General features: G+C 46.3%; 1 protein-coding gene across 1 annotated transcript; it reads left to right on the forward strand.

Annotated features, from left to right (window-relative positions):
- Positions 1–8,111: 8,111 nt before the first annotated feature.
- tnrc18 (trinucleotide repeat containing 18) lies at positions 8,112–57,825 on the forward strand. The gene is made up of 31 exons (XM_022757029.1): positions 8,112–8,192; positions 9,966–10,309; positions 23,718–23,858; positions 28,516–28,620; positions 29,041–30,612; positions 30,694–30,924; positions 33,906–33,993; positions 34,085–34,314; positions 36,346–36,492; positions 36,668–36,852; positions 37,928–38,342; positions 38,559–39,566; positions 39,692–39,837; positions 39,943–40,076; positions 41,229–41,342; positions 41,437–41,620; positions 41,709–42,024; positions 42,865–43,077; positions 45,992–46,180; positions 47,285–47,787; positions 48,288–48,425; positions 49,391–49,532; positions 49,624–49,741; positions 50,669–50,744; positions 50,865–50,973; positions 51,257–51,373; positions 52,242–52,394; positions 53,460–55,300; positions 55,397–55,633; positions 55,817–55,891; positions 57,223–57,825. Exons 2-31 carry the CDS (start codon positions 10,102–10,104, stop codon positions 57,427–57,429), a joined length of 9,342 nt encoding a protein of 3,113 aa, XP_022612750.1. The 5' UTR covers positions 8,112–8,192; positions 9,966–10,101; the 3' UTR covers positions 57,430–57,825.
- The last annotated feature ends 394 nt before the right edge of the window (positions 57,826–58,219 follow it).

Genomic DNA, 58,219 nt, shown 5'->3' on the forward strand with positions numbered 1-58,219 from the left:
CCTGCACACATACTGTATTAACGCCTGCACCTTGCTCCCTCTGTTCCACCAAACTGTTTTTTGTTTTTCAAATGTCAGCAGTTTAAATCCTGGACGACGTGAGAGGAGAACTGCTGCAGGTCTGTCAGAAATTAAAAGAAATGTAAAGAAGGAGAAATGACTTCATACTCTTAATGTAAGCTGTGCTTGTGTAGGAAATCTGATCCAGTGCTTGCATGTAGCATCTCAGCATACTGAAGCAAAGCTTCATACATGTTTGTTTTTTTTGGTCTATGTAAAAGTTTAGATTACACAGGGTGTGTGCCATTTGGCTGCTTTTCAAAGCACCTGATCCATTTGCACAAGAATAACCTTGGTGTCAGTACACACCCTCATGCTTCCAGTCAACAGCTCCCAAACTCTGGAATAGTTTCCCGCCAGATCTGAGATCGTTCGCCTCTTTAAAAAGCAACTAAAAACCCGTCTGATCAGACAGGACTGTAGGTAACATGGTGTTTTATGCTTTTAGCCAGTGTCCTTTATGTGTTTTTCCTCTTGTATTTTTTAACTTTATAGTTTTTTTTTTACTTTTGTTTCAATTTGATGTATTTGATTTGAATTCTTTCATTTGATTTTTATTCATTTTGATTGTGAAGCACTTTGTGACTAATGTCTGGGAAAAATGCTGAACAAATAAACCGTGCCGCTTGCTAGTGCTACAGAAGTTGAGTACAACTTTTATCTCATTTATTTTGTATAAATATTTTTATGTAGATTATATTGGGTCATTTCATTATATATAATGCAAAATAAGTACATACTGTATTAGGAATCAATACATTCCCTATAGAGGCAGCAGAAATACAAACTTTATAAGGACGGGGTTTGTGCTGCTGATTCCTATCACCATGGCAGAACCGTCACCTCGCCTCATCTGTATCTGCTGTAATATTCTGCCTCAGCATCCATGCCGCAGTGTTGCCTGGCTCTCAGCTGACTGGGCATCATATTAAGGTCTAAAAGGTCAGGACACCCCGAGGAGGTCAGTCATGCATGATGAGCTCAGATCTCAGGGTAATCGTTAAGTGTCAAGATAAAAAAAAGTCTTTTCTCTGTCCTCAGGCATCTTGTCATGACATCATGAGATTTGTGGTCACGCTCTCTTTGTGGCATCATTATGTCACCGGTTGGTTATCAGCCAGAAATGATCACAGAGACTTCAACAGCCTTAGTATTCTTGGACTTTGTTCTGACTTGTAGTTGCAGTTCCTCGTAGAAATCTCTTACATCGTAATCCAGCCGTGAATTCACAGCAGTTGCACCGTTTAGACAGGAGATGGCAACAAAGGCCTGTGTTTGTATTTCTGCTCAGCGTGAGCTGTGACTCTCTGCTGTGCGCATCATGCCTTTATTTTCTCTGCATCTCAAAACATTACATCCACATTAAAGCTCGTGCAAAGAGCTCGATGTGAAGCCACGCCTTTCATGTTGATTTGAGTGTTGTGTGTGAATTTCTGTCTTTGAACCATAAGGTCAGGCTTCATTTTAACGTAATGGCCGAGGTATTACTGGGCTGGTGTAATGGACATGGGGGAGTGCCAGAGACAGGATTGCGTATTTAATCCAGCAGCAGCAGCAGCAGCAGCAGCAAAGGATCATGTGTAAAAGATGGAGCATGCCATTTACGCTTTCCTAGAATGGTGGAAATAGATCCTCTGCTGATGCGGGCACATTTCCTGTCCACATCTAAAAACAGATCTCCACATTTGCATATTACAGAGATGAAAGAGGATAAGATGGATGCTGGATAGTGGATGGTGCAGCCCCACCCTCATGTTCTATGCATCATATCCTGTGTGTGTGTGTGTGACACCACCAGATCCAGCACTAACCAAAGTCATGCTGCGGCCATTAGTCCGGCTGTCCCACTTTCATGCAGTATTCTGGGGCTGCGTGGAGGCACCGCGTCATGATATATGATGATCCAGGAGCACGTGCATACAGAAGTGTGTGTGTGTGTGTTTGCATTGCTTTGAATTCATATATGCATCCATTAAGTCAGGCTGCATGCAGAGTTCCTGCTGCATGCACATACACACTGAAGATCAAGCATGTTTGGTATTGGAAATTTATTCCCACCCCCTGTGATTCTGCTGAGACTGCTTCCCTCTGATATCCTTTTACTGCCACGCCAGCAAAACACTCACCGCCAGGGAAACAGTGCTTGGCATGCGTGTGTGTGTGTGTGTGTGTGTGTGTGTGTGAGTGAGCTTCTTGAGGTTATCGTGCAAGTGTGTTTGTTGCCTGTGCAGGTGTGAGCTCTGCAGGTGTTTGTGAATGAGCCACTCCAGCTACTCGGTTCGAAAATGTCTGTAACAGCACAATGTGTTCCCTTGAGAGAGGACGCAGAGGGGGACCAATTTGTCAGAAAATTACACTCACCGTGTTCCTCCATTTACTACAGCTGAGCAGCTTTACAGCAGCTCCACCGGTCAGGTCGCCCATCCACCCTGCAGTTCTCCTCTCTCTCCAGCAGAGGAGGCCACGGCGCCACATGAGTCCGGCTTATAAAGTGGGTGAAAGGCAAATAGAAGGCTACCACAGCTGACATAAGGAGGCCAACAGAGACTAATGGATCATATTCACACACACACAGCAGCTCCTCTTTTCGACAGCCTCAGAGTGATTTGCATTCTTCTGAGCACGACATGTTCACTGAGGGTAACGCACGCCCTCTGCACCATTATTGCAGTGATTATCAAGTTGTCTGATTAGGTGCTCACTGACATGAGGCTGTCATCTTTTAGATAATGAGTATGTTGTTTTCCCCCCTGTTTTTACATATGGACGCTGCAGTGTCAGGAGTGTACAGAGGTGGGGAGGCCCACTCAGGGATTTTCTATCTTCTTCATGAGGTTTCAGCGGCCCTGACACATCACCACTGCCCTTTTTTTTCTTCTTTCTCAGCAGGATATGTGTCTGTGTCTGCATCGACGTTTCCTCAAGGTTGTGGCGAGGCTGGGTGGTTTTTATTTTCTCAAAAAAAACTCCATGATTTGTCAGAGCTCTGTAACCACACGACTCAGGCACAGGAAGAGACGCCGAAGACACACACCCTGTGCACTGCAAGCTTGCTCGAGCACCCTCGATGTACAGTTCACAGCCCCCCACCACCACCACACCTCTCTCTCTCTCTCCATACCCCCCATCCCCCATTTTGGTTTGAAGCAGGGGCAGATGGGATGTCCTCATCTTGGTAACCATTTTCCATAAATAAACATACATATGGATTTGATTCAAATGAAATTGCAGCCTGTGTTTCTATGATTTCTTTGGCGGGGACAGAAATCTTCACGTTACATGAACACAGGAGAGTAACCTGCTGTGTGTAATGTATGTTAAGCACATGTATGACCATGTACAGTAGATACTTGCTCTATGTGCTTTCATCTCACTACTTTTTTTTTTTCCAATTTGGAACGAGCAGAAATAAAAAAGCGTCACTCGATTATAAAATCGTGAAAACCGGGAATGTGTGAAGTGACAGATAATCACACCTGAACCAACACGCAGCGTCTACATTTTCTTTGTGAATTCGTGTCATCTGACTACTTCACATTCAGCTGAATGACTGTCAGGGTAGAGTGCCCCCCCCCCCCTCCAGTGGTCCACCATAAAACCCTGCAAGGCAGTGTCTGATGATTGGCAGGTACCCCATGAGGGCTGTGTGTGTATACGTGGGGGTTGGTCTATATGTGTGTGTGTGTGTGTCTGCATGTCTCAGGCTCACTGCCATGTTTACTGCATACGTGTGTTTGTCTCTGTGCACACGTTTGTTTCAGCCCAACAGATAACATGACACTGCAATTAGCTCTCTTCACAATCATGTTATGGATTTGTCCTGCTGCAGTGCAGCACTGGCTTCAACAACAATACAGTGCTTGTGTGGAGCATGAGACAAGGTATGATGAATGATTCAGCCCTGTGGGCATGCAGGCACTCTGTGTGTGTGTGTGTGTGTGTGTGTGTGTTTGCGTGCGTACTGGTGTGTATGTGAGGAAGCTGTTGGGGAGGGGGCTCATAAAATATCTGGACTGTTGTTATTTATTGCTGTTTCTCATTTGTCATTTATGGAATATTGTAGAAAATATGTAATTGGGAACATGGCCATGCATTCGGGCTTTATTAGCACCCCCAGAGCGAGGAGAGACGTGCTTATGAAAGCGCTGTTATTGATGGGTGGGTGCTTATGCAGGAGGACATCTTTCCTGTATTTATTTATTTATGTATTTCTTCTCCAGAGAGAGGAGTGCAACCCCCAGCTGAATTAATCAATGCTGCCTCTGTGCTCTGTCCCCTGTGGGTTAATGCAGCCACATGCCCAGAGAAAATCAGATAGTCTGAGCTGCCAAATCAAATCATTTACCTGATCTTTACTTGATCCCTCAGCTGATAGGACAGAATTAACCCAAGCCCCAGCGATGATATTTGAGGTTGATGTTAGATGTGGTGTCCAGGCAGAGATAAGAGGTAAACAGGATGGACAGGAAAGAAAAACACAACTAACCTAACACAGAGATGAAGATAACAGATCTTCTCATTGTGCACTGGCCCACAGAATAAAAAATCATGTTAGTGGAATGAAAAATCAGCTGTGGTATTATATTGACTCAGCAGCGTTTTAGGTAATAAATCATGGATTTCAGTACTTTTCCACTGCAGCCCCACATAGAGCACAAGCTTGGAGCTTAAAGTTGGACCATCCTCAAAGAGCCCAGTTGGTGTATAGGCTCTAAAAAAACATAATCTACCAAATGGTCCCATCTGTTCCTGCAGTAAAGCGTCGCTGTGAGAAGCTCTAACCTAGAAATAAACAGATAGTAGATAGGTCTGTAATTACCATCCAGTGCTGAAGGTGAGAACCTGGATATGAAGCACACATTGTTCCACTGATTAACTGTGCAACAGGGAATTCTGAATTAGTTTTTATTGGGTTGTTTTGGCTGAACAGCTGATGGATTAAATTGCACAGAATTGCACTGAGATAGCAACATAATATTTTTGGACCGTCACATTCAGCCTTTGGTGAACACAATTAAGATGATTTAATTAAATTGGAAGATTATGTTCAATATTGCTTGTGTGTAAAACATGCGGCACGTGATGCGTTTGTGGATAGAGAATAATATTGCTCTCATTATCTGAAAGGAATCATGATTGAGCTGTTTGATGAAAGTGTATTAAAACCACCTCATCTCGCAGACATACCCACCTCAAAGTGGAGAGGACCCCCCCCCCCTCGAGCACCGCGGGTATTTGACATGAAAACACAACAAGGAGAGGGTGAAACCTGCCTCATGCTCGCAGGGTGAAAAGAGAGCAACAATAGGGCCTTAATCTGAGGGCAGTGTCTGAAATCCCAGTCGGAGCGGTTTGGAGAACAAAGGCCGGGTCGGACGGCCCCGGGACGGGACACCGCTCTGATCTCCGCCTGGTCGCCTAATTCCCTTTCCGGGTTCCGTCAGGGATGACAGGCGCTGCGAGCAGACAGGTCAGCGGGGTGAGGGCTGTCGCCGGGCGGCTTCTTCTTTCTCCCCAGCTCGGTGGTAATGTCCGATGGGCTTAAAGAAAAAAAAAAAACACACTCAGACCGACCACCGAGGGTGTGTTGCACCTTCAACCGGAACACCGGGCAACCAAGCGGGAGGCCCGTGTCTCCGCCGCCGCTGCTGGTGGCTGGTGTCCGCGGCTGCAGTGGAGGAGCTGCCTCCGCTGTGCTCTCTCTCCTTTCGCGGTTTGGTCCCAGTTGAAGCTTTTCCTTTCCCCCTAACGGAGGGTCGCCTTGAAACCGACAAAACTGTCAGGAGGAGGGGCTGGAGAGGTAGAGAGAGGTGGGGGGGTGGGGGGGGGGTGGGGGGTGGGGGGGGTGGTGGTGGCACTGGGCGAGCTTGAAACCGCCTCAGCTTTTTTTTTTTTTTTAATCAACATTTTTTGCAACTATGTAACACAGAGCGGTTTACTTCAAAGGAAACTTATGGATAATAAAAAAGTCAGATAAGCACCGTGCACGAGGAGGAACATAGAGGTCATGTGAGAAGGTGATTAAGAGCCACAGTTCACACCAAAGGTCCAGACCCCCCCCACACACACACGACCCCTCCTTCCTGAATTTTAGCATAACAGCTCTAAATGAGCACGCCACTTTTTCCTCCTCTTCTGATGCAAATCTGTGTGTCAGACTCCGCCCACATTATGCACAAGGAGACGTCACCTACACAGTCTGTTTTTGTGCATTTGTATACCGAGAACCGCGGGCACCAGTCTGTTCCTCGGTGAAGAAATGTGTGTGTGTGTGGGGGGGGGGATCAAAAAATGTGGCGGTCATGAAGGCGACTACAATGACGAGTCTCATGAGAAAGGTGCAGGATGCTGTTGGTCAGTGCCCGCCCTCCATCCGCCTTCTACAGCACTGAGGGACTATAGTTGTACTTTTATTCAACATAGATGTGACATTAATGCCTCTTTATACTGTCTCTCCTTCTGTATTCTTCATTTGTTGGACTCCTGACTAACAATTAATGGTGTGCTCTTAGACATTTGGTGTTAAATGCGAAAACTAATTTTGAAAATTAAGATTATTATATGGATATCTTCTCAATTACAGTTTTCAGGAATTACAGGAAACATCCCTGTTTTTAACTGTGAATTAACTGTGAATTAAAAACAAGTGTTTAGCCTTGTGCTTGTTTTGGCCAACAGAGGGGGCTAGCTGCTAGCTATAGCAGCTTCAGAAATGAAGCTAAAATAATCAAAATAGAGTTATCCAATCTGTTTTTTTTGTTTTTTTGTCATTACAAGGTAGAGATGAGATTAATTGGCTCACTCATTGGTCAGGAGTTCATAACCAGACACTAAACTAATGAAAACAAACATACCCAAAGCCCCCCATCTGAAACTTGAAAACATTCTTAAGTAGAAAGAGGTGAAGAAGTTGCCCGACAGTGTGTAGTGGACTTCACATGACAATCTTCACAAGAATACTTTTATGAAAAATGTTTTTTGATGCTTTTTAGGAATATAAAATAATCGAGGAATAGACAGACAATCCGACTTCATGACTGCTTCAAAAGTAGGGAGCCGTCGTTTTATCAGTCGTCCCTCACTGTAGTTTATTACAGTTACCATGGTCAAAATACAAGAAACCAGGGCTGTCCCCCTTTTTTACTTCATAGATAAAAACATTGAATATTTCACTGATATATTGACCACTGAGCTGGAAATGTCCCCGGTTTCCATTACAGAAATCTGGTCACCTTATTTCATATTTTTCACTCATCTTTGTCTTATGATCATACATCCATATTTGGCCTAGGCTATAATTGGTTGTCTATGGTCTGCCAATGAATTGAAGAGGGGCACTTAAAAATTGTGCAAATGTTATCTCAAGTTTATATTTTTGATGCTTGAGGTTTCCTTTCAGGAGGGGGGGGGGGTGCAGTGGAAAGAAATATGGGCTTCTGACTTAGGTTAATTATTCACTGCTACCCACAAGTAAACTCACCGGGACCCACACTACATTAAAAACAAGTGCAATATTTCGGAGGGTAACTACGCCCCCTCACTTTCCGCTTCCCAATCATAAAGCGTCTGTTATAATTGGCGTGGAAATGGGTGGGTGTGTGTGTGTGTGTGTGTGGGGGGGGGGGTCGCCTTGAAACTGGCCCCTACTACCACCACCAACCGCATTTTAAAAAAAATTAGAAGAAGAAGAAACCCACTGCTTGTTTTGATCCCTCAGTCTTGAAGGGAGAGGGGACCTTGAAACGGCTCAACCTCCTTGCTCCATAATTGGTTTTATAGTGCTGGCGAGCGGCCAGTGTTTTTTTTTTTTTTGTTTTTTTTAAACACTGGAGACTTTTTGATTGACAGTCGACGCAGCCAATCAGAGTGCAGCTGTGCAAACACGCACTGGGCTGGGTTGGGGTTGGGTGGTAGCGAAGGAGAGGGGCGGGGCTTGCAAAACAATGCTGTGTTTCATTGCTGAGGAGTTTACGGACGCGTCAGGGGCTTTCTCTCCCCCCCCAGTTATCCCCCCAGTTTACCTTCGGACGAGCCTGTAATGGACTACTCCAGTTCTCCCAGCAACCTGGACGGATTTTGAGAAACGTTTGCATTTTTAGCTCCTTACCCCCCCACAGATTTTCTCCATTCAAGTAAGCGCTCGGCATGTTTTTTTTTTCCTTGTTTGGTTTTTCTCTTTCCCAGCTGAAGTGCCACAGTTCTCGGCGTTTTAAAACACAATCTGGGCTGTAAATGTTGAGTGAAAAGGGCGCGGAGGTTTGCACACACGACATTTTGGATTTTTTTTTTTGTGTGTGTGTGTGTGTGTGTTGTTGTTGTTGTTGTTGGGAAGCTGTTATCGGTGTGGAAACCTCACTTTCGAGACGTTTCCTCCGAGAAAGTTTTGTGTGTGTCTCGTTAATGGAACCGTGAAAAGTTTGAAACGTGGCTGTAAAAAGCCGAGCTCCTCCGCTGCCGTGCCGCATGGAGCTCAACCGAGAGGGACACAGTCCAACCAACCCCCCGGAGTTTCTCTCAGTCCGCTCGGGGGCAACATTTGTATCTGCTGTGTTTTTGTAAAGGAAGGGGGGAAAAAAAAAAGAAAAGAAAAAAAAGGTTTATTGTGATTTCTGAACGAGCCTTTCTTCAGATCCCGCCCGCCTGGATATCACGAGTCATTGCTGTAATGTGTTTGCTTGCAGCCTTTTGAAGGTTAACGCGACTTTTAGCCTTGTTGGTTTTTCTAACATTAATTAATTTACTTAACTAAACAAACTGCTGTTTATTTCCGGGGAATGTGTATTAAAATAAATGGATCAGCGTAGATCCCTACAAAACGCCAAATGTATATCTCCGTGTTGCCTTCGGATAAAGTCGCGATTGCTTGTTGTTGTTGTTCCTTCTTAAAGTAACTTTTATTCTATCTTTCTGTATTTTAATTTGACGCACGCGCGTGTTTTCGAGGATTTTGTTTTATCAGCTGTTTTTTTTTTTTCCAAAACGATTAAAATCGACCTTTAAACAGATCCAAGACGCGCATTGCTCGGGTTAAGCTGAATTATCCGTCGATTAATGATATAAAAACACAGAATTACATCTTAATATTGGTTCAAACTGGGGTGTGGATGGTGAACCGTCGATAGCCTGCTTACAAATGGGGTTTTAGTTTTTAAACTGTGGGCTGAAGTGTTTACGGGTTGGGTTTTGATTTCTTTCCCTGGGCAGCACCCATGACCAATTGCGAAGTAGCCCGGACTAAATTCGCATCTGTGGGCAACAAAACACCGCTAACCTCGCTGATTAATGATGCAGGGTTTTGCAACCTTATTTATTTTTAACCCGTTTGAAATTTATATTTGATGCGCCTCCAGTATTTATGGTGTATTGGTTTACAGGGCGACTCGGCCCACAGCCAGCATTGCTGGTTTACGGTTTAGGGAAACAGCTGGGTAATCGGAAAAGGTAGAAGAGGTTATTAAAATTTGACCGTGCGCGTTTCCATCGCAGGATCGCGGAGTGTTTTCATGGCCGGGGCAGAGCAGCAGCAGCAGCAGCCGCCGGACGCCCCTCTCCTGGTTGTGTGTTCCCTGGGAAGCGGAGCCCCGGAGCGGCTGCCTGCTCGGTGTGCGGTGGGGGTGGAGTGCTGCTAGTCCGCTCAAACATTAGATGATAATATTGTGGATATAAGTTAAAGCTGCATTGAGATCTGCAGTTGGGACACACCAGGAGCGAGTCATATGGTCTTAATGTCGAGCGGCTAATACTCAACGTTTAGTTTTTGAAGTGGTTTTCCAAACTGCGTCATTGCACGTTTGGGCCGCCTGTTCGCTGGAAAGAGGAGAAATCCTAAAACTACCAGTTCAACACAGTTTGCTCAGTCTGCCCTCAGATTGTGAATCAAGCGATTTTCTTGTTGTATTTTGTAGGTCAGCAGGATGGCTGAGAAGGAGCTCGAATCGCCTGGAAAACTAAAGACATTATTATAGCCAGAATTGTCTTTTTCGGAATAGGGGGCCTATCCGAACGGACAATTTCTTTTTACAACTTTCCCCTCTGTGGATAATGGATGGCAGAGATTTTGGACCTCCTCGATCCGTCCACGTACCACCTCCGTTGTTGGCGGGGCTCGCAATGGAGTCTCACCGACTCGGAGCAGCAGCAGCAGCCGGGAGGATCCCTCCCTCGCCCGGTCACTTGGGCGCGAGTCATCCGCCGCCTCTCCACTCTGGAAAATTCTTGCCATCGGCCATTAACCTACATCCACACCACAGTAAGTACAAGACTGCTAGACTGCTTCACTCTCACTGTCAAAAAAAAAAAATCAACCCCTCAACCTTCAATCGATCAAATATTAACTTGATATAAGGCTGCGCAAAAAATAAAATGCGCACAGTTGGTGACAGCGTGTGCGGTCATTATTCTGATGTTCTGTGGGAAAGGAGCCTGGATGCAGGTTTCACAGGGAGGAGTGGCTGTTCTGTTATAAAGCTGTGACAAGTTTCAGATGTGGAAGTATGGCATCATGTTAAGGACTGCGAGTCTTAGCGATGGGCAACGCATCAGCGGAAAATTACTTGGCAGGTTCCGATACACGCACACGCACACGCACACACACATCGTCGGGTTTTTAAAGGCACATCGGGGCCGAGTGTGGAGCGCGGTGGTGTGGGTGTTGTTGCAGCAGTAGCAGCAGTAGTAGTGTGCAGGTCAGGGTGCAGTGGTGTTGGATTGTGCATGTGTGGACCATTACACCGTCATGGCAGCAGATGCAGGTTGTGTGTGGTTGTGTTGGGGGTGGGGTGGAGGGTGGTGGTGGTAAAGTTGTGACCTTACAGGGATCACAGACCACTTCTTACCCTGTTGGAGAGGGGCTGGGGGTGGGGTTGGTTGGTTGCGTGTTTGTATGAGTGACGAATGGCTGTGGTTCAGTCTCTAGTATCTGGAGTAAAAGCCACTCTCCTGGAACAGTTGGCAAATGGCTGATGCTGCTTTTTTACTGCATTTGTACCAATTCTGTTGGACATCCCCACTGCTGCCTCGAGCAGGAAGTGTGAGAGAGAGAGAGAAAGAAAGGGAGAGTTTGTGTGTGTGTGGGTGTGTGTGTGTGTGTGTGTGTGTGTGGTGGTTTGATATATTCAGCCATTAAGGAAAAGGTGTGGCATTAACCACACAGGCTTCATAAACCACACTCCCATGTGTTTGTTTACATCACTCTCTACCTGCCTTCTGTGTGTGTGTGTGTGTGTGTGTGTGTGTGTGTACACAGTATCACCTGACTGCAGTCAGTAGATCATCTACAGTATGTGTTATTCCCTGCTGAGCTGGTGATTTTCCCTTTTTCACTGTCACCGCCCCGCACCCTGATCCCTGCTCCAGCTATTAGTAATGGAAGCCCTGAAATAACATTGTGCAAAAAGAAAAGAAAGAAAGATAACATTGAATGTTTGCGTACAGTTTGTGGTCAGTCAGAGGGAAAGTTCTTGTTAAGGTTCAAACCATATGTTGTGTTTGTCTGGAAAAATGGAAAATCTGACACACTCCTCATGGAGTTACTTTCGTCCCCCCCTGAAGTCGCTTAGATACAATTCCAGTTTCTCCGGTTTCTTTTCAGATGTAATCCCCCGGAGATAATAATATTCCAGTTTAGTTCATCTGTGTTTCCACCTCGTCCTCATCGTTGAGCGTGGGTTCAATGCAGCACTTGTCGTTTGGAGCGCGAGGTACTAGAGGTCTAGTAAAGTGAGGCGGTGCTGGCAGGGCAGGGCTCTGATGAAGCGTTAATTTGACACACCGGCGGAGCCTACACACTCGACTCACGCACACGAGAAGCTGTCAGAGATGAAATCAACTCGCAGCAGGGAGTGTTAGGGTGATTGACGGGTGTATCGCGGCAAAGAGATGTGCCAGGGCGCAGTTTAGTGCAGCTAGTCGATATGATTTTGTGCCTTCAGAATAACATGGAGGTGAAATGATCAGATGTTTGGATTTACTGTAAAAGGGGAAAAAAAGAAAAAGAAAAAGCCACAATTTGTTGGTTTAAAAACGCGTCTTTGCAGCAGCAGCAGTGTGTTTTCAGCCGGGATGATGTTCCTCCATTTCCCCTCCTGTGGCTCTGAAACGAGCTGAAAACTGCTTGCGGTGTGTGTGCAGATGTGCTTGTGTGGAACAACTTGCTGTGCTGCCAGAGGGAGGGAGGGAGGGAGGGGGGGAGGGGTTGTGAAGTGGAATTGACCCAACCACTGTTCCAGCCCAGATTGGTAGTTTAAACACTCCTTTAAAACGGGATGCATTTTATTCTGCCCACACACTGACCTTCTCACTCCCCGACTCTCATCTCCCAGCCTCCGCCCACTAAAACACACCACCGTACGACACAGGTCATTTAGCTTTACGGCGCTCCTCCATATCAAATCCCCACACATTACATTAACCGAACCCCCGATTGAGATCTCGGTCCCATGCTTGTAATAACACTATACGGCCCTGTTACATGATAATTACCCGGTAATTGCAAATGTTCATAATGTTCCCATTTAATTGCAATAAGCAGCGTGACTCCAGCTCTGAAGCAGCCGGTGTGCAATCAGAGGAGCCAAGGCCGCCCTGCCACTGTTTTTGTTTACACGTGTTTCATGGAATTCGAGACATTTTTTTTTTTTATTTTGCACTGTCGTGTTTGGCTGAGCTCTTGATAGCAGGGTTGACTGTTTATAGCTGCCAACACACTCCTATTTCCCAGGAGTCTCCCTTTATTGAAGTTCAGTTTTAATAGGGTTTCCACCTGACTTAATGGAGTAAAGTGTCGCCCTTATTTCCACACCTCCAGGTTGTCAGATGTGTGGGAGAGACAGATTTGTTTTTAAATGCATTGTGAAGCCGCAAATAGTTTTGTTGACGTTTGTGCTGCTTGTTCGCTCGACCACGCAGGAAGGGACCTCTGTGAAGACATCCTGCTTTTCTACCTGTATCCACACAGGTCATATCTAAACACGGCAAAAGCCCTCGTCGCTGTTTGTAGATGTAAAATGGCTGTAAATGGTCCTCTTGTCTGCTGGAGGTGAAGATGCCTCCGTCACCAGATTGAGGCCATCTGTCCTCTTCGTCCTCTTCCCTCCCTCTCGCATCCGAGAGCAGCGGAGGTGGGACCCGCTGAAATGTGACTGCACCGAGGAGACGAGGCCTCACATGATTTTTATTCCTAAAGCTGAGCTGCAACCGTTAAAGTTGCACGTCAGTTTATCATGAGTAGAATCAACAATTAAGGATAAGGAGTTTTTTGCATCTGAATGACATTTTTTGCACTGTGTTTCCCAGATGTCACCTCAATCAAAGTGTGTGTGTGTGTGTGTGTGTGTGTGTGTGTGTGTGTGTGTGACATCCTTTTCCTTGGATTTTGGCCAATTAACCACTCAGCTCTCATGTCTTTAAGCAAACAGAGTAATGTTGCCGCAGCTGTGGGAAATGCAAAGCACATCATTTCCTGTGCACCGGCAGCTTTTTCCGGGTGTTGAAAGCAGAAATTGCTGTAGGGCCGTGCACGAACCTGGGTGCCGCTACATCACCGTTGTGTTATATCCAACAGGCGCAGTTGTAGATGATGACTTTAAACTGAATGGACAATGTGAACGTACGAGTTCATAAGTTCAGTTTGCATACTTAATGAGGCAAAAATGACGTTCAGGGCGGCGTCCCTCATCTGTGAGACTGAAGGGATAACACGCCTGAACTAGCAACTTCCCTGCTCTTTTGTCTCATACATTAACACACACACACATTCACACACGTTTTTTTAGTTTGCACGAGGGAGTAGCAGAAGATGGGAGTGAGACGCAGATGTAGGTGTTGTGGTGAGTGCAGAGGAGAGAAGTCAATAGATGGAGATGAAAACCGCTCAAGACAAATGGAAAAAGAGAAATAAACAGGCGCAATCCCCGAGGTGGGAAGCTGTGTTTTGTTTTTGGAAGGATAAGAGCCGAGGTTGTCGTTTGTGTGTGTGTGTGTGTGTGAGAGAGTGTCGGTGCAGATGAGAGGATTGAGGTCTTGTGTATGGGAACAGGAGCATGTGATTGTGCTTAGTGCAGTTAGAGCCGGGGTTTCCCCCTGGGACTCTGCAGAGAGAAAGGAAGAGATTTATCCTGACCACAACACTTTCATACACGGTTAGATAAATGTGGTAGCCCTTCAAATGTTCTCCCTTTCAGTCTCTCACACACACACATACATACATACATACACACACACTCACACTCACACTCACGGGCACAGCAGTGTAAGTATAATTCATGCAGCTTGCGGGGCAGGCCAGGGTTGTCTTGCCCGATACCAATTTGTCTTCCACGGTACTTGGTTAGTGTGTCTGTTTACGTTAAAATTAATGTGGTGAGTGTGTGTTTATATGTATTCAAGACACAGACTCCTACGTGTGTGTGTGTGCATGTGTGTGTGTGTGTGTGTGAGAGAGAGAAGACGTGGCTCGGACACATCCCCTCTCAGATTAATTGAATCTTTCAGGGGAGAAAACAGGCTCCTTAAGAGAAAGCACAAGGCACTGCTGCCCTGCTACAATAAACCTGTCAGAGGCAGACAAATGACACACAGTCACACACACACACACACACACAGTCTCACACACACATACACACGCACAGCTGTCAAACATAAGAGTGACAGACCGGTGTGTGTGTGTGTGTGTGAGAGAGAAAACAAGCGTGCTGTGGCATGTTGAAATACCGAAAGCATTAGCTAAGCCGTTCGCTCTGCCAGAACCCTCCCTATAACTCAAACAACACCCTCCGACACACAGAGGTCACACACTGCGTTGTGTCTGTCAGTTCGGCTGCATGTTGAGTCTCTACGTGTCCCGTTACATAAGGTTTATAATATTCGGCCCAGGAAAGTTTGAAAGGTAGAATTGAACTCCATGAGCAGCGACGTGAAGGAGACGCAGAGAGCAGGTTCCAAACATTCGACTGTTTCTTGATTATGGGCTTTAGTCACCGAGACGACCGGCACCTTTGACCAGTAACTGACTTCTGCCACTTGGCTTCTTATCCTCCAGGTATCGACTAAACCGAATAATTTGCACACTTCACTTCACTGCCCAGGAAAAAGTCTCATTTCATCTATGAATTAATCCTAATTTACGCACCTTTTCTTCATCCTGTATTTCTGTCAGTCGGCACCTCAGTGGATTTAGTTCATGGTGAATTTTAAACCGTACGCAGTCCCTGCTGAATGTCGCAGCGTGAGTTTCACCTGGCCATCGCAGCGACCTTCCCTGCAAATATAACCAATCATCAAAGTTTCCCACGAGTTGAACCGATCACACCGGTCCCTCCGCAAAACCTTGATGTGTGTCGCCAAACTCACTTCCTTGTTTCTGGTTTTGAAGCACATTGTGGAGGCCTCATACACACACACACACACACACACACACACACACACACACACACACACACACACACACACACAAACGCTCTACGGTATAAATTCATGAGGTTATTATTATTAATGTTATTATTATGATTATTATTAAAGATCAGCTCACCTGTGATGCAGACGGAGCAGAGTCGCTTGGTCTTTATTTTTATTTGTCACCTGCACTGACCTGGAATTATTCTCACTGGTGAAAGTTTCCTTTGATTTTTAATTAATTATTATGATTTTTTATGAAGATAGTGACAATTTTTGCAATTTTTATTTGCTCGTGCAGTTTCATTGCAAAAAAAGAAAAAAAGTGGTTGTGTGGTGGTGGTGGTGGGGGGGGGTTCATTGCAACTGTGTGACTGTGCAACTGTGCATACCATTCTGTGTATGTGCGACACTGCATGACCGTGTGAATATGTGTGTGTGTACGTGTGTGTGTGTGTGTGTGTGCACACGCCTGTTGCGAGAGTGTTCCCATTTGCTGGTATCGAGGTGTGTGTTAAAATAACAACTACTGTCTTCACAGGAGATTTGAGTGCAGCAGCATTGGCACAGTGAGACACACACACACACACACACACACACACTAGGTGGATCCAACTGTCAGGGCAACTTCTGCAGAAAAGTTTCAGAGCTGCACGGGGAATCAAACACCGACATTGCGTTGCTGTGTGGTCGGTTGAACTCGGTGTGATTGAACTGTTCTTGTTTTCGCTTGGTTTCAGCTCAGCGGCTGAATTCCATTTAGCTGCTTCGGTTTCAGGTCCTGGTATCGAACGAGCTGTCACGCCGGACACGCACCTTTGACACCTGGCCAAATGTCTGCTGCGAAAAACAACCATAACAATTTATACACTTTAGAAAAACAATATTTTTATTATTGTTATTCTAGTTTCAAAGGCCACTTGCTTTGTTAATTGATGATTAGTGAGTTAATTGATTAGTAGATTGCCAGAAAATGAATCGGCAACTATTTTTGTTTATAGTTTCAGTCGTTTGTTAAATAATAATAATGTCAAATGTTTGTACGGATTTAATGTTTTTTCTTTGTCACATACCGTTGTGCACTGAACATTTCAGGTATGGGACTGTTGGTCAGACACAACAAGACATTTACAGACGTCCCTGTTGCACTCTGGGAAACCGTGACGGGCATTTTCCTTTTTATTTTTGGACATTTTTATAAAGAGAATACATCTTATCCAAAAGTTACACCTCAGCCTGGACCCTTAGTGATTTTCTGTCTGTACTCACACGATGTTACACCATCTAACATACGCTCGCACACTTCTTCTCTACTTCGTACTCACGCACTAAAAACTGTCCCACGCCACCGTCAATAATACACATATAAAACCTGTATTCTAGCGCTTAAACTCCACCTATAATACATGATTAAACATATACATACACTGTTGTATGAACCTCATGTAACTCAAGATGATGGCAGCAGAAATAATTGACCTTAACATATTCTCTTTTAGCCAAAGTGTTTTGGATGATTTGGTTTTGTTGTCAGATTTTAATATTTGTATTCTAATTAATAATAAAGGACCACATTTTGTCCCTGCAACTCTTGTGTCATTACAGCCGCTGTGTGCAGCTTCTTTTTAGGAGCGACATAAACGTATATACTTTATTTTTCTACTTCAGTCTTTACTGGTAAGAGACTGGCATCATTAAATAAAAGCAGCAACAAAGAGTTGTGTTCGACTACACTTTCCCTTTGTCGGTGACAGAATCATCAACTTCTTTTTATGATTTGTTGCTGCATGAATAAAGTTGGCTTGACACTTTCGTCCCACGTTTCCTCCTACGAGCATTTTTACTTGCTATTTAATGTATTTTAACCAAGTATACCACTTCCTGTTTCATTTCATCAGACATAATGTCACAAACGTCTCAGAGACTCATATCAAAGTATTGTAGAAACTTTTCTGACATTTCACCAGAACGTGAGCGAGGCACATGAAATGATTTGAACAACTTTGAAAGTAAGTCTTTCTTTTACCACTGGATTCCTTTGCAATACATTTTTTTTTTTTTTTATTACCAAAACAACACTACAAAGAAAAAAAAACGTCTGATATTCAAGGGACAGTTCAGGTGTTTTGTCGTGGGGTTGTTTGAGGTCAGTCACATATAGCCGGTGCATTACCTGCAGTAGATTCTGATCAGCTCACTCAAACCTGTTTTACACACTTTTAAAAACAAAAAGTGTCTAAAACAGGTTTGTTCTGGTGGCTCCGCCCACAGCAACACGCCACTCTGCTGGTCTGACGGTGCTCCTGGTCTGATCTCCTACCTGGGAGGAGCTGCGCAGAATCTACTGCAGGTGATGAACCGACTGTATACGACTAACCTCACACAACCCCACGACAGAACACCTGAACTGTCCTTTTAACACAAACACACACACACACACACACAGTGCGATTTGCAATCTAAAAGTGGACTTGTCGTAGCTTGAACTCGTCACAGAGGCATCAGTAAGTGAACGTGAAACTGTTTATGTTCAGCTTGAGCTCACAAACAAAACAGTTTCCTCTAAGCCGCTCAAAACACAGGAAAACCAGACTTGTACATTTTGAAATCATTAACACACTTTAAAAACCACATGCTCACGGCCCGAATTAACACGCACACAAAGACGGACGCGATATCTGTTACCAGACATCCTTTCACCTCCGTGTTTATGTGAGGAACTCTCTTGTCTGCTTTGCAGTCGGGATTAATGATTAGCAGTGTCAGTTAGCTGTGGCAGAGACGGAGAGCACGGCACAGTTTTTACTGTTTGAATGTTTTTCTTGCAGGGAATAAAAACCAGAGATCAATAGAGATTCCCCCCCAGCTAACCCTGCTCTGAGTACCACTGATGGGTAACAGATGGGTTCACACAGTGTGTGTGTGTGTGTGTGTTTGTGTGTGTGTGTGGCACACATTTATACCAGAGGTTTCTTCTCCCTCTGTATTTTCTGTGCTTTTGTTCGTCTTCCAGTATTGTTGTTTTTGGATTCTGTTGAGTTTCAGTCCGTCTCAGTTCGATTTGCGATCAAGACTCTTGAGCTTGATTTCACTGTTTTTCACCGTGTGTGTGTGTGTGTGTTTGTGTGTGTGTGTGGTTTGCGGCAGCGTCTCTATCAGAGTTGATCTCCAGCAGGCCTCCTCTTCTCTGATATCGAGATACGTTTCTTACGAGGATCTGAAAATGGAGGCTCAGAACGTGTTGGGAGTCAGAGAGCGTGTTTCTTGGCAACTCGCTTATCCCAATATGGCAAACTAACTGTGAAGTAGGAGCCAAATGGTATGTGTGTGTGTTTGTGTGTGTGTGTGTGTGTGTGTTTGTTTCCAGGGTGGGAAAGTGGGATGGAGTTGTGTGTGTGAGAGAGAGAGCGAGAGAGAGAGCGAGAGAGAGAGAGAGGAAGGAAGGAAGGAAAGGGCAGAGAGAAAGAGAGAGGGACGTAATGAAAGAGTAATTTCAAAACATTTAAAGAAACATTTCCCTCTCAGCTACCATTTGGATGTTGTTTCTGGAACGAGGAGCACAAATGTTTTCCCTCTCTCTACCCCTCCCTCTCTTTCCTCCCTCAGACTATTCAGGAAGGGAGAAAAGGGAATTGGGGATTGTGTTTTTTTCCCTGATCACTGGCATGAAAAGTAACTGGACTGTATGTAGCTGTGTGTGTGTGTGTGTGTGTGTGTGTATGTGTGTGTTTACACTCTCCACACATGGATAAAAGGCCTGTAGGCGGCTGTGATGCAGAGATTGATCCATACTCTAGTCTGTGTGTGTATGTGTTTTGTGGTGTGTGGTGTCTGGTGTGTGTGTGTGTGTTTGTGTCTGTGTGTGTCTGGGTGTGTGTGTGTGTGTGTGTGCGTTAGACAGACCCTGGTGTTTGGCCTGAAGGAATGGAAACTGCTGACATCCTACCAGGACCTCAACATCCTTGACAGGTGGTGGTTGTGAATGTATTCCCTGTGTGTGTGTGTGTGTGTGTGTTTGTCTACGTGTTGTTCCTCACACACACACACCAGGTAACAATTATTAAAATGAATAATAGGTGAGAATAATTTGTTAGAACAACATTGTTGGCACGTAGCCTCACACACACACACACACACACACACACACACACACACACACACACACACACACACAGACACGCTGGAGCGGGGGGAGGAAAGGTGGCGGTAAAAATGGGTTTCTTTGTATTTGTTCGTGGTAAATCGTAGTTTAATTTACGTGATCGAATTACAAACAGTCATGAGCTGCTGGAAATGAATCATGCTTTTTCTCACACGGCTGGCAAATCACTTTTTTTTTATAGTCACACAGATGAATAGTCAGCGACTGCCAGCAGATATTTAACTCTGGCGTCGAACATTCATACAAAGATCAGGCTGTTAGCTGTTAGCTACAGCAGCTTCAGAAATGAAGATAAAATAATCAAAATAGAGTTAACCAATCAGATTTCTCTCTCTTTTTGTCTCTAGGCAGAGAAGAGATTAGCTGGCTCACTCTTTGGTCAGGAGTTCATAACCGGGCGGTAAACTTCCCAGTCAAAACTTGAAAAATGTTTATGATGGAAAAAGTGAAGAAGAAGTTGCTCGACAGTCTGTAATGGGCTTCACGAGACAATATTCACAAGAATACTGTTATGAAAAATGTTTTTGATTCCATTTAATTGGTGGATACAGACTTAATGAACATAAATAATCAAGGAATAGACAGACAGTCGGACTTTATGACTGCTTTAAAGGTAGGGAGTCATCCCTCACCATAGTTTATTACAGTACGACAGTTACCATGGACTTCATAGATAAAAACATTGAATATTTTAATGATATATTGACCACTGAACTGGAAATGTCCCTGGTTTTCATTACAGAAATCTAGTCACCTCATTCTAACATCACCAGCATTTTCCATGGTGGAAAAATGTCCACTGATGTTATTTAACCATGTTTGCTAGTGTTAACTAGCAAGCTAACCCTGGCTTCTGTCTTCTGTAGGCTAGCAGTCAGTTTGAGGAAACAGGTGCAATCTTCAGGGTTTTAGGTTTTAAAATGATAGTGTGATTAAATATATTCTATTATGGATTCATTGTAAATTACAAACTTACCTTTTCTGATGTTAACTTGTACGTTATTATAACACAGGATGATTTCTTCAAGTTTTACTCTTTGATCTGTTGCTGTTAGTTTTATTGAAATGTAAATACATATCTGGCTGTAAATATATAGTATTTCCAGTTGTTAGTGGAGATAAAATGGCCCGTTTTTCTTAGGAAACGATGCAGCCAGACTGTTTGTAATTTTATCTCATTGATATCAGCATCACTGTTTACCCTTCACTCTCTTCCAGTGACATCGAGCTGTATCGAGTTGCTGCAAATGCAAACCAAACATTTCCTCCTGCAGCTGCTTCACATTAAAAGTGTTCGACTCGTGAAACACGGGTGAGGCTTTTATTGTGAGGCAGTCACAGGAAACTAAGTGAAATTAGTGCTGGCAGCAATCGTTCATCAAAAATGTAGTGTTTTAATTTTTACACGGGAGGATTATAACAAAACAAAACAAAAAAACAGCTGTTCATCTGCAGTTGTTGTGTGAAAAACTGCTTTCATTGTGCGCAGTGTGTAATCAGGTCACGGTTTCTCATGTCACGAAGGGAAAAGCCAAATAATTGACCGACTTCCCTCTTTAAAAAAACAACAACCTGAGTTTGTTTGGCTGCATTGTAAACACACACACACACACACACACACACACACACACACACACACACACACACACACCAGCTGCTCGTGTTTCTGACGCTGTAATATGAGACTTCACTGACAGAAAGTTGTTTCTGTTTGGAAGTAAAAACCTCGTCACTGCTGCTCTTCAATGCTCCTCACAGGACAGGGTGTGTGTGTGTGTTTATTCCAGCAGAGTTAACGTACTGAGACTAACTGAAGATTAATCACAGGGTGTGTGTGTGTGTGTGTGTGTGGATGTTTTCATGCTTCTATATTCCCAGGAATTGGTGTGCATGTGTGAATTCACAAATGCTGGTTTGTGTATGTGCGCATCTTAGCATGTGATTATATCTGTGTTTTTGCACATGTGCGTGTCTTAGATGTGTATTTGTTCATGTGTGTGTGTGTGTCTGTGTGTGTGTGTCTGGGGGGCGGGGGGGGCTCCTGCAGTGTCTCTGACTCATAGGGCATTCACTGCAAACCCACATGGAACTGTTTGCACATGTCAGTGATCATAACACGATCCAGTGCAGCCACTTAAGCTACATACACAGAGACCCTCAGTAAACACACACACACACACACACACACACACACACACAAACATGGAGGGGCTTGAATAAATCTGTCTAATAGCTACTTGCTCTGGAAGGATCCACCTACACAGTATTTTTCAAAGCAAGGTGAGTAAAGGCGCGCTGCATTACTCCTGGATGAAGCGCGCCTTTTGGTTTGTGATTAATTGGAAAGCCGCATTTGCTATTGATTTTAAAATGCAGTGTGTGTGTGTGTGTGTGTGTGTGTGTGTGTGTGTGTGTGTGTGTATACAGGCGCTGACGGACTGCGGTTTTAATGTACTGATTTAGATGCAAGGGAAACTCAGCAAGCACAGCAAGTCTCTCAGATTCCCACAGGACTAATACAGACACACACACATACACACACACACACACACACACTCACACACACACACACACACACACACACACACACACACACACACACACTCTCTCAGTCCCTTCCCCCTCGCCCTCATACAGACAGCACCCTTTCCCCTACACACATGGTTAGTTTTATCAGGGTAATGGCTGTGCAGTGCGTTCAGTAATGGGCTGGGAGGGGGAAACCTCAGCTAAACATGAAACCTTTTTCCAGCTTTTAGAAGGTTGTGATTGGAAGAGATAGTAATGGTTCAAAGGTTCAAAGTTTACTAATGGCCGATGCTGCGCACATACTCGGGAGTGGAGTCCAATAAAAACACGTCTAGTAAAAAAACAAAACAATCGATAGCGGTATCATGTTGAGATATGAAACGTTTTATGAGGATCTGCTCTTTGAATGTTAAAGTGATGGGACTGGTTTTAATGGCGAGGTGTTTGACGTCGGCGCGATGAGCTGGTTTGGTTGGATAACTCCTCGCTGTAGAAGTCGTTTTCCATCATGATAAAGTTGGTGACGAGCCGCCCTCGTGTGACGGAATGACGTGAATGTAAATTTCATGTAAGAGTTGATTGGATTGAAGCTCCCATCGTTCATGTTCCTGGTATTAATATTATTATCCTGAGTGACCCGTGGTAGACACGTGGGATCGAGGATCAATAATCCAGAAAGTGGTGGAAATACATTAAGATAGTTAAAGTCAGTGGTTAGGGTTGAGCCGCATGACTTCAAATCAATATCACGATTAATGAACGATCACTTTGGTGGCTCATCTCTTTTCTTCATATTCAGTAATGTGATTGTTTTCCAAATCGGCGATATTACCTTCAGTCGATATCCATGTTGCATTCACTGTCTGGGAGTCGTGACCCATGTGACCCGATCAGGAGACTAAAGTAAACCCTGCAGTTTTTAAAACGGGTCCTCAGGGTTTCCAGAAGAGGAGTAGTGTGGACGCCAGGCGTAAACGTAGCAGAAGTGAAGAGCTTTAAAAGTAAAAGGTGTAAGTGTGGACGATGCCTGACGCTCAGTGTTTGCGCTCCTGTCGTCCAGACGTTTTGAGTGAACGTGGACTGACGTTAGGGTCAAAGCAAGATCACCCACATTTTGTATTTGACTTGTCCTGTGGATTTAAAATCTTTGTGTTTGCCAAGAGAGAGAGATTCTGCCAGACCACTCCCTTAACGCCACATCAAATCTCCAGCACCCTGAAGACGACGCCACGTGTCTCCACTCCTGTCGTGTGACGGTTGTGGTTTTAGTCGGCGGTTACGTTAACTGTCCGTGTCTTCAGAGCGCAGTCTGTCTGCGGTCTGTCTTGTTGAAACACAGAGTGCACGGTGGCTCGGTAATAATGTGATTACAACATTACAACTGCCTCGGCGTAGAAACATCAGCATGTATCGATCGTACACACACACACACACACACACACACACACACACAGGAAGTGACAGGATGTAAAGTATAAATCAATCATCTTTGTCATTTGTTAGTTTGGCTCTTGTGATACGAGTGTGACTGACAAGTCTTTTTTTATTTATTTATTTATTTATTTTGTTTTCCTAGGTGATGCCTTCCCATCAGGCTCCAGTCCCTTCCTGTCAGGTTATCCAGGCCCCTCCCCCCTGACCTCTGACCCGGCGTACAGATCGGCCAATCCCAGCAGTCTGCAGATGGCCCAGCTCTGGGCATCACACGCTCATGAAGGTAAATCATCATTCGCCTCAACAAACACACCCACGACCGACCGCGCCCAACCCGACTCCCAGCCCCCCAATCGCCCCCCCGTCCTCTTTTTCTGTCTCGGTGCATAATTCAAATGCTTGAAGACACATGTGACATCATATTTTCATGACATTTCTCCCAGTCCGCTCCTGTCCAATGCCCAGGAGGCTCGTCCCTCTTCTGTTCCTCATTGCTTACACCAGTGGGATCCTGTTCCATTTCTGTCTCTGCTGGTAGCGGCGCTCCTGGCTCTGTCCTAAATGCGTCTTGCTTCCTATGTCCGCAGCAACTCTCTTACTTTGGCCTGTCGTGCGTTGCTGTAATCCATCTTCCTCTCCTCTCTGTTCTTTTTTTGAGCTTCCTGTCCAGTATGCACTTTGTCTCTGTCTGTCTCTCTGTAGCGCTCCTGCCCCACTTTTCCACATATCTTTCCTGACTTAGCTTGTGAATATAGTTTTAGACACACGGAGAGGTGTGAGTGCACACACACACACATAGTGCAGCAGAGAAGCTTGACACTGGAAGGTTATCGAGTGTTTTATGACTAAAGCTTGAAACTTTCTCCATGTTTCTATAAATCATGAAGTTTATTTTCAGACGTGACCTCTGGTACAGGGCCGAGCTTGGTCCAGACCAAACTAGCATGCTAGCTTCTGATTACAATGCTGGCTAATGTGCTAGCTAGTCATGTAATCCCATAGAACACACAGCAGATGTTGTCAATGTTATTAACAAGCTGTAGCTACATTAACAACTGGAAATGGTGGGGTGTGCAACCCTCCTGCAAAACTGGTGCTCTAAGAAAAATAATGTTACATAAACACAGCAGCAAATAAGCATCTTTATTAGAACAAAAATACACTTTTGGATACCAATTGCCTCCATGTCTGATGTGAATAATTGGGGTGTGTAAATTATAATCTGAAATTATTATAATAGATAATAATAATATAATATTCTAACCCTAACCCTATATTTTATATTAATAAAGTTAGACATAATTTATTAATAAAAACCTTCGTTTAAAGGTGGCTCAGCGAAGTGTCGGCTCAATAATGCATGTGATTTTACTTCTTTGGAAAAGTTTGGACTAATTTGTCCATCGTCAGACACAGTAGATCAAAGGAGGAACGAGCATTGAAAAGTTTAAAAGATAGACGTATTATATATTTCTTATGGCTCTGATAATTGTATCGAAACACAAGCACAACTTTATGACCACTAGACTGAGGATGGGGTGAATAGAAAATATTTTACTGCTGTTTCAAGTCAACGTGAGGATTCACATTTAGAAACCATCAGATTTGGCGTTCTTGTCTTTCTGAAACGGGTCGCCGTATGAAAACAATCTGTAAAGTTTCAACCAGCCCCATCAGTGTCTTTACTGGCCATCCGTGTGCCTGTCATTCAGGGCGGGCATGAGAGTGTACTGCATGCATGTTCCAGGATATATAATATGTCCTCTCCTTGCTCTCTCCTCTCTGTCTCTGTGCTCCTTTCGAGGCCCATTCAGTAAGTGATTGAATCTCTGTTCCCTCCTCATTTCCTCGTGTCCTTTTGTGTCTCCTTATCGAATCTCTGCGGAGTAGAAGGTCAGATATGAGGCACATTTCGCAGTGCGTGTTGTGGCAAGGTAAAGAGAGAAGGACGAACGGATTCTTTTTAGGATTCATTTTAAAGCCCGATCGTGTGACGGATCTTGTTCAGTGCTTTCCAAACACAGCAAATCAGATTGTGTGTGATTAGTGTATTTTTGTCTTGAGCTTAATTTCCTCAATTCAGTGACAGTTCAAGGGGGCGGCACTGACACTGATTGCAACTATGGCAAATGCTCAGAGAAATAGACACAGTCCTACTAATGTACTACTCCTTTATTATTAATAATTATAATAATGATAATGATAAACTTTATTTATACAGCACCTTTCATACAAGAAATGCAAAAAGAAATGACCAATCACCAAGTGCTTCACATGGAAACACATAAAATAAACATTAAAAACATTAATGTAGAATGAGATAAAATAATGAATAAATCATTAAATAAGACATTTAAAAGATGTGCTGAGCTGTGCAACAAATTCTCAGAGCTAGTTAAAGGCTAAAGTGAAGAAATAAGTTTTCTTTTAAAAACACTCAGTGAGCTGCCCTCTCTGATATATATCTATATCTGATATCTATAGGTATCTATATCTGATATCTAAGGGTCATGTGTTCCGCAGCTTTGGGCCGTAACTGATAAAAGTTGCATCACTAATTTTCCTCCGAGAACCGTCACTAAAGCAGCAGTAGATGACCTCAGTGTAGTTCGCAGTGTCGCTTGGTCTTTGCCCATTAAGGCCTTTTTTTTATATATAAAGAATCAATTCTATATGTAACAGGAAGCTAAAGCTGGAACTGATGTGCTCTCTCCTCTTGGTTCTGGTTCACAGCCGAGCTGCAGAGTTTTGAATGAGCTGAAGTGTCTCAGTGTTTTCAAGAGGCATGAATCAATCTTTCAGCATGTTTTTGGTTTTTAAACGGCCGTACTTTAGCTGTTTCTACGGTGTTATTGATGTGGGACTTTAAGCTCAGATCTGAATCCAAAATAACGCCAAGTTTTGTAACATCAGATTTGATCCAGGGAGTCACTGAACAGCGTTTCTCTTTTTGTTTTGGGGCCGACTAGGAGGATTTCAGTTTTGTCCTTGTTTAACTTTAAGTTATTGCTCATCCATGTATTTATTGCTAGAAGACGGGTAGAAATGGAGTTTATAGCTGCAGCATCACTTGGTTTTAAACGCTGTATTATAAGCCTGTGACTCACCTGTGCATGTGAACTAAATTTGACTCCAGTGCGGGAACGGTGGATCCCGACAATGAAAACTCACAGGATCTAAATACATTCACTTGGTGTTTCAGGAGTGTGAAAAAAAACAGGGTTTTGTTTAATGAACATTTGTAGTTATAGTTAATAAAAGTTCACAGGTCAGTCACTGGCTCAGCAGCTGTGCGTGCCGGCCGGGACACGCCCTGTTTGACTTTATAATCGGCCAAAGAAAGGAGGGATAAAGGTGCGAATGGACCTTTTTGATCCTGACTTATAGTTTAGCCTGAATTGAAATCGAGTATCTAAAGCTGAAGAAGCTAAAAGCTCCTGCCGGCTTGAAGCAGCCGTAGACTCCACTTGCTCCGATATGAATAGAATCCTTCACGGCCTAAGAGAGCTTCCTAATACCTGGTGGCTGGCTTTAATAGCAGCTAAAGTTACTAAAAGCCAGAGACGTTTCCGGGCAGCAGCTACGAGGCAGACTGTGGATATGTCTGGGATGCAGCGTAGCGGCAGAGGAACCCCGTATCAAAGCTGTTAGAGATCAAGGTTAGCTGTTAGCTGTGGTTAAAGGAAGCTTTGAAAGAAACCCATCCCGCATTCCTTTACTCTCGTCACATCATTCCTCTTATATTTCTGTCTCCTTGTGCCTCCCTCTAACCACTTACACCCCCACCACCTGCCTCCCCTGCCTTCTCCAGTTCTGCCTCTCAGAACGGAGAGCAGACAGATTTATACTCGGGCTCTTCTCCCCGGCGCTTCGTGCTGGAACGTCAGCGGCGTCTTTGATACCTCTTGGAATGGCCGGAGCGTGGAGACAGGGAATGTCTCGCCCTCCCTGGGTGGCAGTCTTTTTTATTTATTTATTTATTTATTTATTCTTTTTTTTTTTTACTCGCGGCCTAACACCGCGACACCAGCCAGTGTCAGAGTCGCGGTCAGCTCGACCTGTAACACACAGATCCAGAGCGCCAAGGCTTTGTCTATATTAAGATCTGGTCTCTGAGAGCGGCAGCTGGCCGACGGGCAGACTGTTGCCCAACACCAACACCACACTGACCTCATGAACTAAACGAGTAGCTGCAGGTGACGTGGGGTCGACTGTGACCGTTTTTCTTACACAGTTGAGTCGGCGTGGAAAGTTTACAGCGATTTTAGAAGCGGTCAAATCTGTTGACTAGTCCGAGGTGGAGCTGAGACTGTTTGGCCGTTAATTGATTATTTGAGTGACAGAGAAATAATTCAGCTTTATTTTGATGATCACTAGTTCTAACTTCTCAAATATGGATCCAGCCTCAGTTTGAATGAGCCTCAAGTGAATATAAAAACGGCTGCAATTGGAATTTAGGATTATTTCATGAGTGATTAATCGTTATCTCGGGATCCAAGGCGACGTCAGACACAGAGGTCAATGTGCTTTAGAGAAACAAGAGAAGCATAAAAAATAGAAGTAAAAAAAAAGCACAAAACAGTTTAAAAACACAGATTATAAAATGGGGTAATATCTAATTAAAGAGCAAATATTAATTGATTAACGTTGATTATTCTCATCTCATTAAATGATTTAAATAGTCGTATTTTGTTCGACCAACATCAGTTTGAAATGAAACGAAACAGAAAAGCAGTAACTCACAATGGAGAAGCTGAGTTTAGAAAAAGACTGAAACGATGAACCAAATATCTGAATTTTGTGCCGATCGACTAATTGATTAATCAACTAATCATTGCAGCTCTGAATCTACATGTTCTATCTGTTCCCATCGCCTGCGGCTCAGTGGCGTGTTCTGTTTGACCTGCAGTGTGTGACGTGTTCTGTGTTGGTGTCTTCAGGCTACCCTCCGCTGCCGAGCAGCCTCTACTCCAGCCCCTACCTGTCCCTGGGGCACCTGGATCCTCCCTCGCTCTCCCAGCACCCGCTCTACGACTCGCATAAAGGTCAGTCACTGTCATCGACAACATTCACTGAGACGAATGGCTGGATTTAGAGTACATACCCTTTCATATCCTGTGATACATCAGTGGATGTAGGTTTTTTTTTTTTTTTTTTGTGTCGAGCCTTTTCTCATTTTAGTGAGGAGACCTGCAGCGAGTTGTGAAACTGGGCCACACCTGCAGCTGGAAACAGGCTGACAGGTGGAGCGGTCTCGGCCCTGATTCGTTTTCCTATTTTCTTGCTTTAATGTGCAGCACGTTGTCCCCTCCTCGCCCTGATGTGGCTGCTGCAGATTCACTGTGGGTCTATTATAGTTAGATTTAAATATGCATGACGTCCCCTCTGCTGTGTGCTGCGGTACGCATGACTCTTCATCACCTGCGTGTTTTACACTCACGTGTTTTCTGTTTTCTGTGTTGTAGATGGTTTTTATTTACCAGCCTCCTTGAGCCAGTCGCCTCTCCATCCTCTGTCCGCGCCGCCGCCCGCCCCGTCCAGCTCAACGCCCCCCCAGAGGACGTCCCGGGACTGCGGCAGGGACCGGACCTACCGGGGGGAGAGGGACAGGGAGAGGGAGAGGGAGCGAGAGCGGTCGAGAGAGGAGCAGCGGCCACACAGCGTGGTCGACCTGACGCAAGACGGGAGGAGCGAGGAGGACCGCAGGGCGCGGAGCGGAGACCGGGAACGAGAAAGAGAAAGGGACCGGGACACGGAGAGAGACAGAGACACTTGGTCTTTCCATCCTCACCTCCACCAGCACAAATCGCACTCTCAGCCCTCCATAGTGGAGGCCAGGTCCAGGCCCTCGCCTCCACAGCCCTGCCTCCCTCCAGGTGCGGGCAGGTTCCACGGACCAGAAACTGACAGAGGGGGTCGGGATGAAGATGGCGGCTCTCGACCCCATCACCACCACAACTCTAACGCCAATAACTCAAACTCTCAGTCGGACAGACAGAGGAGGAACGACTCTGTGGCCACGTCGGCCGGGACCCTCCACATATCTTATGTCCTCCCCCCCGCGCTCCAGCCCTCCGTCGCCGGTCCGCCCCACCCCTCCACACCCAGAGAGCCAATCAGAGAGCAGCGGGTCAGCGCCCCGACATATGTGCCTTCTGTGGAGGTTTACGACGAGCGGGCCGGGCCCATCCAGATCGCCTCGCAGGCCCGTGACAACAAACAGAGAGAGAGAGAGAGAGAACGAGAGCGGGAGAGAGACAGGGACAGAGAGCGAGAACGGGAGCGAGATAGAGATCGAGAGCGAGAACGGGAGCGTGAACGGGAGAGAGAGAGAGAGCGAGAACGGGAGAGAGACCGGGAGAGGGAGAGCTACCGGAGCCTGATGGATCACCCTCGACTCTCTCAGTCCGGCGAGTCCAACAATCAAAGAGAGGAAGGTTCTGTCATTTGTTCCAACGGCTCCGTCGGTAAACGAGGCGTGGACTCGTCGTACGCCTCCGGTCAATCAAGGTTCAGCCCGGAAACCAGGGACATCCCTAAACACTCACTCCGATTGGGTATAGAGCGGGCGGGGGCGGAGCCTAAGTGGAATAACATCAGCCCGTTGGCTAACTACGCCACGACTCACATGGCCGCTCTGGCGGCCCAACACGGACACGCACTCTCCTCGCCGCACAGCCAGCCGACACACACACAGGTGTCCCACTCCCCCCACACGACTCACCGGCCCAACAACAACCCACACTCCCACAGCCATTCCCCCCAGACACACCCCTCCCAACATGGACATGGGCGTGGAGGTGAGGAGGGGAGTCAGAGACGCTACCTGGACCCATCAGCCCTCTACCGACCCGGGGGGTCGCTGGCGGGCGGGTCCGGTGGCGGAGAGCGAGGCGGGGGAGCCGGCTCAGACCCCACGGAGGTTTCGGCCATGCAGAGTCTAATTAAATACAGCGGAAACTTCGGCGCTGAAGGTCCCGGGTCCTCCAGGCACGCCTCGGACGGCCGGGGGCCCTTTGGCGGTCTAGCTCACATCGGCATGGACGCCGAGCGGGAGAGGGAAAAAGAGAGAGAGCGAGAAAGGGAGAGAGAGAGGGAGAGAGACAGGGAGAGGTTAGCGGTGGGGTCAGCCGGTTCGGGGGCGTTGAGGATTCCTCCGCAGCTGAAGAGGGAGCAGGAGCGGCCGGACAGCGCCCGCTCGTTCGGCCGGGAGGGCGAGGGCGAGGTGCGCCACCCTCCGGTCGGCATCGCTGTGGCCGTGGCCCGGCAGAGAGACAGCGGGAGCAGCGGCAAACCAACGAGCGGCGCCTCGGACACACAGAGGCCGCTGCTGCAAACAACCATCAAAGGTAAATACGGAAAAAGCGGAAGATAAAACCAGAAACGAATCTGACGCGATGACGTAGGAAAAAAGTTTCCACTTCTCGCCGTTTCCATTTTCACTGTCTCTCAAAGGTTTGGAACGACTTGCAGGAGTCAGCTGATCACACAAGTCATTTCATGTTTGATAGTTTCTGGCAAGTTAAATCAAGTGTACTTAATATATTTCGAAACATTTATCTAATGCACTTTTTTTTTTTTTTTTTTTTCCCGCTTCTGCTTTCCCGCTCTCTCTGCGGCGGCTCTCACAGGGAACATAGATCCTTTAGTTAAACGAACCAAGAACAAATGATTCCTCATTTTGGTTTCCATGAATAATGGACGAGTCATTTTCTTTGGGATCAAAGTCATATTTCCTCAGCCCCTGTTTGACTTTGAGCTGTTCGTCTGCGTTAACGTGACTGGAATTGTTAAAACAACTTTTTTTTTTTTGCTAATTATGTCACGGGATGTTTTTGTTTTAAACGGCGTCTCTGTGCTGCATCGCTATCCCCGCCATCGTCCGCTCTGTTCTTGGACGTCAAGGTCATTCGGCGACAGTGCTCCCTCTCCATCGCTCTGTCTCTCCGCTTGTTTCTGTTTCTCTCTCAGCTCCATGTTTTCTCTCCTGTCCTCTCACAGTTCAACCTCTCTCTCTCTCACCTCTCTCTCTCTCCTCTCTCCTCTCGTCTCTCTTCTCTCTTCTCTCCTCTCTCTCTCTCTTCTCTCTCCTCATTCTGCTCTCTCTCACTCTCTCCTCTCTCACCTCTCCTCTCTCTTCCCTCTCCTTCTCTCTCTGTCTCTCTCCCTCTCTCTCTCTCCCCCCTGCTCTCTGTCTCTCTCTCTCTCCTCTCTCGCTCTCTCTCCTCTCTCTTCTCTCTCTCTCTGTCTCTCTCTCTCTCTCTCTCTCTCTGGTCTCTTCTTCTCTTCCCTCCTCGTCCTCCCATCGGCCACATAGTGGGCGGCAGAGCTGCTGACATCATGATGAGTTAAGGCGTCGTTTGCCATCCAGGTAATAAGACGAAAATGTACAGAACGCCGCGATCATTGGATACATGGTACAAACATAGCACTACCTAGAGATGTGGCTACGGGCGCCGACCGATTATCTGTCGTCGTACGCGGAGCGACGCGAGGGCGCGGCTCGCCTGGGTGTTACTACGGGAGTCACAGGAGATACGAGTGGGATAGTGGCACCGCTACCGGGAAAATAACTACGGTCAACTGTCAGGAGTGAGCGTCAATCCATATAAATGAGTGGCAAGCGGGGAGATGTGTGCGTGACTATGGTGTGTAGTGGTCGGCCGGGGGTAAGCATTAGGATGGTGGCAAACTTGTAGATGCCGCGCGAGGAAGACTCGCGCGATTAGCGCTTCGTACAGATTAGTGGACTCGCGCAGGATCATTACACGTCCGCTCTTGCTCTTTTCACTTGGTTGAATGCCTCCCTCCTTCCCCGCCCTTCCTTCCTCTCTGAGAAGGTCTTTGTAGAGGCACTCCCTCACTTGTCCCACCTCAGGCCCCCTTTTCTCTTTCTCCACTCTTTTCTTTGGCTCCGCCCCCCCCCCCCCCCCCCCCTCTGCATTAAACATGTCATTACAGAGTGCAGCTAAAAGCTACAAACAAGCCCTGAATTACAATAAGACCATGGGTGCGTTGCTAAGCAATGGATCAGTCTTGAGAATGACAGACTGCAAGTGTGTGTGTGTGTTTGTGAGATGCTGTAGATGTGTGTGCGTGTGCACGTGCACATGCATCCCTGTTGGGGGTTTATTCATTCCCTTGCTTGAGCAGAGTGATTGGTTTAATAGCATCAGTCCCCCACACTGAGGAGAGCTCTAAATAAACAGCAGAGGATTTACACAGAAAACACAAATAGACGGATGGATGAATGAATGAATGGATAGATGGAGGAGGAGGAAGAGAAGAAGGAGAAGGAGGCGAATGATAAGAAGATGGACTGATGGATGTGGATCGATAGGTTGATAGACGAGAAGAGAGAGAGAGAGGTATGTCAGGAAGTGAAGAAGTTAAGAGATGGAGAGAGGAGGACGTGCGATGGAGGAGAGAGAGAGAGAGAGAGAGAGAGAGGGGGCGTGCAGCGCTAATCGCTGGCTTTCTGATGCAGGGAGGATAGCATGTGGGACAGGCTCCCTGTAACCTTGGTAACAGTCTTGAAACCTTTCCTGCGGAGCATGTCAGGGATTGTTAAAGTCTCTTGTCCCTTTACAGGCTACACACACACACACACACACACACACACACACACACACACATCCAGAGCAGAACTGAAGGGTTCAGCACTCTCGTATAAAACCTTTCTACTGCTCGGGGACCTTCAGTCAGCGTTGATGAGATGGAAGAGGGTTAAAGGGAAAGAGCGCGCGGAGGAGATCCTCATGTTTATTCTGGATGTCTTGGTTGAGTGCTGCTGCTTTTCCTTCTTTCTTCTTCTTCTTCTTCTTCTTCTTCTTCTTCTTCTTCTTCGCTCTCCATCTCCGTCGTTTGCCGCCGGCCCTCTTAGTCAGCTGTGTGTAGAGTAAGAGTAAGAGGAGAGGTTCACACATCTCCCGTGGCACTAGACTAATAACTGATAAGAGCTGACACTCGAAGTGAGAGCTGTCACTCCGTTTGTGTGTGTGTGTGTGTGTGTTTGTGTGTTTGAACAGTGTGTGTGTGTGTGTGTGTGTGATCACGCTCTTTGTGCTCAGGCTGCGGCCCAACATTGTATTTTTAGCCTCTCGTCTCGTTTTGACATGTGTCGTGTCACCGTTACAGAGCCGGTGTCACCTTGTCTCCTCCCCCTCCCTCCCCTGTTCTCACCCACTTTTCTCCCCCTCTTCTCCCCACATATCTTTTCACCTCTCCACCGCCCGATGTTCCTTCTGTCTTAGCTCGTAGTCTTTAATGTATATCACATGTGGGAATTAAACGTGCAGCCACTAAACGGCCCCATCCAATCGTGTCTTAGATGAGGAGCGGGGGGAGGACCGCGCTCGTCACCACGATGACAGACTGCTGGCCGGCCGACTGGAGCGCGAGCAGGAGAAAGTGCTCAGGTGAGGGGGCGTGGCTTAACCGGACTTTTAAAGGAGGAAAAATATATATATATGTTCTCAGTAATTCAAGAAGGTGCACTTGTTTCCTCAGAGAGTCCAAAGAGCTGGCGGAGTTCACTCAGATGCATCCTGCGCCTTTGTCCGGCGGCCTGACGCCCGGCATGATGACACCCAGCCTCATGACCCCCAACCTCATGGTGACGGGAGGGGCCGCGCTGGCGGGGGCGGGGCGTTGGCCTCCAGACCCCTCGACTCTGACCTCTCACCCCTGGATACCCCGGCCCGGAGCCCCCCCAGTCTGGCTCTCCAGCGCCCCCTACAGTAAGTGGACGAACCCGCTGACTGCGACCGAGCTCAGACTAGTAACTGCTAGAGTTGCACGTGCTGTATTTTAGTGATTTCAAGAATTCAGCAGCTCGTATCAGCTGAAGTCAAATGATTGATAGATTAGTCGATCAACAGGAAATAAATCGGCAAATCGTTTTTTTTTAAAGGCAAAAATGTGAAATATTCGAGTTTCAGACGTGAAGATTTACGACTTTTCTTTGGAATCTGAATATCTGTGTTTTCAGCTGCTGGTTGGAGAAGTCGCACAAACGCTTTACATTTTATTACAACTGCAAATTTACCGGCGCAGGTGTTTTTTCATCGCGGCGTCGTGACGTCGAGGTGAAACGAGCAGTAGTAGAAGTTGAGAGATTCTCCTGTTGAGGATGAACGACACTAAGGTAGACTGCCAGATGTGGGCGGGTACAACAGCTGTGGAGTAGTACAGCGGTTTTCAGAAGGCGTCTGTGTCTTGATCTGTTATCGGCGTTATTCCGACCCGTGGGCCGGATGCATAAAACTCTCTCTCTAAGACTCTTTTAATCAGAATTATAAATCTGTGTGTTCGTGCGGTTTCCGCTTTATAAATCTCACTCATTGAGAAACTGGGCGCATGAGTCATAAATGGATGAAGTTGCTCCTTTAATCAGTCAGTTTGTCATCAATAAAAAAACAAGTGATTAGCCACAGAAGAAGAAGAAGAAGGAGGAGGAGGAGGAGAAGGAGGAGAAGAAGAATTTCACTGATTGTGAAACTGAGGTGGAAAAAAACCTGCATCAGTTCACTTTAGTACAATCACTCTGATGGAAAGTTTTACTCTGAACTTCATTTATTACTTATACATTACTTAATTAGACTCCAGAGGCTCTAAAACTGTAATTAGTGAATATTAAAATACTATGAAGCAGTTACAGAGTGACTCACAGTAAATAATAAGGATATTAAACGATGATGAAGGAAACATCGAGCACACAAACACAATTATTAAAGTTTTTTTGAATTATAAAGTTGTTATTGCTGTGTAAACCAGATTCGTTTTATTTTGTGTCTCGGCTTATTTTGTATTTTCTCTGTAACTCGGATCTCTTTGGGAAAACCGTGAGGTGCGTTCGCTCTCGCCGCACATTCTGTGTTTATAAGATAAAGATATTCCTTCATTAGTCCCACGATGGGGAAGTGCGCAGTGTTACAGCAGCAAAGTGACAGAACAAGGAAGAAAAGAACTGCCTAAATGTCAGCACCAAGTACTTAAAAGAGATGAATATAATAATATAATATGTACAATTGGACAATAAATATAACAAAGCACAAGACGATAGCAGCAGAGAAGTCATACTGCACAGCTGGTGAGTTAGAATATATATGATATATATAAAATATATGTAGTTTATTGTATTATAAATACCAATTTCTGTGCAGTAAATGGCGTACGAGTGGTTTTTATGTGTCTGCATCATTTATGCGTCTGGGCCCTGGTGCTGAGGAGGAGCTCGCTGAGTTCTCCGTGTATCTCGTCTGATTGGTGCAGAAGGAAGGGAGGTGTTTTCTGTCTGAGCAGCGGCCGTCCAGCAACAGCCTCCGGGGGTCAAGTGCCACAGACATTCCTGATCTTTGCAGGACATTCCAGACCTCCTCCTCCTCCTCCTCCTCCTCCTCCTCCTCCTCCTCCATCGCTCGCTGTCCAGAAATAACAGCATCAGGACACACATACCATCTGAAAACATGGAGACACACACACACACACACACAGAGACGCAGAGATATGCATGCATGCTCAGAGCTCCCTGAGGGCCGGCGCTGTCTAGACACCGAGGGCGGAAAAAAAAAAGAAGAGAAAGACAAAATCATCTGAAAAGCGTCTGAATTCAGAGCGTGCGCTCGTATGTGACTCCATTACGGCCTCAGCGCGGGTATAAATACTGCATGAGGAATGACGCGGAGCAAAGGTTAGCTTCAGCTCCGCTCAGATGTTTTTGTTTTCTCCTCTTAACGTTTTTCTAACTCTTTCCCTCCCGTCACTTTCAGGCCTCGGTCCCTCCTCGCTCCACCAGACCCTCCCCCCGGGCTACCCCCCCTCTCTGCCAGGCTCCTTACCCCCGTCCTACCAGTTTGCCAGGGACCCACAGTCTGGACAGCTAATAGTCATCCCTACTGAACACCTGCCGCACTACGGTATGAAAACCTCTGTCTGTGTGTGTGTGTGTGTGTGTGATGGAGGTTTTCCAGTTTTATCACTTCAAAAATAAATAAATGAGTTCCTCGTTCATCTTCTTGAGACAGATGTTGTTATTGGGAATTACTGTAAACAAACAGTCTTCCTTCATGCCTCCCCTTCGCTGCCGTGCAGGGGGTGATGTGCTGGAGCGTGGAGCCCCGGTGTGGTCGGGGGTTTACGGTACAGGCAGCTCGCTGCAGCACGCCGCCCAGCTCCAGCTCCTCTCCCAGCAGCAGATGCTCCGGCAACAGGAGCTGCTCATGATCCAGCAGCACACGGCGCAGGTCCTGGAGCTACAGAGGAACGCACAGCTGGTCGTAAGTGGGCTTCACACACACACACACACACACACACACACACACACACACACATATCGATAAATACACATCGATCGAACCCTGTATTGATCAGCAATTATTAACGCAAATTCAACCAGTCCATTTTTGTCAAATCACCACAACTTTTCCACAAATTTGAGTTTCCCACCAGTTGAACCAATCACACCAGTCCCTGCACCAAACTCACTTCCTTGTTTCTGGGGTTGAAGCTTGTTTGTGAAGCTGCAGACGTGTGTGACACGAACGTCCCACATTTACCCACAAACTGTCACTGTTAAAGACCGTGTGAAGACATTCCCAGATGTTTTACACGAAAGCAGAGTTAAATAGTTTTGTAGCGCTGCGACATTGTGCTGGATCCTCAGGTGTAGAGCCGCCGGAACGACGCTCCGCTGCTTTGATCCTCCAGGTGAAATAAAATATCTACAGTTCAAATAATCCGGTTGATATTTATCTACATTTTTAAGCTGTTGAAGATCCGAGAGCTGATTAAAACATATCATATTGACATTTAAGGTGTATTGATTGATTTCCAAACGTCAAATCGTGCATCAAGTAACACTTAAGGAAACATTCCGTCTTAAAAGATGCCGGTCGCCTCTGAGCTGCTGAGTGAATTAAATCGTTAATTAGTAAAGATGAAAAGACAGAAAACATCCTTTCATTCATCATTGATGCTGATCATTATGAAACTGTTTCATAAGCAAGAAATCATGAGGTTTTTGTTTCTTCTTCTTTTTCCCTGTAAGATCTGTGAAGTGTGTCGCCACCCGCACTGGATTTATTCTCACTGCTACAAGTTGCCCTTCGATTTTTAATGAATTATACAAAAGAAAAAAGAAGGCGACAATTTTTTGCAATTTTTATTTTCTTCCGCAGTTTCATTGCCAGAAAAAAAAAACAACTTGAAAACATTAAAATTTTTAAGAAAAGCTGCTGCGAAATCAGATATTTGAGCCGCAACAATCCGGTGAAACCTGCAGGGACGGATCTACAGCAGCAGGTCGACGCAGCTCCGAACACACAACAGACGTTTCTCCTCTCTGTGTTTCAGGAGCGTCTGAAGGCCAGCGAGCACCGGCCGGAGATGGAGGACAAAGCAGACAAGCGGAACGCGGACCCCAAACCCAGACCCTCCTCGATATCTTCCCCGTCTCCCTCCCCCGTCCTGCATCCTCGCAAACTCCCCCCTCCCTCTCGTTCGCCGACTCCCTCCACGTCCTCCCTCACCCCGCTGCCTCCGCTCCCCTCGCCGGTGACCACCCTCAAGTCGGAGGAAGGGGGGCAGAGGGTGTTGGCGCACCCGCCGACACCCCTGCCTCACCCGCCTTCACCCCGCTCGGCGTCTCCGCCCCCGTCCTCGCCACGGCGGCCTAAACAGGAAGCGGCCGAGGAAGGGGAGGTGGGACGGAGGGAGCAGACGGAGGGACAGAAGCCGACCTCTGCTTCCTTCCAGGGCATCTACTCTGGTGAGTCTGACTCCGCCCTCATGTTGTGACTGAATGATTGAATTGATTGTGTATTTAAACGTCTGTATCGCTGAGTTTAGTTCATGAACACCTGCAGCCTGTGGGATGTTTGAGACGCTGTGATGAGCGTCACATGACGACGAAGGTTTCAGGAGTGTGAGGGACGTCGGGCGTGTGTGTGAAATTGTAATTGACTCTAACCTTTGTGTTTTACAGATCTCCCTGCAGGTTACCCTTACCAGTCCATTACTGCCCCATTCGGCTCAGCTTTCCCCCCTTATCACATCCCAGCACCCTCTGGGGCAAACACAGAACATGTCCCACCCCGCCGCTCCCGCTCTCCGCCCTCAGCTGCTCCTCTGCCGTCAGCACACCTCCACTCGAGGCTCCTGGACACCGACATCAAGCCACAGAAACTGGAGCCGTCAAAGACGGGCTCTTTCCTCAAGCAGGAGCCCGGTGTCGAGCGGCCTCAGCTGGACGTGACGCCAGAACCTCTGGGTCCCCTTCGCCGGACCTGCAGCCCCGTCCGAGTCATCAAGGAGAGAGAGACGGACGGGGAAGCCCCGAAACCCCAGCCCCAGCCTCCGCCACTACCTCTCCACGTCCCCAGTCCAACACCACAACAAGGGGAAAGACTGGAGGAAGTCAGAGAGGAAGAGAAGGAAGGAGGCCAAATCAAAATGGAAGTGTCGTCTTACCCGTGTCAGGCAGCGTATCCTCTACCACCTCCGCTCACAGAGGCTGAGCCCAAACCGAAGGCCATCAAGGCTCCGGAGCGAACACGATACCCATCATGCATCACTGTGGATTCAGACAGCCAGGAGTCGGCTCAGAGGTGTGTGTCACTGGAGCAGAGCACCGGTGCTGTGTGTGAACCAGAGCAGCTCGACACTCCGATCGACCCGCACACTCCCAGTCAGAAAGAAAGTGTTGCCGAAACCCCCGTTTACCCTCCCCCCACCCCCAGCTCTCCGCTCCCGCTGCTCATCAGCCCCGAGGACCCCATGGCGGGGATGCTCGCCCTGCTGACGGCCAGCGAGATGGCCGCCCAGGCCCGACCCAGCACCCCACCTGCCCCGATACTCGTACCACAAATCGACACCCCTCCTGTGGGTGAGGACTGCGGCAGCGCGGGGCCTCTGGAGATGGTGGCGCTGGAGGGGATGGCCCTGCTCAGCCAGATGGCCCAGAGAGAGATGGAGAACATCAGCCAGGAGCAGGGTGAGTAGATACGAGACGGTGGGAGGTGGGAAACATAGTTAAAGAGGCGAGAGGGCAGAAATACAGGATATGTACCACTTGCAAATATTCCTCTAATGTTTTACTGCTCTGTGCGTCCCGTCCAGATCTGACATTGGAGGGTCTGGACTGTCTTCTCGAAGCGAGCAGACAGATCCTGTTGGACGCCATAGAGAAACAGTCGCACATTGATCTGCCCAGGACGCTGGATCCCAACAAGAAGTACAGCTGGAGGCAGAGGAAGGAGGAGCCGGTGAGATGAAGGGGAAAAATATTGTCACGGTCTCCCAGAGATGACAGTTTGTGAAATGTTGTGACAGAGTTGTCACTTTTTTTGTGCGTCTCTCGTTCCCTGCAGCTGTATAGTAAAATGTCTGTGGACATGTTGGACGCGGTGGAAGTGGAATACCGCGTCCGCCTGGCTGAGCTGCAGAAGACGTATAAGGAGAAGCAGAGGGAGCTGAGCAAGCTGCAGAGACGCAGGGACAAGCAGTGAGTGCTCCTGAACGCAGCTCGCACACGTGTTGGAAGAAGCACATTCAAAAGGAATTAATCACTCTGCTGCTATTATTACACACACACACACACACACACACACACACACACCCAGAGGTGCACAAATACACAGCTGCATGACTGGAGTCAGGGTAAAGATCCTCCTGGTCAAATATGACTCCAATACAAGTCAAAGTTTTACTTCAGTTAAAGTACTGGAGTACTTCATTTAATAAAATAAAATAAAATAAATTAAATGTAATAATCATATATATATATATATATGTATGTATATATGATAAAAAATAAAAGAATAAAAAGCTTTTAGAATATAATAATAATAATAATAAACTTAATTTGTATAGCACCTTTCATACGTAATTGCAGCTTTTTAGAAGAAAAATAAAATCAAAAACAAAAAAAAACAATTAAAGGAATAAAAACTAAGTAAGTAAAAGCAAAGTTTTGTTAATTAAAATCAAGATCATAAAAATAAGTTTTCAGCTGTTTCTTAAAAACAAGCTGCTTGTCTGATTTGTGGTGGGGGGGTGTTCAGACCCTGGGTGCATAAAAACAGAAGGCTGCTTCAACAATATGATGAAACTGTAGAAACGGACATTAAAACACAACTGGATCAACAAAAGGAACTGTTGTTGTTTTCCTATTGCTTTCTCTTTTTTTTTTTTTTTTTTTAAGTTAATTTTTTGGGCATTTTTTGCCTTTATTCTGAAAGTATAGTAAGACAGGAAAGTCGGGGGTTGACATGCAGCAAAGGGCGGCGGGTCGGATTCAAACCCATAAAATTTCCAACATCTTTAGACCTGCCACTGCCGAGGTCAAACTGACCTGTGATTAACTCGGTGTGTGGTCTGTCACGTTTTTCAAAATAAAATAAAATTCATTCCACAGACTAAAAGCTGCTTCAAAGTAAGAGCCCTTCATAGAAATGTAGAGGAGTCAAAAATACACTGTTTGTCTTTTAAGTGTAGAGAAGTAAAAGTCTGAAGTTTCCAAAAGAATTAATACTCAAGTAAATACAGATACTTGAAAAATATACTGCAGGATTCAAGTAAAAGTACTTCACTACTGTCCACCTCTTCGGTATGTCCACGCCGAGACAAACACATAACTGTCTTATGTTTGCGTCAGTGAGCGGCAGCAGCAGGAGGATGAGAGGCGGAGTCTCACCAGACGGGGCAGAGGACGACCCAGGAAGAGGAAACATTTGGCCACACCTCCCAAACTGGACAGCAGGCCTGGAAAGTGAGTGATGGACTGCGGCTCAAGTCGGCCATTTTTTATTATTATTTTGCAGGTTTTTTGTTTGATGCTCAGCGTGAAATCTCCTTTGTCTCAGGGTGGGTAGGACGGTGCAATACTCTGAGGACTCTGAAGCTGGGGAGGGACAGAGGAAGAGGTTCAGAGTGTCCAGAGAAGAGGAGGAGACGGAGGCAGGAAGTGGAGGAGTGAAGGTAAAGAAGAAGAAGAAGAAGAAGAAGAGCTGGAATGACCACGAGCCGTCCACCAGTCACGCTCTGGAGGTGAGCCGCTGTAGAAGTGTTTTCATTTTGCGATTGTGATCTTTTCTGATTAAATTATCGTAACGTTTTTTCCTGTGGCGTTCCTCAGGTGTTGAAGGCGAAGCGCGGCCACGTGTGCGAGCAGGAGCAGCTGGCGTCGGACCTCGACAGAGCTCTCTCGCTCTCGCAGCTCAGCTCGCTCGGCGCGTCCCGCAAACTCTCCTCCGGCATGAAGTTAGACAAGTCGAAGGGCAAGTCCGCCGACGGTCGCGCCAAGGAGCGCGCCATCCACTCCGCCGCCAAAGGAGGGAAACACAAGATGACCGCCAAGGCTTCCGCCTCGGAGACCATCCAGAAGGTGAAAGGTCAGAAGAAGAGCGCTCTCTTCTCTCCTGTGAGGTCAGAGCTCAGCAGCTGCTCCAACAGTGAGTACCTGAGGACAATACTGTGAAGTCATGTTTCATAAATCCAGCATTAACGACAGCGGCGCTCGTCTGCTTTGAGTTTGTAAGATTTAAAGTGATGAGGCAGGAAATAGTCCGTGAGTCTGTTTTTATAAACATAGTTTGACAAAAAAAAAAAAACAGTAGAGTTTGTTTCTGTCAAACTTTTTCTTTTTTCTTTTTGTCATGAAGGTTCATGAAATGACTCAAACCAACAATAAGGATGTAGATAGTAAATCTCACTTACACCATCCTGCTGTCACTGATACTTACAAGCACCAAGTGTGTATTCATCCGCCGCTGAAAATAGTCACCCGCAAATGTGCCATCTGCTCCTGTTGGAGTAACACTTACTAAAACCTACAGTTCCCAGCTGTTTGAAGTTAAACTTTTAATTTAAAGATTTTACATTCAAACGGAGTCGTGAAGATGGAAAACATCGGGAGATGGACTGAAGCTAGTTTTGGTCTTTTCACAGGATTTGTTGACAATTAGAAAAAACAGCCAGACTTATTTAAAAACTGACTCACATGTTTAGCGCATTTTTATTCATTAAAGTAACATATTTATTTAATTTTCCGTGGATTTCTCTTCATCTAACTCGAGTAACCGGAGCGTCACTCGTAGACTCAAAGACTTATAATGTTTACGTTTGTTAACGTGGGAAACAGAATTAATTCAGGTTTAATTTGCAGGATGTTTCTGACGTTGAGGTGGAGCAGAAATCATCTTTTGTGTCTCTTTTGTTTGTTTGTTTGTTTTGTTTTGTTTTTTTCCTCCCTGTGACGTCATGAATCATTAACCGCACTTTCTCCGCACCAGACTCCGATTCAGAGGAGCACAATTCCGCTCGAGGGGGCTGGCCCCCTCTCTCAGGGACACGTTCCCACGGCAACCTGACCAGGAAGAGGCGGACCGCGTCGTCGCCGACGTCCCTGCTGTCCAGCCAGAAGTCTCAGAAGAAGAAACACAAGCACTTATCCCTGCTGCTGGAGGAAGCGGGCCTCAGCTCCTCTGACGACTCCTTCGACCAAGGTTACTGACCAAATCTTACAGCCCCCCCCCCTCCCTCGCCCCACCGCACCCCCCCTCGCCCGCCCCTCACTGTTCGGTCTCTGACCTCCGTCACAGCTCGTGTCTTTGTTTGCTTTTCGCTAAGGCCGCTGTTTTCAGACTGTGCTTTAGCTTGACGATCTCTACCTCTCTTGCTGCTGGCTTCTCTGCAAAAGTTGCCTTTTTTTAAAAAAAAAGAGAAAAAAGAAAAAACAGAGTTTACCTATTTCTATGGTGTTTTTTTTGTTTGTTTTTTTTACTGCCTGGATTGCAAACCAGTTTTTGTAGCATTTGTACATTTTGAAAAATTGTGTGAACTGTGAGATTTTGTTGTATTGCAGTTTTGGTACCTATAAGCTTTATTAAAGGTGTTGATTTGATTGGTACAGAAAGCGAAAGCGCTGTGGTCCTTGTGTCTGCTTCATCTGTCTGTCTGTCTCTGTCGGTCCGTCCAGCTGCACCTCACACATCCTCTAGCGCTCTGTTCGTCAAATATCCCTTTAGTTCTCCTGGAAAAGGCTGGAGAACACTGTTCGGCTAAAGGTTTACATCTGGAAAACTGAAACAACATGTGTGGAGGATTCATTCGGAGCACACAGAGCTGAATCTGATTGGACATGTTTTTCCCTGCTCAGCATAAATAAGAGAAATTTAATCTAGTTGGCTCTTTTTCTATTTTTCTGGAACGGTTAGCTTCTTTTATATCAGACTAAATGTTTATTGATGATGTGGCCTGGTGTTTGATGTTGTGGGGGAAGTAAATGCACCGAGAGAGATTGTTTTAGATGTTGGGGATATTTGCACAATAGAGCTCCTCCTCTGTGTCTACTAAACCTTCAAATAACCCTTTTCCCTTTTACGTTGCTCTCTCCGACACCTTGCTCTGTCCTCTCACCTTTCCCTCCTCGCCTCTGACCCCCCCCCCCTCCCCCTACCCCCACCTTCGTCCTACCCATGATGCTTTGAGTGTCTCTCAGCCTGTTCCATGTGCTTGTACTGCTGCCGCTGCGACATTACAGAAGCTTGGCAAGGACTAGCGCAGCCTTGAGCCTACGCTACCTCGCTGCGGCTAGTCTACGCTGTGGCTAAAGCTTTGCTTGAGCTAGACTGTGCTAAGGCCAGGCTACGCTAAGGCTAGGCTGCGCTCTCGTCGCCGCGCTGCCCCCGCCCTGCCTGAGGCCACACCCCTGTCACCTGCTCTGTAAGTAGGAAGTGCCCCTCCCTCTATTTTTTTTTTATTGACCGCTAACATGGACTATGCTGAAATTGAACATTTACAGAACATTAACTTTTACTTTAATCCTTTTTTTTTTTGGTTTTTATTTATTTTATTTTTTTATTCTCACAAATTAAAGCTGTTCAACGAGAACCACAGTTACCCCGACTTCCTTGTAAAGGTTTAAAGGAAGGGTAACCATGGTTACTCAAACTCCATATGAAGATTATACCAAGGGGCCTCACAGGGCTGTCCTCTCAGTGCCTGCTTGTTGTATCGTCTGCTTGCTACTGTTGACACACAGGGGATTCACAGTACAACCTACGCGCCAGATTTGACTCTGAAATTAAGTTCAAAATATGTTTTTTAAAGTTTAATTCACTTTTTTCTGGAGCCACAAATAAAGTCCTAATGAGCAACATACAAGAACATAGAACATCTCGTTTTGTTTTTGTTCTTACAGCGGTTTAATCTCCCACCGTGCTGCGGTGATGTAGAAGTGGACTGCGGTACACTGTGACATCACTGCTGGGTGTGGTCAGAGGCTTGAGGCGATGTTGTACTGTGCGTCCACCCTCAGTGTTAACACGCTTAACCCCCCTCAGGAGACGCTCTCCTGCTCATCTGTTGCCGTGGACCTAACTGCTAACTTTCAGCAATACGCAGCTAACCAACAGTATGCTACGGCGTGTATACACTCAGCTGTCAGTTTATTAGGAACACCTAGCTGAAACAAGGGCAGTATAAAACTAAACTTCTGCAATAAATCCTCCTGTCATGGAGGTTATAATATTCAGATGTTGATTCAACTGTGTGATGACTGTGGAGGCGGCAGTTTGTGTCACTGCTGAACTGTATTATTATTATTATTATTATTATTATTATTATTACATATTGATTATAAAAAGAGGTGTCTGTTGTTTAGCCTGCCCTCATTGATTTGAATTGGGTGGCTCACCTGTCAACATGACGCAAACTCAGACTGATCACACGTGACTCTTGACATTAACACATCATTGCAGAGCTGTTTTATTAGACAGCGTTCGTTTTAGCTAGGTGTTCCTAATAAACTGACAACTGAGTGTGTGTATATATATATATATATGTGTGTGTGTGTGTGCTGCCTTGTTTGTGCTCTTCTAGCCCGTCAAACTTGGAGAAAAGGAAGTGCAGGTTCACCTCTCACTGTCATATTCTCTGAGGGTTTTTGGGTTTTTTTTAACTTCAGTAATAAATGAGTCAGAGTCTCAGGTCACATGGTTTCAGCAGCTGTTGACTGTGTGTGCAGCTCACATCTGCATGTGGTAAATGGCAGTTTCTCCTGCTGTATAACAGTGTGAAGGCACGCTGCAGTGGTTTGGACAGTCTTATCTTCTCCATCTGCACTGGTGTTTCTCATCAGCATACAATTTAAGACGTGTGTGTGTGTGTGTGTGTCTCTGGGTATTTGTGTAGACTGTAATTGTGTTGCTCTATTCTTTTCACTCAGGGTTTAGCTCAGTCTTTGTCTTAGAGAAACTGCATCTCGATTGTTTTTCTCTTGTTCATTCATCTTCTCTGTGGTGCGCTCTTTGTGTCCACAGTCAGTAGAAACAATAGGAAGTGATTTGACCTTTGGCCCCTCACCCTCTGTTGCAGCCGCACTCGTCCCCTGAGCTGAAAATCTTTTCTTTGAAACAGAAACCTCGGAGGACGAGGACGACGAGGACGAAGACGACGAGGACGACGAGTCCGACTCGGATGATGGCGGCTGTGAGGAGAGCGGCTTGGGTCTGCTGGCTAGGTTTGCGGCGAGCGCGATCCCTGTCAGCTCGGCCCCTTTGAGTCTCCTCCATGACAGCAAACACCACAGCAGGCAAAGCACTCTGGGTAATAACACAACAGACACAAATGAGCTGTGAGGGAGTGTGTTTGTGCAAAAAAACAAAAAGAGCAAAACGGGATATAGACGACCACTTTACATTAAGACGACCTTTATAAAGGATTTATAAATGGTTTATAACTAGTGTTAATTAGCTTGTTAACACTTTATAACACATGTATAAGCTGTTATAACATATTATATAAAAACGGCAAAGTGAGATGTTGCTTGCCAAATAGTGAGACCACATTTCTCTGTTCTGTTCAGCCTCATATCTCATTGGTTACCTGCTGCTTCTTCACATGTTTGTATATATTATAATTTATATATATATTATAATTCATGCTCTCAGATTGTTCTGCGCAGCGGATATTAAAATGGAGATGCTTTTTGCTGGTTAGCATCTTCTTTAGCACATTAGCATCCCAGGAAGTTACAAACATTTATAACTGGTAAAAGCGAGTCTCATTGTAAAGTCTGAAAACAATAATTTATTTAATTAAGTTACAATTAGCTCCTTTTAGCAGCTGTAAATGGTAGTAACTCATTGGTAAGATTAATGAGTACTAAGCATAAACTTGATCTTGCCAAATAGTGAGCCTTCATCAGTGTATGAAAACTGTTATAACTTGTTTATATGTGATTTATAAAGTGTTAACAACCGGATTAATGACCTCATTATAAAGCATTTATAAACGCTTTATAAGGGAAGTCTTATTGTGAAGTGGGTCCCTCTCATCTTATTTAATAATGTTGAAAGAAAACGTTTTACTAGTTTCACACTTTCCCCTGACGTCACACGATAATTGTCTTTCTTTGTGGTTGAGCAGGTTCACCGCCCGAGCGTTTGTCCGGGATTATGTTATTGATTCATGGTTAAATATTCATTCATTTCTAATTGTCACATCGGGGTGCACGTAATGATTCAGTCTTGAATTATGTATTAGCTTCAAATTGATCAATAGTCCTATTCACGGTGTTATTGATTTCAGAAAATCTAACACCTTAGTTTATTTCTGCCTGAGTGTGTGTGTGTGTGTGTGTGTGTGTGTGTGTGTGTGTGTGTGTGTGTGTGTGTTTTGCACCATGTGACCCTCTCCTGTCTCTGTCAGGTTCATCAGAGTGCGAGTGGTCAGACTCTGGCTCTGACTTGCGGCTGAGGAAGTTTCCCTCCCTGCTGCACGGCAAACGCTCCGCCCCAGAGCTCCCCCTGTTGCCCCCGGCAACCCGCCGCCAGTCCGACCAGTCCAGCCCCACCAAGCGGGATGAATCCCTGCCGGTCAAACGCAAGCCTCTGCCCAAACCACGGCCCTCACCTCGGTCGCCGCGGCGGTTCAGCTTCGACCTCGCCAGCGGCGCCGGGTTCGGAGGCTTCAGCGAGGACGAGGGCTGGAACCGACGACGCAGCGAGAGGATTTTCCTCCACGATGCCTCTACCTCAGCCAATCAGATGCCCGTGCCGGCCCCAGCTTCCACCAGTCAGAGCTGCTCCTCCTCCTCCTCTTCCTCCTCCTCCTCCTCCTCCTCCTCCAGCTCAGCTCCGCCTCTCACCCCGAAACCCACCTCCAGACCCAAACCCAGTCCGCCCGGCAGAGAGGGGAAAGACGTGGTGAGAGTACGTTAATAATTCATCGGCCTGTTGTTGTTTGCCAACCGAGACACGAGCCTTTCTTCCTCCTCCCTCTCTCCTCTCATCCTCCCTGTCTTTTCTGTTACTGTTTCACTCCTTCAAACTCATCCTTTTGTTTCCCCTGACACATCTGTGTGTCTGTATGTGTGTCTGTATGTGTGTGTGTGTGTGTGTGTGTGTGTGTCAGAGTGTCAGCAGGGTTTCCCAGTACTTCAGTCACTGCAGCACTCCCCTGCTGTCTGTGTCGTGTTGCTGACAAGAAAGGACAACTGCAGGCAGCCTGGCAACATCCCACCCTCAGTGTGTGTGTGTGTGTGCATGAGTGTGTGCATGAGTGTGTGTGTGCATGAGTGTGTGTGTGCATGAGTGTGTGTGTGTGTGTGCAAGGAAATCAGTCCAGTAGATCCTGAGTGCCGTCACTCCTTAACGTAAATTTTTTTTGTTGTTTTTAACTCTGTGTGTGTTGTGACTTTTTGAAAACCCAGAAGAAGAAGCTGAAGGACTCTCCTCTGCCCGTGAGCCCGTCCACTCCGCTGTGCAGTCCAATCACAGACGGCCCCGCCCCTCTGAGCCTCAGCCCGCCACGCAAGAGCCAACCGAAAGCCAAGACCAAGGCCAGAGAGGTCAGAGCAATGATGGATCAGCTGCAAAGTCGTTATGGATGTGAAGTTAATTATCCCCGCAAGGACAAAACCCCAGAACGTTTAAGTTATTAGGCCTTAAAGTGAAAACATGCAAGTCTCCATCAACTTGAGTCCTTGATTTGTAATTAACGCTGATTTGTTTTCTTGTTAGAGAGAAAGAAAAAAAAGAAAAAGAAGTAAAACCTCTTTTATGGTGTGATTTCTACCAAAGTGTTGCATCGCTCTCCATCTGCCACCTGCCTGAACTCCAGTTTGTTTAGGAAACGCTGAGGGAATCTGAAGTGTGTGTGTGTGTGTGTGTGTGTGTGTGTGTGTGTGTGTGTGTGTGTGCAGGGCGCTGTGTGGTGGTGCAACAGCAGAAGTGTCGTGGTATGTCAACGCTTCCCTGTGGAAAGTTAAAGGGATAGTTCAGGTGTTTTCGGACGTGTGCTTGTGTGAGCTTAGACATTTATAGTCGGTGCGTTACCTGCAGTAGATTCTGATGTACTGCAGGTAATGCAGTGCGCTCTGTACATGCGCATGTGTGTAGGAATACGGTGGTTCAACGGTTTAAAAAATGTAGTGCCAAAGGAAAATGCTGTTTTCACGGGAAAATAAAAGGCGGAAAATATTCTACATGAAGCTTCATTTAAACAGATGTTGGATTGTTTTTGACTAACTCACACAACCCCACGTCAGAAAACCTGAACTATCCCTTTAATCTGTGGCGTGTCAGCCTGGTAGTTTGACGAGCTGCCGCAAATTAACTTTAAATAACAGCAAAAACAAAGTCAGGTTCATCCCTCAGTCAGGTGTTTGTGAGAAGATCACAGGAAAACAGATTCAATTTAATACAGACAGTTGATCTTATTTTCCTTACATGAATAGCAGTAGTTAGTGGAGTGAAATTAAAGCCTGTGTGTGTGTGTGTGTGTGTGTGTGTGTGTGTGTGTGTGTGTCTGCAGCCCTCCAGGGGAGCGGTGAGCCGGCTGATGGAGAGCATGGCAGCAGACGAGGACTTTGAGCCCAACCAGGACAGCAGCTTCAGCGAGGACGAACTCCTCCCACCACACAGCAACAGCGTCTCTGAGAGGTCGTCCACACCCGGTCAGTACGCACAAACAGGAAGTGTCTGGAATGCACACACACACACACACACACACACTTACTGACTTATTGCATGTGTTGTTGTGCTCAGCTCCGGTGCAGTGTGTGTTGGAGAAGGATTCTCTGGTGGACGGACTCAGAGTTTTGATCCCAATGGACGACCAACTACTGTACGCCGGACATGTGAACACTGTACACTCCCCTGACATGTGAGTATACACACACACACACACACACACAAGGCCACGTTTCATCTTTTAAACAGAGCAGCGTAATTGATGTGCAGCCTTTAATAGAGGAAACACACACACATCTGTTCGCACTATTAAAAGCTGCAAATCAATCAGTGTGCTCCAGTTTTCTTTTGCCTCCGAAGTTTGTCCTTGATTTGAGAAGTACCTGATACAGTCAGCAGATACAAACCGCAGTGACCTGTTACAACGCCCTGCTCGTTTTTCATTCATACCACGACACAAACAAGGATTTTAACTCCAACTCTCGACTGCAGTTTGACATTTTGGGAAATAGTCTCGTTCTCCTTCTTGTCCAAAGTCAGGATACACTCTCACGTCTCTATGTGAAAAATGTAAAGCTAAATCCAGCAGTTGGTTAGCTTAGCATAAAGTCGGGGGGGTTCTCAAAGTGAGGTCCTATTAAATACTTCGGCCGTGGGTTTCAAACACTTTCCGTAATAAAACATCTAAAAGCAGAAATCTTATCAGACGGGTTCCTTGATGTGGAACAGTTTGAGTTTGAGCGGAATAGAGAATGCTTAATTAAAGGAAAAACAAACAAACTTAATCCCTCTTCAGACAGGATTTATTTTGGCGGGGGAGAGTGGGTGCTTGCCGCGCTCCATGCCAGACAACAGTTCAGTCCAGAGACGAGGTACTGTAGTTATTATTTGTAAGAGAAGACGGCACATTCCCCCGTCCTGCCACACGTCAGAGCAGCCAGACTCCAGATAAGGACTCGCTGTGTCTGTTAAAGAGACAATTTACTCCTCAGAGAAAGCCGGCGTGAGTCTGGATACTGTCTCACTGTGTCCTAAAAAAAAAAAAAAAAAAGGCTTCAGGCTTTGCACTGACCTCGAACTTTTGACCCCTGACCTTTCCTGCGGTGCTTCCTCCCTGCAGATACAGCGTGGTGGTGGAGGGGGAGAGAGGGAACCGACCACACATCTACTGCCTGGAACAACTGCTGCAGGAAGCTGTGAGTAGACCGTCTGCACATCTCTGTCTCGTACCTCACAGGTCCGTCACGTGCAATAACGTGTGTGCACGAGAGTGGCCGAACGCCGCGTTGTGTTGACTGTCTGTTCCGTCCGTGCAGATCATCGATGTGAAGCCTCCGTCCGTGCGCTATCTCCCAGAGGGAACCCGCATCGCTGCCTACTGGAGCCAGCAGTACCGCTGCCTCTACCCCGGCACCGTCGTCAACGGTAGCACGGAAACACACCCCCGGCCACTCACATGATACGATCCATAATCCTCTTACGTGCACAGATTGATTGTAGCTGGCAGCACAAACAAATGTAAAAGATCCTTCAGTGCATGATACAGCAGAGTCTCTTATTTTGAAGAGTCAGGTGTTACAGAACAAACCTTTGAGTTCTGCTGCAGTGAACACGAGTGACAGATCAACAAATCAAACGAATCTTACAAACTGTTTTTATTGTTTTTCATTTATTTTTCAAATCAAAATGTTGTTTTTCCCCAAAACAGGAAGTTCAGATATTGACGAGAATGATGATCTGATCACCGTGGAGTTTGACGATGGCGACACAGGCCGCATCCCCCTCTCCCACATCAGACTGCTGCCGCCAGACTACAAGATCCACTGTGAGCGTGCACACACACACACACACACACACACACACACACATACACAGACACCCACGCACACACACACACACACACACACACCCACGCACACACACATACACACACACACGCACACACACCAACGCACGCACACACACATACACACATACACACACACACAGACGCACACACACACACACGCACACATACACACACACGCACACACACACATGCACACACATACACGCACGCACACATACATACACACACACACACACACACAGGTCATGATGAGTTCATGATCAATCATGATCTTTCTAGATTTTTCCTGTTGCAGCTCTCAGTTCTCTGTTGAAACAGGGGAGAAGAGGGAACACACACACACACACACACACACACACACACTCCAGTGTATTGCTACTTTACATTAGTGTGTGTAAATTAGCAGCTCTTGTAACTTATGCAAAAAGCATCAACAAACAGAAATAGCATTCATGCAAATGCAGACAGGGAGGTCATAGTCCTACACACACACACACACACACACACACACACACACACTAATTGTTGAACCTAAGTGGATGTTTCAGGCGTCAGGAGTTGAGGCTAATGGATCTTCCAAAAGGAGAAACAACACGACGCACTTTACAAAAATGAAAATACAAAACTAAAATGTTTCCATGTTTTTGTTGATTTCTGCTCGTTAGAAGCTGGTAAAAATATTTTCCTCTTTGCAAAGCGAGATGTTGAAGCTGCATGAGGAGATGAGCGCAGTCAAACAGACATAATGGTGTCAGCCGGTAACAGACGACACCTCGCCTTGTTATTGTTTTTTCTTTTTATACCAGAAGCTTGTCGGTTAAATTCCCTCTCTGCCTCTGTCCAGGCGCCGAGCCGTCCCCTGCGCTGCTCGTGGCGAGCTGCTCCCGGAGGAGAGTCCGCAAATGCAGCAAAGAGGGCAAAGAGGCGGGAACGAAGCCAGAGGACAGCGCTCCGAAGATCAAAGGAAAACCCGGTCGCAAACCCAAACCCAAACCAGGTGAGCTGATCGAACCTCGCAGGGATCAATACAGGGATTAATAAAAGCAACGTGCTGCTTCTCCTCGTGATAAGAGATGAGATGAACCTTTATTGACACATCAGCACAAGAGGAAATATAAAGAAGTGATAAAGAAATAAAATAAGAACAGAAACAGAATCTAGAATAAATAAGAGACACAATAACATACAGATGCAAATATATAAACATATAAAGAGTTTAGTGGTTGATAGATTTATTCAGTGACGTAGGAGCGAGACTGTCGGTAGAGACACAGAAATGTCCGACTTTATTAAAGAAAAAGAAATTGTAAGGTTTCCCACAGGAGGAGAAAATAACGGAGGAGGTGTTTAAAGTGAAACTGATCCAACGTGCATTAAGTACCGTCATCACTTTCGCCTTTTGTTTTAATTTATTTTCCTCTCTGAGTGACTCCATGGGACCAGTAAAGGACGTCTCCTCACACGCTGGAGCTTAATGTGCCGTAAAGAAAGAGATGGATTTCACACGCTGCGGCTCCTGTGTTTCACCCAGCAGCTGGAACTTCACTTCATTTGTGCTGATTATTAGGAATAATAATAGAAACGAACTGTCTTTACTTTTTTTAAAAACATATTTATCATTAAAGAGCGAAACTCAAAAACACTTTGCGTCACGTTCGTACCTTTTGATGCGTCTTTTTAAAGCAACAGAAACCAACGAAAATAGCTCCACGCTCATGGAACATCTTTCATCGTGTTTGACCACGTCTGTCGTGTCTCATATCAGTTTAATAAATCTGCTCAAACCTTCAGTGAAGCTGAGAGTCTGTTGCTCCAACGTGTTACTGCTGTAATACGTGGCGTGTTGCGTGTCTGATTCGCTGACGCCGCCCTTGTTTTGTCTGGATAAGCACTTCTTCAATGCAATGTTTTCATTTCAGAAATAGTTATGTCTCCCATTCTCGGGCTGCAAACCGCAAAAATCACGAGGCCACACAATGAAAACATCAGCGTATCCACTGTAACTGTCTAAGCCATTTACAGTTTGGTCAAATGTAAAGTTGTTGTGTTTCTTTCCCCACAGAGACCTCCGTGAACCAGGATGGCCGGGAGAAAACCGATCCTCCACCTTCCTCCACCCAGCCTGCAGAGAGACCCCAGGCTCCAGCGAAGCCCGCCCAGGACAGGACCTCCTCCGTCCAGAAGGCGGGTCAGGAGAAGCCCCGCCCCGCGTCCCGGCCAACGATGGGAACCCAGACGAAACCGGGCCGCAAAAGCTCCACCACGTCCCCCGCGAGCAGCCCCACCCTTCCCTCCCCGGTGCCCAGGAAGAGCGGCTCGGCCCAGCCTCCCGCTTCTAAACCGGCCCGTGCTCTCCCTCCTTCCCTCTACCCCTCCACCTACGGGAAAGTCCTGACTGTGGATCTGTACAGCGAGCCCAACCTCAGCTCGTACAACAGCCAGCGCAGAGAGAGAGAGAGAGAGAGGGAGAGGGAGAGGGAGAGGGAGAGAGAGAGGGAGAGTACCAGCAGCGTCAGTCCCACCACCAACAGACCCATGTCCAGACCCATGGCAACGTCAGCTGCGCCCAAGCCCGGTGCGTCATCCACGCCCAGGCCCGCCTCTGCCTCCACACCCAAAACTAAACCCTCCTCGGACCATCACAGCAGCTCCAGACCCAGCCTCGGCTCCGGGCTCATTCCCAGCCCCATCTCCCGGCTATCATCAGGCAAGCCCGGCTCTTCTCTCGCTCCCAGACCTTCATCGTCGTCGTCATCCTCATTATCATCATCGTCATCGTCGTCATCTGCCCCCAGACCCAAACTAAAGATGCCGTCTGACCAGCTCTCCTCCAGCTCCAGAACCAGCTCCAGCTCCAGCTCCATCTCCAGGCCCAAGCCCGGCCCGGGGCAGAGCGACGGGGGGTCGGCGGTGAGGCGGAAGTCCCTGTCAGCGGAGCCCCTCGTGAAGCTGGACCATGAAGGTGTCACCTCGCCCAAGACCAAGAAGACCAAGGCCCTGATGTTGCTAGAGGGTCGGGGCGTCAGACGAGATCACGCCCCCATCACCACGGCCTCAGCCAATCAAAAGCTGCTAAAAGCTAAGCCGCGGGCTCCAGAGAGAGACTCCAGCCTGCCAGAGAAAGACTCCGCCTACAAAGCACCCATGCTGCCTAAGGAGAAGACGGACAGCCGTGGAAGTGGAGGTAGAGGACAGGAGGTGGACGCCAGAGAGGAGAAAGTTAAAAAAGAAGAGAGAAAGGAGGTGGAGAAAAGAGAGGAGAGAAAGATGAAAGAGGAGTCTCAGAGCAGCAGCAGCTCCGAGTCAGAGGAAGAAGGCGAGAAAGGGAAAATGAAGAAAAAGAAGAAATGCACCTCAAGCTGCTCTTCCTCCTCTTCATCCTGCTCTGGTTCCTCCTCTTCCTCTTCGTCGTCGTCGTCCTCATCGTCCTCCTCCTCCACCGACGACTCGTCCTGCAGCTCAGATGAAGAGAGGACCCCCACGCCTCCGCCAGGCCCCGTCTCCCCGCCTCCGGCGCAGGACAAACCCAAAGAAGAGACGAAAGAGGAGGAGGAAGAGGATGTGAAGACGGAGGCGGAGGTGAAAGTGGAGGAGGAGGAACTGTCACCTCCCTCAGAATCTCCCTCCCCTTCGACCTCTCCGGCTCCCGCTGCTCCTGCTCCCGCTAAATCTGGTAAACCGGCCACGGGGAAGGGCTCCGGGCAAAGGGGTCGCCCCCCGAAACCGAAGCCCAGTGGAGGAGAGGGGAAAGTGGGGAGACCAAAGCGGAGAGAGGGGGTCCACCTCCCCACCACCAAGGAGCTGGCTAAACGTCAGAGGCTCCCCAGTGTGGAGAACAGGCCCAAGATCTCTGCTTTTCTTCCAGCCAGACAGCTCTGGAAGTGGTTTGGGAAACCCACTCAGGTGAGGACGGAAACCACGCAATTAGAAAAATGAATTGTTGTCACCCCCCCCTTCACTCTGTGACCAGCTTGTCCTCTTGTGACCCCCCCCTTCCAGAGACGCGGTATGAAGGGCAAAGCGAAGAAGCTCTTCTATAAGGCCATCGTTCGCGGCCGAGAGATGATCCGCATCGGTGACTGTGCCGTGTTCCTGTCCGCTGGTCGGCCCAACCTGCCTTTCATCGGCCGCATCCAGAGCATGTGGGAGTCCTGGGGCAGCAACATGGTGGTCAGGGTCAACTGGTTCTATCACCCGGAGGAGACGAACCCCGGCAAGAAACTCACTGACAAGAAGGTAAGAGGGTTTTTATTCATGGTCGAACTTATTTGACTCAATGTCACCTCCTATAATCACGTTTATCTATTTGTTTCTTATCGAATGAGTGAATCATGATACTTTTTTCTCACCAGACTGAATTTGTTTTTATATATATTTATATATTTTTTCCCTAAGTGTAAGACTTGTTTTTCTCTCCAGAACTGGGATCAGATCTGCAGCCAGTCTTTACCAGCAGCTCTGCACTCGTCTATCCAGAGGAAAGACTTCATGGAGGTAAGAGGAGAATTGATTACTGCACCTGTCTCCAGTTCTGCTCCTCAGGCTTTAAAAACACTGAGGTTCTTTAATATAACCATGGAACAGACTAATGGGCATCTTAGACGGTGTGGAAACTTGAGACTGACAGGTCAAAAATATAATTGTGAATATATAAATAAATAATACTGTTAGTTTATTCTTGATTGATTGGTTTCTTATTTATTTATTCTTTAATATTTTATTTAGGTTGTCAAAGGATTGATTTTGTAATGTTATGTTTGTGTTCACCATTTGGTTTGTTAACACTTAGTGTGTGTTAAGTTTGATCTGTGTTTATTGTTTTGTCTTCTGGTTATTGATGCCACGTTTTTGTTTAATTAAAAAAAAAAATAATAATAATAATAATAATAATAATAACACTGTTAGTTATGAAACTAAAGTGGATTGTAAAGGGGAATATAAAGCTTTTTCCTTTAACCTCTAATCAGTTGGTTAAGCAACTTACGCTGTAGCATCAGTGTATAAAGTCTTTTAAGAGCCTGCAAGCTAACAGCAACCGAGTTAGCTAGCTAACACTAAGAGATAATCACACACATCTAAAACAAAGCAAGAACAGCACAATAAAGCTGAAGACTTTTTCCGTTGTGGTGCCTGAACTTATAAATATAATATTAGCTATCTAACTTTATTAGCTTTAGTTTTCTAGCTAAAATGCTTTAGCTGCTACTGTTAGAAGAATGACTACAGTGATGCTGCAGCAGTTTACAGTATGTAGATGATGACATCACTGGCTGACGGCGTGCGGCCTCGTACCTGTGACAGCGTCACAGCCGCGCTGATATTCAGTCCAACATCACTCCCTCTCGTTATCGTTTATTTGTCTACGACAACACAAATACTTCCGCAACTGCACTGATACTGGACTGTTGCTAAGCAACACATAAACATTACCCCGACCTGCACAGTGCACACTGTATCCAGGCTTCTTCCCTTCATCCTCTTCTGACGACCAGACATCATTTAATTCAAATGTTATTTCTTTTCAAACTTTGTTACAATCTGAGATAACGACCGTTAATGTAATGTTGATTAATGGTTAATAGATCACCTGTGTCCCAGTGCTGTTTTTTATATCTCATGGAATGACTCTCGTCCAATCAAATTACTTGGTCTGAACTAACTTGTCGTGTAAAGCTTTATATTTCTTTTTACACTTACTTTTAATAATATATGTGTTTAGTATTGAGTTGATATTTTTGACTCGTCTGAAAACATAATTCTGTGTCCATCCACAACACACAGTCTACAGCAGTTACAGAATAAAAGCATGTGTGTGTCTGTCGCAGCGCGCCCTGTACCAGTCGTCTCACAGCGACGAGAACGACGTGCAGACGGTCAGCCACAAGTGCCTGGTGGTGAGCGTGGACGAGTACGAGCAGATGACCCACACGCGCCGCTACGCCGACAGCGAAGACCTCTACTACCTGGCCGGCACGTATGAACCCACCACTGGCATGATCTTCAACACCGACGGAGTCCCGGTCATCTGCTAAACGCTACGAGTTGCTGAAACCAAATTGTGATCCGACTCACCAACCGTGGACCTCAGTAGGAGTCGAAACCCAACCCGTGGTCTCTCCAAGTCTAATCACTGATCTTCAGTCATGATGGATCTTTTTCGCAGACGTGACTCGACGAACTCAACTGCTCCGATTTACCATGATACACTTCGAGACGGACTGTCACGAACAGCTACTACTACAGAGACAGGAGACACTACAGACAGTATTAAAAAAGGAACAAGTCTCCGGAAACATTTGCACACACAGACTCCATCGACACAAACTGTCGCACTCGTCGTGTTCATGGGGAAAGTTTCACAACACGCGAGCGCTTCAGTCTCCTTTTACATGTAAATACAACTTACATGAACACAGACACGTACTCACATGCACAGACACATGTAAATACTCACCCCCATGTAACACACACACACACACACACACACACTCACACTCACAGTTATATAGAGGAAAATATGAGTGTTTTATTTTCATGTAATAGATTTATGTCAGAGTACTTTTTTCTAAAGAGGTAAACAGTCAAGAAGCTTTAATGAACTGTGAATGATGATACAGGAGAGAGGCCCCCGTGTCTGTCCATCCGTCCTCCCCCAGCCCCGACAGGACGGACAGACGGACACACACACACACGCACGCGCGCACGCGCCGGTGGTGTGACGTTGTGATTATGATGTTGCCGTGGTGATGTTACAGTCATGTTACAGTCATATAAATGTATCTATAGAACAGCAGGAGCGACAGACAGATGCAAAAAGAGAAA

This window comes from Seriola dumerili, unplaced genomic scaffold (genome assembly GCF_002260705.1).
Source record: "Seriola dumerili isolate Sdu_G_001 unplaced genomic scaffold, Sdu_1.0 BDQW01000262.1, whole genome shotgun sequence".
Classification (NCBI taxonomy): Eukaryota; Metazoa; Chordata; class Actinopteri; order Carangiformes; family Carangidae; genus Seriola; species Seriola dumerili.

What these genes read in the sequence shown, in the direction of transcription:
- tnrc18 (XM_022757029.1), top strand. Translation starts at nt 10,102, where the DNA reads ATGGATGGCAGAGATTTTGGACCTCCTCGATCCGTCCACGTACCACCT. An exon ending in CAAACCCAAACCCAAACCAG is followed by an intron (nt 52,395 to 53,459) that starts GTGAGCTGATCG and finishes CTTTCCCCACAG; the next exon opens with AGACCTCCGTGAACCAGGAT. An exon ending in AGAAACTCACTGACAAGAAG is followed by an intron (nt 55,634 to 55,816) that starts GTAAGAGGGTTT and finishes TTTTCTCTCCAG; the next exon opens with AACTGGGATCAGATCTGCAG.